This window comes from Schistocerca piceifrons, chromosome 11 (genome assembly GCF_021461385.2).
Source record: "Schistocerca piceifrons isolate TAMUIC-IGC-003096 chromosome 11, iqSchPice1.1, whole genome shotgun sequence".
In the NCBI taxonomy this organism is placed as follows: Eukaryota; Metazoa; Arthropoda; class Insecta; order Orthoptera; family Acrididae; genus Schistocerca; species Schistocerca piceifrons.
Genome location: NC_060148.1, coordinates 20,548,714 through 20,620,802, shown reverse-complemented (window position 1 = coordinate 20,620,802; position 72,089 = coordinate 20,548,714). Strand labels below are relative to the sequence as shown.

Genomic DNA, 72,089 nt, shown 5'->3' with positions numbered 1-72,089 from the left:
AGATACTTACTTCTAGATGTGGTAGCTACTGTTTCCAGCAATTCTTCACCTACAATGCGACTGTACAGTCGTGGGTTTCTTCTTCTACATACACGCAGTATGTTACATTTAGGTACCTCCAGGGTCAATTTTCAGAGCTTGCATCATGCGTCAGTTCTCTGTAGGTCTTTCTGCAAGTCGCAACTTTTTCTGACGTTGCTGCCTTCTTGTAGACAACCGCATCATCTGTGAACAGTCCTATAAAGCTACCGACGTTACCTACTAGGTCATTCATATACGCTGAAGCGCCTAAGAAACTGGTATAGGCGTGCGTATTCAAATACGGAGATATGTAAACAGGGAGAATACGGCGCTGCGGGTCGACAACGCCCATATAAGGCAACAAGTGTCTGGCGGAGTTGTTAGATCGTTTACTGCTGCTGCAATGGCAGGTTATCAAGATTTAAGTGAGTCCCAACTTGGTGTTATAGTCGGTGCACGAGCGATGGGATACGGCATCTCCGAGGTAGCGATGGAGCGGGGATTTTCCCGTACTACCATTTCACGAGTGTACCGTAAATATCAGAAACCCGGTAAAAATATCAAATCTCAGACATCGCTGCGTGCGGAAAAAGATACTGCAAGAACGGAACCAACGTGACAGAAGTGCGTCTCATCCGCCGCAGATTGCTGTAGATTTCAGTGCTGGGGCATCAACAAGAGTCAGCGTGCGAACCATTCAACGAGACATCATCGGTATGGGCTGTCGGAGCTGAAGGCCCACTCGTGGACCCTTGATGACTGCACGACACAAAGCCTGTCAACAACGACACTGGACTGTTGGTGACTGCAAACATGTTGCCTGGTGGGACGAGTCTCGTTTTAATCTGTATCGAGCACATGAACGGGTATGAATCCACGGACCCATCTTGTCAGCAGGGGGCTGTTCAAGCTGCTGGGACCGAGCGAGGTGGCGCAGTGGTTAGCACACTGGACTCGCATTCGGGAGGACGACGGTTCAATCCCGTCTCCAGCCATCCTGATTTAGGTTTTCCGTGATTTCCCTAAATCGTTTCAGGCAAATGCCGGGATGGTTCCTTTGACAGGGCACGGCCGATTTCCTTCCCAATCCTTCCCTAACCCAGGCTTGCGCTCCGTCTCTAATGACCTCGTTGTCGACGGGACGTTAAACACTAACGACCACCACCACATCAAGCTGCTGGAGTCTCTGTAATGGTGTGGGTCTTGTGCAGTTGGAATGACATGGGCCCCTGATACGACTAGATACGACTCTGACAGGTGACACGTACGTAAGCATCCTGTCTGATCACCTGCATCCATCCATTGCGCATTCTGACGGACTTGAGAAGTTCCAGCAGGACACTGTGACACCCCACACGTCCAGAATTGTTAGAGAATGGCTCCAGAAAGACTCTTCTGGGTTTAAACAACTCCGATGCTCACCAAACTCCTCAGACATGAACATGATTGAGCATATTTGGGATGCCTTGCAATGTGCTATTCAGAAGAGATCTCCACGTTCTCGTACTCTTACGGATTTCCGGACAGCCCTGCAGGATTCACGGTGTCAGTTCCCTCCAGCACTACTTCAGACATCAGTCGGGTCCATGCCACGTCCTGTTGCGGCACTTCTGCGTGGTCGCTACACGTCATTAGGCAGGTGTGTCGCTTTCTTTGGCTCTTCAGTGTGCATTGTAAACAGTAGCGATCCTATCACACTTTCTTGGAGTACTTCTGAAATTACCATTACGTTTGTCGATTTATTTCTGTCAGGGGGTGACACCACTGTAGAATTTTCAAAAAAATCATTTTTTGATTGGCTTAAAAGATGCTCTGAATGTTCTAAAACACGAGGAAAGAAGTCTAATTCCTGAAAAAGCATTGTTCTGTGGCTCCTTCTCTAGCGCCTCAGATGACCCAAAACTGCGCGCCTGCACCAACTCGATACCCCCCGTGGTGTCTGCGTATGGCTAGAAGCACTCCACAACCATAATACGTTAGCTTTGCGTCAGCAGGCGTCGGTACGTGTAGGAAAAAGATAATTCTTTCGCTTCGAATCTTGGTTCTTGTGTGCAGTATTGACAAATGCTTGCTTTTTTTTTTTTTTTTTTTTTTCTTTATTGTATTTCAATTCCCCATCAGGGCGGGCTGGCAGCAGCATATGCGCTGCTCTTCAGCCGAAAGACATAGAACAAAACAATAGAAGACATTTAAAAACAGCAAAGGAGAGAAGAAGGCGAACATAGATATAAAAAAGGGAGAACATCATGGAAGGCAATATACAAAAAACGGGGTGACTGTAAAATGGAGATAAAAAAAAACTGTTTAAAAGTAGCACACACAAAAAGCCACACACTGCGACGATTAAAAGAACACAAGGCACAGTATAACTGGAGCATAAAGGTGTTGACGGATGGCGTAGCACACAACGTAACACTGACGGCGAACCTCAAGGCAGTACACAATTAAAGTCACACCTCTGGACGCACACGAGAAACAGCACGAAACACAACACTGACGTGGCACACTGATGATGATCAATACAGAGGATCTGCCAGGTTCAAGGAGATGAGGGAGACCTGAAGAAGGGAGGGAGGGGAAGAGATGGGGGAGGGGAATGGGGGGCGCTCGGAAGAGGGCCAGGTAGGGAGGGATGTGGGAAGGAGAGAGGCAAGTATGGGGTGCAGGGTCTCAGGGGAGGGGGGGATGGAGGAAAATCCGCTCTGGGAGAAGGAGGAAAGAGAAGAAGGGGGCCCTGGGGAGGGGGGGGGGGGAACAAGGCCGGGTTATAGTTGGAAGGAAGGGTATATGTCACGGCGAAGTTCGTCATCCGGGAGGGGGTATGCTTGCTTATTTGTGATCCTATATTATACAGCTCTGTATTTCAAGTAAGAACGAGTGCAAGAAAGTGTACACCAGCAGATGAGGTACGAAGAGATCGTATCGAATGCGGCCTCGAAGCAGAACGGCATCAAAGCGTTCAAAGAGCAAGACATGACGCTATGAGAGCAGTTCGGAAGGAATGAGCGGTTCTGCTAGGAAAATTGAAAGACAGTCACGAGGATTTTGATGTGAATTACGGATTGAGCTACACGATTATAAATTTTCTTGCCTATTCCTCTGTTATTTCTCAACACGTGAAATGTAAAGCACATCACATTGCGGTAACGAAGTCTTCGAGGTTTTCGCCCCACAATAATTATTGCTTGTTTAAACTGCCGGCCGCGGTGGTCTAGCGGTTCGAGGCGCTCAGTCCGGAACCGCGCGACTGTTACGGTCGCAGGTTCGAATCCTGCCTCGGGCATGGATATGTGTGATGTCCTTAGGTTAGTTAGGTTTAAGTAGTTCTAAGTTCTAGGGGACTGATGACCACAGATGTTTAGTCCCATAGTGCTCAGAGCCATTTGAACCATTTCAAACTGCCAAGAAGTTGTTATACCAAGTAGTTTACGTGGAACGCGTTGTAAGTAGGCTGTTTAGGTTTTTTTATTGGCAACGCCACCTCTGTATAAAAATCGCTGGCTGTGCTGTGTACAGTCTGTGGCTAGTTTGCATTGTTGTCTGCCATGCTATGTAAGTAGGCTGTTTAGGTTTTTTTATTGGTAACGCCACCTCTGTATAAAAATCACTGGTTGTGCTGTGTGCAGTCTGTGGCTAGTTTGCATTGTTGTCTGCCATTGTAGTGTTGGGCAGCGGCAGCTGGATGTTAACAGCGCGTAGCGTTGCGCAGTTGGAGGTGAGCCGCCAGCAGTGGTGGATGTGGGGAGAGAGATGGCGGAGTTTTGTAATTTGTCATGAACTGCTATATATATTATGACTATTAAGGTAAATACATTGTTTGTTCTCTATTAAAATCTTTCATTTGCTAACTATCCCTGTCAGTAGTTAGTGCCTTCCATAGTTTGAATCTTTTATTTAGCTGGCAGTAGTGGCGCTCGCTTTCAAAACGGCACGCAGCATAACTGCGACAATTTTCAATCTTCTCATTTGAAAACTTAACGACAACTATGAAATAGCATTCCGAAGTGAACCACGTAGAGGATTTTCGTGTAGTTAATTTAAACAGCGCTTATTACTCTCCTTTTGTTGGTGAAAATTGAACGACTTGATTCAAACACTCTCCAATTGCACAAAAATCAATATTTTTACGACGGGAAGTGAAAAAGTAAAGGGACATTTCAGAAAAGAATTATTTATTCTGTTGATGGGGAACCGAAACGTACATTATTTTTGATGTGTTGGCAGAAGAGCCAACAGCGTGTTGCTAGAGGAGGCCGAAATGCACGCTCTCAAGCTCACGCAGACCGGCGTGAGGCCCGGAACAAGGCAAAGTAGTCGAGTCCAGCAAGAAAAGAACGTAGTTGCCTGAATACCCAACTCTAATCCATAATTGGAGAACATCGCTCTTGACGATACATAATTACAATCTCAATATAAACTGGCAATGGCGCCTTGCTAGGTCGTAGCAAATGACGTAGCTGAAGGCTATGCTAACTATCGTCTCGGCAAACGAGAGCGTATTTGTCAGTATATCATCGCTAGGGCGAGTGCTAGGACGTCTCTCTAGACCTGCCGTGTGGCGGCGCTCGGTCTGCAATCACTGACAGTGGCGACACGCGGGTCCGACGTATACTACCGGACCGCGGCCGATTTAAAGGCTACCACCTAGCAAGTGTGGTGTCTGGCGGTGGCACCACAATTTTTCTTTATAAATTCCCTGCACTACAACGCAATTTGTCCAGAATTTTTTTGATTCCGTAGGGAAAAAAGTTTTTTGGTTGCACCTGTAGCCAATTTAGCACCCCAATGATTTCTACATCGGTTGCAAATCTTCTCCCCCTGAGCGCCTCCTTCAGTGGTGCAAATGTATGGAACTCGCCTGGAGCCATGTCTGGACCGTGTGGCGGGTGGGTGTTCCAGCAGTTCGGATCCCAACTCATCTATTGTTTCGGCCGTCTGTTATCTTGCTGCAGGGTGACATCTTTTCGCAGTTTTCAGCGACGTTTCGATCTGATAGCAGGTTTCAGTTTAGTTCGCAACACATCACAGTAATTGTCACTGCTCACAGTTTTGTCACTTGGGGTGAAATGAATGGGTAATAAGGCCTGGCCAGACAGAATGCGGCCTGGCCGTCCGGCCTGTGGCCTTGAACCGCAGCCGGCAGGCCGCACTGTTGAATCGCCCGTTACTGTATGGCGGCGGTCACACGGAGTGCGGCTCTGACGCACCGGCACGCGGCCTGCCGCACCGGCCGCCGCCGCGTTGTCGCAGAGTCAAAGACCTTTAAAAAATAACTAGACTCACTGATGGCGCTGCAGTCGCGGGATAATTTGAACCTTCGGCTGGACGCCATTATAGTCGTTGTAATCTGATGTGTTGTGTAGTACTGTTGTTTATGAAGAGCCCTATTCAATGTTGTATATTTGTTGGGACGTACATACAGTATTTGTTACTCGTAATTCTACTGTCTGTACGTTCCAATCAAAAGAAGTACAATGGTGAAGAGTCGTGCAGCGATTAATTGCACAAATAAATTCGAGAAAGGAACGAATGTTACATTTCACAGGTAAGTGAATATTTTAAGTTGTTTTGTATGTCAATGCACTTGCTGAATAAATGTTTTTGTAACACGGTATTGGTATAATGTCTGTGCATCTATTTGCAGGTTTCGTTTCTCAAAACCATAGCTGTTACAAAAATGGTTTCACGCTGTCAGGAGGCAACATTTCCGACCGACAGAATACCATTTTATATGTTCTGATCATTTTGAAGAAAGTTGGCTGATCTGGAGTGTTTTCATGGTCTAGGTTAGGTTGAAACTTGATAATTTGGTCGTGAGTTTCCAAAGCACTATGTCATCTATAACGCACTTCTCGTCATAAAATCTAAAGCAAGGTAGAGTCACAAAATATCTATTAATATAGTGGGCAAATCTTCGAGTATTTTGATGCGTTTTGCGTACATCTATCGTAAATGAACTACGAAAAATGCTAGGGGTCCAGTACGTAACTTTTAGCTACGGCAGATTCCATGTAGTACGTAAGATAAATTCATAAACAGTGACTAGTTGCTGTTTGTTCATAAATTAAAAAGTATATTGTAGTAACGTATTTAAATGAGGCATTATGTTTGTGACCTAAGTCAAGGGAAGGCATTTTATAACCAAAAGCGATGTATAAACATTCGAACTCCGCGCGTCAGTTTACCACTCTAATGGCCGCCGGCCAGCTATTCAATTTGTCCGCTCTTCACAGTCAACCACTCGTGCGGTTGTGGGGGCCTGCGCAGATTACACATTCGCCGCAAGCCGGAGCGGCTGCCTGCCTCTGTTGGCGCACTCAACTGCTCTGCTGTCACACTGGAAGCGGCGGCGTGAGGCGGTTTTTGTCTTGCAGCTCGTAGTGAATGCATCATGGACACAGAAGGACTTATAGAGGAGCTGAGAGAATACAACTTTTTGTATGATACACGCGATCCTGATTTGGAGGCAGAATACTTTTGTCCTCGATATACTCTTGATAGAAAGCTGAATAGTGTTGTCACTGTGACGTCCATAACTTCCAATATTAACTACTGTAAACTCCGTAGTATGGATCAACGATCCCCGGGAGAACTAGCGAAAAGAACCGGGATCCACTATCCTTCGCGCATTTTAACCTGATAGCCTTTCCGTCTACGCTTCCAAGCCAGTTCGGAAACCCCCAGTTCTATAAACCCTTCTTCAGATTTCTTCCACATCTCTGTTGTAGGAGTAGGTAAATACTTGGGCTGTAGAACAGTCCATATTGCCTGGCACACTTGTTTCACAATATCTGAGACTGTTGAACGTCCTAACCGAAAAGAAAAGGCTATGGTCTGGTGACTGTCGCCTGTAGTCAAGTATCTGGAAAAGGGTAAAATCAATTATGCCGATAGAACGAATAGATAAGTTAACGACCAAAGATATGTTTGTTTAAATTCAATGACAATGTTATGAATACAATGAAACAAAACAATCCATTAAGTAGAAAGTTCTCTCTAGCGGGACATACGGAACTAGATGTTACTATCGTTTGCTGTATTCGTAAACACTGCAGATGAATTTATCACTCCACTCGTAACTACGTTGTGGGACAGTACTTTCTTCTGCCGAACCTTTCATATGATACAGCAAAACTGAAATGGAATACAGAATGAGATTTTCACTCTGCAGCGGAGTGTGCGCTGATATGAAACTTCCTGGCAGATTAAAACTGTGTGCCCGACCGAGACTCGAACTCGGGACCTTTTGCCTTTCGCGGGCAAGTGCTCTACCAACTGAGCTACCGAAGCATGACTCACGCCCGGTACTCACAGCTTCACTTCTGCCAGTACCTCGTCTCCTACCTTCCAAACTTTACAGAAGCTCTTCTGCGAACCTTGCAGAACTAGCACTCCTGAAAGAAAGGATACTGCGGAGACATGGCTTAGCCACAGCCTGGGGGATGTTTCCAGAATGAGATTTTCACTCTGCAGCGGAGTGTGCGCTGATATGAAACTTCCTGGCAGATTAAAACTGTGTGCCCGACCGAGACTCGAACTCGGGACTCGGGACTCGGTCGGGCACACAGTTTTAATCTCCCAGGAAGTTTGAAATGGAATAGTTTATATGACTTCTATTTCAAGCACAAACAGGCCACAAACGGTAAAACTTACCTCAAACAAACGGCTTGTCTGTGCCTTGTATCAAGTGGCTTTCTCCGGTTCGTTGTGCACTTCTCGGTGCTACCTTTTTATCAGGCGATGCATTTCCTCGAAACATTCTCGCGACATACGAAAATATTTGAAGAACCTATCTTCGTCAGACTCTAGATCAATACACAGACGATGGTATTCTCCTAAGCTTTCTTTCATGCTATCAATGTCGTGCACCCAACACCTCTTCTTGGTGCCATTTCGTATCGCTAGTGCAAGCTTCTCATTTCTGCAAGCAAGCTTAATAATGGATTTCGGCCCCTTCCACAGTGTAACACAGCTGACGCATCAAGAGTCGCTGCGGCCGGCCGGCCGTTGCCTGTGTGGCGTCCCTGGCCGCTGACGGGTCCGGCCCACCGCTGCGCCGTCCGGATTCTGTCTGGCCAGACCTTAAGAGACCTTCCACGCGCGCAATGGCGCTAGCATAACCTTACCAGCTGGTGGATGACTCTTAAATTGCTTAACTCGTGGTGATGACGGGTGTTGCCAGACCATGCTCGCAGCCTTACTTTACGGTTCGCGATGATGCACCCACGTTTCTTCTACAGTAACGATTTGCTGTAAAAATCCACCTCCCTGGCGGTGATAAGGGGCCAAATGTTTACGACAAGATTTTCATCCTTCGCACCTCATGGTGCGCTGACAACTCTGTCGGTACCCACCTTGCACACACTTTCCGAAAATTTATCCTGTCGTGTAAGACGGAATACGCTGAACCACGACAGACATGTAAAGTACTCGCGATTTCGCCCACTGTGATTCGTCTGTTTTCCGTCGTCACGCCCTCGACGACTTCCAAATTGTACTCAGTTGTTGGCTTCCGTGGCCTGCCCCATCATTCCTCGTCACATAGAGAAGTTCTTTCCTGTTTCAAGCGCTCTGTCCATTTGCAGTAAACAGCTGTCGCCAATCCGCACTTGTTGTTGTTGTTGTTGTTGTGGTCTTCAGTCCTGAGACTGGTTTGATGCAGCTCTCCATGCTACTCTATCCTGTGCAAGCTTCTTCATCTCCCAGTACCTACTGCAACCTACATCCTTCTGAATCTGCTTACTGTATTCATCTCTTGGTCTCCCTCTACGATTTTTACCCTCCACGCTGCCCTCCAATGCTAAATTTGTGATCACTTGGTGCCTCAAAACATGTCCTACCAACCGATCCCTTCTTCTAGTCAAGTTGTGCCACAAACTTCTCTTCTCCCCAATCCTATTCAATACCTCCTCATTAGTTACGTGATCTACCCACCCTATCTTCAGCATTCTTCTGTAGCACCACATTTCGAAAGCATCTATTCTCTTCTTGTCCAAACTATTTGTCGTCCATGTTTCACTTCCATACATGGCTACACTCCATACAAATACTTTCAGAAACGACTTGCTGACACTTAAATCTATACTCGATGTTAACAAATTTCTCTTCTTCAGAAACGCTTTCCTTGCCATTGCCAGTCTACATTTTATATCCTCTCTACTTCGATCATCATCAGTTATTTTACTCCCTAAATAGGAAAACTCCTTTACTACTTTAAGTGTCTCATTTCCTAATCTAATCCCCTCAGCATCACCCGATTTAATTTGACTACATTCCATTATCCTCGTTTTGCTTTTGTTGATTTTCATCTTATATCCTCCTTTCAAGACACTGTCCATTCCGTTCAACTGCTCTTCCAAGTCCTTTGCTGTCTCTGACAGAATTACAATGTCATCGGCGAACCTCAAAGCTTTTACTTCTTCTCCATGATTTGCATTCGACAAATAATTTCCGAAGGTTTTAACGCCTTCCGCGCCAACGGCCTTGCCGCAGTGGTAACACCGCTTGCCGTCAGATCACCGAAGTTAAGCGCTGTCGGGCTTGGCTAGCACTTGCATGGGTGACCGTCCTGGTCTGCCGGGCGCTGTTGGCAGGCGGGGTGCACTCACCGCTTCAGATGCCAATTGAGGAGCTACTTGACGGAGAAGTAGCGGCACCACTCACATACACTCACAATGGCGGCGAGAGCGGTGTGCTGGCGACATGCTCTTCCGTATCCGCATCGGGTGACACGAAAGTGCTGTGGACGACACGGCGGCCGATCGGTGCCGTTGGGTTTTCAAGGTATATTCCGACACCGTGTGATTTCGTATAAAGCTTCTGCACAACGATTGGAATTGGCGATATCCAGTTCTGTGGCGCTGTACGATAAGTTCGTTGATTTCAAAAAAGCGTACGGGGCCTGAAGATGTCAAAATCAACTGCCTAAACCGGTTGTTTTCAGAATAAAGTAAAATGTCTTAAAGTGTGCGGCTGCTGGTAACGTTAATTGACATGGAAAATTACATACCAGCCGATGACCCCTGGTCATAATGGACCAACTGAGATTGTGCGTTGTTTTAACACCTTCCGCAAACAAAAGGCGAATCACTTTCCTCATTTCTTTTTTGGGGCAGATCGGCAAAGGAGCTGTCACGTATCACGGCCTGCTACAATAGAACGTCTATCGCGGGCATAAGAGCGACACGTTGTTTAGAACTGCTGCAGACGACAATACTTCAGCCCTGGATGATAGCAGACAAACTTGCTGACTCCTGACAAAATCCTTTCGTGGTTCACTAGCTACACTCACGTAGATTAAATAGGCTTCTCCTGTTTTTTTTTTTTTTTTCAGGTTTAGACTGACAGGAGTTACAAGGCGTGCCGCAGGTCGCCTCAAATTCAATATATCTGGGGAGAATTGCTGCGGTGTCGCCATTTTGTAATATTCCCCATACAATTTTTTGTAATGTATTTTAGGCTCAATAACAATCCCGAGCATTATTTCTCCATCGCCTTTCCTTCCGTGAAAACGCTTTTTTCAGGACGTTACAGTGATAATATACCTTAAGAACGATGTGTTGAGATCTTGTAACGCCGGAAATGCATATCCTCCTATTTCCATCTATTGTACTATAATTTTTTTTCCTTGTTTTGTAACCTCAAGATATGACATTTCTGTCTCTTTATATAATTGTTTTACTGTTTGTATGTATGTATATATATTTATGCATTTATGTTGGTTTGTTTTGTGAATATTATTTGTATTTATACGCTGGGTCTGGCCTAGGGAAAACTATGCTATCGAACGAATACATCGATAGGTCGTGTGGAGAACCAAAGTGTTTAGGATCTTTGGTAGTGTTAACTCTGCCACTTGGAGCGCGGGCAGAGCAGAGGGAGTCTGGCTGGGGTGGTGCGGTGGAGCAGGTGTGTTGTGTGACGCTCCCGCGAGTTGCGCGCTTTCGAGGTTTGGCAGCATGTAATTGCGCTCGACTTGCTATGATAGTTTCTGGCACGGTGTCGCGGACGGGAAGCATTAGCTGGCGCACATCGAGAGCCCGTTTCGCCTGGTGACCGTGTCGAGAAGGATGCGCGCCAACATCCAGCTTCTGCAACAGCGACGGCCGACAATGAGTGACTGTCGCCACCTCCTCGATCGACGGCTTCAAACCTTCAATCAACCAACAAGGAAGACTGGAAGCACGTAAAGTTTTAGAACTGTATGGCAGACCTCAGGTTTTCAAACTTTTAAAATTGTTACATCACAAAATTACAGCAACTTAGCATGAACCTTTGTTGCTCATTGTCCCAATTGCATTACTAAGCAGGGTCCCTTCCTTTTCCGGAATGAACCCGAGTGTCGTTGAAATTCAAACGCCAGCATCATTCGATTTCACTGCTTTAATTTCAAAGTTCAGTAAAGGTATTCATAGCTGGCTACAATATTTAGATTACACAAGCACAAATTAAGAGTGCGAGTTTTGTTACCGTATTTCAGCTTACCTGTGACTGCAGCTCAGCTTGGTACATACTAAATTTTACTATTGTTAATTCTTCAGAATCATTTAATTCAAGTTCAAAGTTAAATCTCTTATTTCTAAATTGCGTAGATTCAAGTAGCTTTTGAAATGATTGTTGAGGTAGTCCAAGACTAACCGTATTTTACTGAATTTCGATGTGCTTCAGATAGAAAGCTCACTATTAACTTCAGTCAGTAAATTAACTTTCAGTTTTCCGGTTTTATTAATTCTTTTGCTAAATTAAGTCAGAGTGTAGCGAAATTTATTACTTCTGACAAACTTTCAGTTTTCACACTACACGTGTCAACCTTCAGTTGCCACACTTCTAGTGCTAATTATATGTGTAATAACCTTTCTTTTTCAGTTACTATAGTAATTGTCCTTAGGACTGGCGACCGTAATTTCCCCCAAATCTCAAATATCTAATTACCGCTAGTTAATTGTTAACGTAACGACCGCACCTTTACTTTCTTTATTAACTTTACCCCTTTTCAAAATTAATTTCCACCAATTTCATTTGCATTTTTCCTTTCATTTAGATGTAACCCTTTCCTCCATCTTTACTGACAAATTAACTTCGGTGACGATTGCTTTTCCCAAATTTCCATTAGGTACACGCGGTTTAATTTTTCACTGTCATTAAGGTCGATAAGTGAGGGGGGGTTGCAATCTGTCTGCAAGGAACTGTTAAATTCGGTCTGAAATATGGTCCAATACTCGGTAAGCTCGTATTTCTTTCCACTAGATGGCAGTGCATGATAACGTCTGCTTTCCTAAAGCCAGTGACCACGGAATCCTCCTGAGTACCGATGTCTAAGACATCGTGCATTCATGGAGGAACAGAAGGAGCCGAGTTTCGCAGTATCTCTGTTGCAGGAATCCATGCTGAGCTTCATAGAGAGTAAATTTTTCGTTCTCTAAAAACGTCATAATACCTGAGCACGAAACATGCTGCAGGATTTTACAACAGTCTGACGTCAACGATTTAGGTCCGTAATTTTGTCCATCAATCTTAGGAACCTCCTTGAAAACGGCAATGTCTGCCTCACTCAACCTGTGTAGAATCTTACAGGTATCTCATCCGGCTCAGTCGACATTCTACTACTAGGCGATGGTAGTAGCTATTCTGTTGCGCTATCGCCGTCTGCCATTTCGGCGTTCGTGCGATGGTTGAAAGGAGGTACCGTATTACGATCTCCCGCCGTGAAACAGCTTTCGAATGCCGAATTCAGTATTTCGGCCTTCTCTCTGTGTCATCTTCCGTTTGAATGCCAGTGAGTGACAGTATAGGCTATCCGACTCGCCAACAGATTTTTGCCTTTCGTTCGGATTACTTGGCAAAATTTTACCTTGCGGGTCACCCTGAACGCCGCGGCTGTCACGTGCGCGTCGAGTGCCGATAACCCCAGTGTTGAGTGCCACTGCCCCACACACACACACACACACGCCGGCTTGGCATCTGCTGTGTGAGATGTTAGGCAGAAATACGTAGGACGTCATACGTATGCAAGCACTGTGGTGGGGGAGAGAGGGTGGGAGACCCGAGGTGGAGGGGAGACTGAGTGGGAGGTAACAGCCAGCTGCGGCCAGGATAAGGATAAAAGGATATAAATGGCAGAATTCGCGACCCGCCGCAGCACAGACTGGTACGGTGTGCACCGGAGCGCGACGTCTTTGGTAAGTCTCTGTGTGCGGAATTTCTTTCATCAGCGTGCGGTGTTGCAGGCAAATCGCTTGCCTCAACTTGACAGCCAGTTGTTTACACATTTACTGACTCATAAAAGCGTTGCACATGAAACGCGGGGAAAAACTGAAGTGCGAACCGCCACTTTTTCTCAACTTCTTTCCAGGACCTGCAGCGCAACAGTTTTTCCGATGCATTCCTGTACCACTTCACGCTAGCTGTGCAGTTAGCGGATGACTGTTGCCGGCCGCTGTGGCCGAGCGGTTCTAGGCACTTCAGTCCGGAACCGCGTTGCTGCTATGGTCGCAAGTTCGAATCCTGCCTCGGGCATGGATGTGTGTGTGATGTCCTTAGGTCAGTTAGGTTCAAGTAGCTCTAAGTCTAGGGGACTGATGACCTCAGATGTCAAGTCCCATAGTGCTTATAGCCATTTGAACAAGATCACTTTTTCTCACATCATAAGTCAAATAATAGCGCAGTTTCTTTTTTCCCTTAGTCTTCTGACTGGTTTGCCACGATGCGCCATGTGGTGTCACCGCCAGACACCACACTTGCTAGGTGGTAGCCTTTAAATCGGCCGCGGTCCGTTAGTATACGTCGGACCCGCGTGTCGCCACTATCAGTGATTGCAGACCGAGCGCCGCCACACGGCAGGTCTAGAGAGATTTCCTAGCACTCGCCCCAGTTGTACAGCCGACTTTTCTAGCGATGGTTCACTGACAAATTACGCTCTCATTTGCCGAGACGATAGTTAGCATAGCCTTCAGCTACATCATTTGCTACGACCTAGCAAGGCGCCATTATTATTTGCTATTTATCTTGTGATGCATGTACCGTCAGACCGATGTTCACCAATTATGGATTAAAGTTAAGTATTCCAACAGATACGTACTATTTTTGCTAGTCTCATATCCCTGACCTGTTCCATCCTGCGTGAGCTTAAACGCGTGCCTTTCGGCTACCCGTCATTGTGGATTGGCTGTCTTGCCAGTCCACAACACGCCATGAGTTCCTCTCTTGAGCAAAACTCTTCATCTCAGAGTAGCACTTGTAACCTACATCCTCAATTATTTGCTAAATGTTTTCCAATTTCCGTCATTGAGGTTACTCCGTGATGTCTTAACAAATGTCCAACCGTCCTGCACCTTCTTCTTCTTCTTCTTGGTGTTTCCCAAAATGGTTCAAATGACTCTGAGCACTATGGCACTTAACTTCTAAGGTCATCAGTCCTCTAGACTTAGAACTACTTAAACCTAACTAACCTAAGGACATCACACACATCCATGCCCGAGGCAGGATTCGAACCTGCGACCATAGCGGTTGCTCGGTTCCAGACTGTAGCGCCTAGAACCGCTCGGCCACTCCGGCTGGCCGGCGTTTTCCATGTATCCCAAATATCCATATGTCTGAAATGCTTCGATTCTCTTCTTTCCCAGTTTTCTCCCACAGTCCATGTTTCACTACCATACAGTACTGTGCTCCAAACGTATATTCTCAGAAGTTTTGTTCGCAGATTTACGCCCATGTTTGATGCTAGTACACTTCTCTTGGTCAGGAGTGCTCTTGTTACCAGTGCTAATCTTCTTCTTATGTCCTCCTTGCTCAGTCTGTCATGGGTTATTGTTAAGTTTCTCATTGTTCTGATTTCTGCTACATTTCATTACCTTAGTGTCTACTCTGCCGCGCGGTGAATGGGCGTCTTGCCACAGTTCGTACGGCTGCTTCCGTCTGAGGTTCGAGTCCTCCCTCGGGCATAGGTGTGTGTGTTGTCCTTAGCGTAAGTTAGTCTGAGTTGGTTTAAGTAGTGTGTAAGACTAGGGACCGACGACCTTAGCAGTTTTGTCCCTTCGCAATCCACACACATTTGAACATTTTTTAGTGTTTACTCGACTTAAAAAATGGTTCAAATGGCTCTGAGCACTATGGGACTTAACTTCTGAGGTCATCAGTCCCCTAGAACGTAGAACTACTTAAACCTAACTAACCTAAGAACATCACACACATCCGTGCCCGAGGCAGGATTCGAACCTGCGACCGTAGCGGTAGCGCGGTTCCAGACTGCAGCGCCCAGAACCGCTCGGCCACTTCGGTCGGCTACTCGCCTTACTCTGACTCCTTATTCTGTACTCATGACATCGCTCATTCCGTTCAGCGCATCCTTCAATTCTCTTTCACTGAGGACAGAAACGTCATCAGAGATTCTTGTTATTGATACCCTTTCACACTGAATTTTCATTCCCTCGGTCGCTCCTTCTTCGATGTATACATTGAACATTAGGGGCGAATGGCCAAATCCCTGTCTCATATCGTTTTTTGTCCGAGCACTGCGTTCTTGGTCTTTCACTCTTATTGTTCCCTCTTGGCTCTTCTACGTATTGTATATTACCCGTCTCTCCCTATACCTTACCCCTATCTTCCCCAGAATTTCGAACATCTTGCACCATTTGACACTGTTGAACACTTTCTCAATGTCCACAGATCCTATGAACGTGTCTTGATTTTTCTTTAGTCCTCCTTGGGTTATCAACTGCAACGTCAGAACTGCCTCTCTGGTGCTTTACTTTTCCTAAAGCCTAACTAATTTTCGCCTAACACATCCTCAATCATTTTTTCCAACCTCCTGTACATTGTTCTTGTCAGCAACTTTGATGCATGACCTGTTAATTCTCGCACTTGTCGGAAGTGTGTGGGAGAAAATGGTTCAAATGGCTCTGAGCACTATGGGACTTAACTTCTGAGGTCATCAGTCCCCTAGAACATAGAACTACTTAAACCTAACTAACCTAAGAACATCACACACATCCGTGCCCGAGGCAGGATTCGAACCTGCGACCGTAGCGGTTGTTCGGTTCCAGACTGTAGCGCCTAGAACCGCTCGGCCACCCCGGCCGGCTGTGTGGGAGATGTTTTTCCGGAAGTCAGATAGTATACCGCCAGATTCAGATATTATAAACATCAACGTGAATTTTAGTTTTGTTGCCACTTTCCCCAGTGCCTTTGAAATCCTGGTGGTATGTATCGTTTCTCGCTTATTCGATCTTAAGTCTTCCAAATTTCTTTTGAATTCTCATTCTGATACTGGGTGCGCTATCCCTTCTATGTCTATTCTTGTTTCTTCTTCTGTCACGTTATCAGACAAGCCTTTGGCCTCATAGAGGCGTTCGACATAAGCTTTCCGGCTAACCGCTCTCTCGTCTGCATTTAACAGTGGAATTCCCATTAGTCTGTTAATGTTACCATCGTTGATTTTAATTTCACCGAAGTTTGTTTTGACTATATAATGTTCTGAGTTAGTCCTTCCGACAATCCTTTTTTTCCGATATCTTCACATTTTTCATGAAGCCATTTCGCCTTACCTTCCTTCACTTTCTGTTTATTTCATTCCTAAGTGACTTGTATTTACGTATTCCTGAATTTCCCTGAACGTTTTTGTATTTCCTTCTTTCATCGATCAACTAAACTCTTTCTTTTGTTACCCACGGTTTCTTCGCAGTTGGCTTCTATCTACCGTGTTCTATCCAGCTTCTGTGATTACCCTTTTTTTTATAAATGTCCATCCCTCTTCAACTGAACTGCCTACTGTGCTATTCGTTATCGCAATACGTATAGTCTCAGAGAAATTGAAGCTTGCCTCTTCATAGCTTTCTACTTCCATATCACACTTCTTTGCGAACTGATTCTTCCTACTCTTCGTGAGTCCTAAATTGTGATTTGGGTCTACTAGCAATATTTATTATTGTTACAGGTTGTTTTTGATACGGAGTGTAAACGAATGTCACGTTTGACGTAAGCTTGTTGGACGCAAACGACCATATAAACTTTAGAGGCACGTTGGAAGCCTTCCCCAAACTAGCGAAACACGTAAGTCGCATTCCCTGTTTAACAGAACTTCAAGTTCTCTCGTTTTATCAATGTTTTACTAACACTTTCAACACTGCCCTCTTTACACCCGGCACTTGGCAGTGAACTGGCACATTTAATGGATGTTTGAAATTAGACTGCAAAGAACAGAAAAATGATAGGAATATGGTTCTTGTATCATTTAAAAGGAAAAAGTAAGAGCTTTACATGAATGTGAGTTTATATTACAATATAAAATAAGAAGGCATGTTATAATTAAAAAGAAAAGACACAAAAATATCGTGGATAAAAAAACTTTTTACATGATCACTCTCTTGAGTAGTGCCATTATTACTGTATCTAAATTTAAAACAAAATATCACTGGACTGTCTAACTGCAAGTACCTGTAAACTAGAGTATTTTAATAGTTCAGATGTAGTTAGCCTTCGTGTGAAAATCCTGGAAACACTGTGGGACGCAAAGGCGAACGCCACAGTCTTTGCACCACCATCTACTTTCCTTCCTGGTGCGCTTGCCCGTCTCTTTCTTCTCCCTGCCTGAACACACTTTGCAGTACCTAGTAGTGTTCACCTTGTTTGCAGTGGGTGGGACCTTCTCTGGAAAGTGCCTTGCAAATGTCCTCTCAATTTGTGAGGATGAAGCGGCTTGTTGCTGAAAAATATTTCCGCCATTCTCAGACAATTTCTTCCCCACTCTGTGATTAAAGCCTACTAGGGATACATTCTTCCTAGTGTTCTCTTTATATAAAATAAAACTGTTGACAGTTGACACGATAAACAAGTGGAAAAACAGTTTTTCGGGCAAACGGATAACAGCTGGAGAACTGATCTGCTCTGTCAACCCCAGCTTTATTCTTATTGTAGTCAATAATTACGTCTGGCTTTACAATTTCTGTTATTCCACCTTTGGCCCTCACTTGAATGCTACTGCTGGTAAACTTATGCTGTGTGGAAAGAAAACAAAAAAAACATCTCGTTTTGACTTCCACTTCACTTCCAAGAGATGGTGTTTCCTTTGAAAAACTATCTTTTTTTTTTAGTTTTAGTGTTCTGAATATTCGTCGCAAACCTTTCCTGTTTTTCATTACAGTTCCCACTCCAAGAGCTTTATTTTCCCACAACATGTCCAAAGGAGATGGACTGGTGTAGTACCTATCCATATAAATGCTATGTCATTTGCCAAAGTACTGTGAACACAACGTTTTTACAAGACCCTGGATACTATTGTCAACATTGCCTGCAGAACCCGTATATACATCACAGTTTAGCAAGACAACCAGTTGATGAATCGCAGAGAGCATACATTTTTATTCCATATTTATTGGGTTTGTTTTTCATGTATACTCTGAAGCTTGTTCTACTACGAAAGGGACACATTGCCTCATCCATTGTCAGATTCATGCCTGGACGAAAAGTAATTTTGCTTTTATTCACAAAGAAATTTTTGTGGACTGGCAAGACAGCCAATCCAATAGGACGGGAGGCCAAAGGGCACGCGTTTAAGCTCACGCAGGATGGCGTGAGGTCTGGAACAGGACAAGGTCTTTATAGCAGCGAAAAGAGTACGTAGCTTCTGGAATACTTAACTTTAATCTATAATTAGTGAACATCAGTCTGACGGTACATGCATCACAAGATAAATAGCAAATGATAATGGCACCTTGCTAGGTCGTAGCAAATGACGTAGCTGAAGGCTATGCTAACCATCGTCTCGGCAAATGAGAGCGTATTTTGTCAGTGAACCATCGCTAGCAAAGTCGGCTGTACAACTGGGGCGAGTGCTAGGAAGTCTCTCTAGACCTGCCGTGTGGCGGCGCTCGGTCTGCAATCACTGATAGTGGCGACACGCGGGTCCGACGTATACTAACGGACCGCGGCCGATTTAAAGGCTACCACCTAGCAAGTGTGGTGTCTGGCAGTGACACCACAGAAATCAAACAAAGGCCTCACTTTGTGAAGTGGATCGTGCTTTTCTTCGCCTCTTCTAATGAACGTAGCACTGTCATTCAAGTGTAACATTGACAACGTAGCGCAAAATCGATCGCGACTCAACAATTTACTCGCAAATCCTGCCTACGGAAACAGGTCTGTTGACCAATAATCACTGATTTTCGGGCAATTTTACGACGCACATATGCAAAATAACACTGAGAGACCAGTAAATCTCTTGCAATTTTACTGCAGACCACTTATTCCAAACAGAGTTTATTTTCAGGCTGCCTTTGCGTTTCATTGTCGTATTAACGTTACCAGCGTACAGATTCGTTTCACTTTTGATGAGCGGAATAAGGTCGTCACCAAAGAAATAACTAAAATATCGAAGCTCCTCAGCGGCATCTGAAAAATGCGATGCTACGCCGACCACTTCCTGGAAATCCGGCAGTGCTGGCTGATCGTCTGGTTCCGGCCAATCCTGCTCTTTGTGCTCAGTGAGCCACACACGACCAGGTGCCGCAGATGGTGGCTGATGGTCTGTACCACTGTCTGCACAGAAAAAATATAATGCTAAGATTGGTACTAAAAGGTACTAAATGCGAGTGAAGTAATGAACATTACTCACAGTACAAAATGCGGTAATGAACTCTTCACTTTATGAACAATTGAGACATATACAGGGCTACTACAAATGATTGAAGCGATTTCATAAATTCACTGTAGCTCCATTCATTGACATATGGTTACGACACACTACACATACGTAGAAAAACTCATAAAGTTTTGTTCGGAGGAAGCCGCACTTCAGGTTTCTGCCGCCAGAGCGCTCGAGAGCGCAGTGAGACAAAATGGCGACAAGAGCCGAGAAAGCGTATGTCGTGCTTGAAATGCACTCACATCAGTCAGTCATAACAGTGCAACGACACTTGAGGACGAAGTTCAACAAAGATCCACCAACTGCTAACTCCATTCGACGATAGTATGCGCAGTTTAAGGCTTCTGGATGCCTCTGTAAGGGGAAATCAACGGATCGGCCTGCAGTGAGCGAAGAAACGGTTGAACGCGTACGGACAAGTTTCACGCGTAGCCCGCGGAAGTCGACGAATAAAGCGAGCAGGGAGCTAAACGTACCACAGCCGACGGTTTGGAAAATCTTACGGAAAAGGCTAAAGCAGAAGCCTTACCGTTTACAATTGCTACAAGCCCTGACACCCGATGACAAAGTCAAACGCTTTGAATTTTCGGCGCGGTTGCAACAGCTCATGGAAGAGGATGCGTTCAGTGCGAAACTTGTTTTCAGTGATGAAGCAACATTTTTTCTTAATGGTGAAGTGAACAGACACAATGTGCGAATCTGGGCGGTAGAGAATCCTCACGCATTCGTGCAGCAAATTCGCAATTCACCAAAAGTTAACGTGTTTTGTGCAATCTCACGGTTTAAAGTTTACGGCCCCTTTTTCTTCTGCGAAAAAAACGTTACAGGACACGTGTATCTGGACATGCTGGAAAATTGGCTCATGCCACAACTGGAGACCGACAGCGCCGACTTCATCTTTCAACAGGATGGTGCTCCACCGCACTTCCATCGTGATGTTCGGCATTTCTTAAACAGGAGATTGGAAAACCGATGGATCGGTCGTGGTGGAGATCACGATCAGCAATTCATGTCACGGCCTCCACGCTCTCCCGACTTAACCCCATGCGATTCCTTTCTGTGGGGTTATGTGAAAGATTCAGTGTTTAAACCTCCTCTACCAAGAAACGTGCCAGAACTGCGAGCTCGCATCAACGATGCTTCCGAACTCATTGATGGGGACATGCTGCGTCGAGTGTGGGAGGAACTTGATTATCGGCTTGATGTCTGCCGAATCACAAAAGGGGCACATATCGAACATTTGTGAATGCCTAAAAAAACTTTTTGAGTTTTTGTATGTGTGTGCAAAGCATTGTGAAAATATCTCAAATAATAAAGTTATTGTAGAGCTGTGAAATCGCTTCAATCATTTGTAATAACCCTGTACGTACGTGAATCATCACTTGTACTTTCGTCTGGAGAGTACGAATCCTCTTTGTCAGAATGGTCAATTTCAGATCTTGCATCTCCATAAAGAATATCAAAGATCTCTGCCTCCGTCAACCCGCTGCGCGATATTTTCACGATCGTAAACACCTGTGAATGAACTGCAGGTAACTTCGTCTTTGCAGTGCTCGCAGCCGCTCCCAGGATGAGATAGCCGGTAAGTGCTTGCCTCTTGCGGAAGAAGAATGAAATACCTCCACATTAGTTGACGAAACTGCTTCGGAGACGCGCCAAACGCGCTTACGGAGCCAAATAAGACAGGGTGCGCCCGTATGGCGTACGGGCACCGTGCTGTAAGCGTTAAAGCAAGCTAGATAAGGAGCAAAATCGGCCGTTGAATTTATTACGTTACACAGGCAGATTCAAAAAGTTGTGGGGAAGGAGCCGAGGTACAGGTATGGAATTGCAGTTACGGTGTTGGAAGTAATGCTGAGGCACCGAGAGCTTTCCGATGTCAGGATTTATGTAAGTTACCAACAACAGTTCTGCCAGTACTGATCTCTGTGTGGGACCTCGCATGTCATGTTCCACCCACTGTGAGGTGTGCTCCTTGCCCGTGACACACTATGAGTTCCGTTCTGAAAGTAGGAGTCCATCTATGGGAGAAGGGTGCCATTAACGCTACAAGTCAGTGTGTACCAAGTGGAATTTTGTCGTCCGCAAAGTAAAAAGGTCACAAAATATAATGACAAATTTATGTTCCGTAGCTCCGCGATAACGTAATTTGTGCGGTCTTGTATTGCGTTCTCTGATTGGATTGGATTGCTTTTGGGGGAAGAGACCAAACAGCGAGGTCATCGGTCTCATCGGATTAGGGAAGGAAGTCGGCCGTGCCCTTTCAGAGGAACCATCCCGGCATTTGCCTGGAGCGATTTAGGGAAATCACGGAAAACCTAAATCAGGATGGCCGGACGCGGGATTGAACCGTCGTCCTCCCGAATGCGAGTCCAGTGTGCTAGCCACTGCGCCACCTCTCTCGGTGCGTTCTCTGAGAAAAAGTCTTTAGGAAAATCAAACTTGTGGCAATTAACAGGTTTTTCTCTGCTAAATGTGGTAGTGTCCTGTTACAACCACTATATCATAGACTTTTCAAAACACAGCAAGCAGCGAAATTGGTGGTCGTGTGACTAGGGCCTCCCGTTGGGTAGACCGTTTGCACAGGTGCAAGTTTTTCGATTTGACGCCACTTCGGCGACTTGTGCGTCGATGGAGATGAAATGATGATGATTAGGACAACACAACACCCAGTCCCTGAGCTGAGAAAAATCTCCGACCCACCCGGGAATCGAACCCGGTCCCTTAGGACTGACATTCTGTTGCGCTGACCATTTTTTTTTTTTTTTTCGTTACTGATCGGTGTGTTTGGTCGTTGCGGACGTCGCAGGACATCCTGTTCAAGTTCGGCGTTTGACCCGTCGACTCAGTTTTCTATTACAGAGGCCAACTGGCTCTCTGACCGAACACGCTGAGTTACCGTGCCGGCATCCACTGAGCTACCGGGGGCGGGACGAAACAGGTGGTACTGAATGTACATTGCTTATCTCTTCCTTTACATATCGTTGTTCGTAAACATACGCTATTTACAGACAGAGGAAGGTAAAAATAAATCTGTCCATTATTTAGATGCATAGGAAATCAATAAATTGAAAATCAAGTAAAATATTCGGTGTTGAAAAACTCAGGCACGTAAGAATAAAGTCTGTCAGGGAATGTACAGTGAAGAACATCTACATCTACATCTACATCTATACTCCGCGAGCCACCTTAATGTGTGTGGCGGAGGGTACTTATTGTACCACTATCTGATCCCCCCTTCGCTGTTCAATTCACGAATTGTGCGTGGGAAGAACGACTGCTTGTAAGTCTCCGTATTTGCTCTAATTTCTCGGATCTTTTCGTTGTGATCATTACGCGAGATATATGTGGGCGGTAGTAATATGTTGCCCATCTCTTCCCGGAATGTGCTCTCTCGTAATTTCGATAATAAACCTCTCCGTATTGCGTAACGCCTTTCTTGAAGTGTCCACCACTGGAGCTTGTTCAGCATCTCCGTAACGCTCTCGCGCTGACTAAATGTCCCCATGACGAATCGCGCTGCTTTTCGCTGGATCATGTCTATCTCTTCTATTAATCCAACCTGGTAAGGGTCCCATACTGATGAGCAATACTCAAGAATCGGACGAACAAGCGTTTTGTAAGCTACTTCTTTCGTCGATGAGTCACATTTTCTTAGAATTCTTCCTATGAATCTCAACCTGGCGCCTGCTTTTCCCACTATTTGTTTTATGTGATCATTCCACTTCAGATCGCTCCGGATAGTAACTCCTAAGTATTTTACGGTCGTTACCGCTTCCAATGATTTACCACCTGTGGCATAATCGTACTGGAATGGATTTCTGCCCCTATGTATGCGCATTATATTACATTTATCTACGTTTAGGGAAAGCTGCCAGCTGTCGCACCATGCATTAATCCTCTGCAGGTCTTCCTGGAGTACGTACGAGTCTTCTGATGTTGCTACTTTCTTGTAGACAACCGTGTCATCTGCAAATAGCCTCACGGAGCTACCGATGTTGTCAACTAAGTCATTTATGTATATTGTAAACAATAAAGGTCCTATCACGCTTCCTTGCGGTACTCCCGAAATTACCTCTACATCTGCAGATTTTGAACCGTTAAGAATGACATGTTGTGTTCTTTCTTCTAGGAAATCCTGAATCCAATCACAAACCTGGTCCGATATTCCGTAAGCTCGTATTTTTTTCACTAAACGTAGGTGCGGAACCGTATCAAATGCCTTCCTGAAGTCCAGGAATACGGCATCAATCTGCTCGCCAGTGTCTACGGCACTGTGAATTTCTTGGGCAAATAGGGCGAGCTGAGTTTCACATGATCTCTGTTTGCGGAATCCATGTTGGTTATGATGAAGGAGATTTGTATTATCTAAGAACGTCATAATACGAGAACACAAAACATGTTCCATTATTCTACAACAGATTGACGTAAGCGAAATAGGCCTATAATTATTCGCATCTGATTTATGACCCTTCTTGAAAATGGGAACGACCTGCGCTTTCTTCCAGTCGCTAGGTACTTTACGTTCTTCCAGCGATCTACGATAAATTGCTGATAGAAAGGGGGCAAGTTCTTTAGCATAATCACTGTAGAATCTTAAGGGTATCTCGTCTGGTCCGGATGCTTTTCCGCTACTAAGTGATAGCAGCTGTTTTTCAATTCCGATATCGTTTATTTCAATATATACGGAGCGAGGTAACAAGTCAGTACTGATATTTAACTCTAAGGCCAGAACATGTAACCATACTGTGTTGTGCAACTATTGACGCATCCTGCACCAGCAGCGTGTTTTCTTCTTGTTGTTGTTGTTGTTGTTGCCTTTGGTCCAAATGTTGGTGTGATACAGCTCTCCATGGTGGTCTGTCCTATGCACCTCTCATCCTCTCTCTATGCCGACTGCCACCTACATCCATTTCATCCTGCTAACAGTATTCAAGTGTTCATCTGCATCTACAAATTTTACACGCGACATTTCCCTCCATTACCAAACTGACGACTGCTCGATGTCTCAGGATATGCCCTCTGAACCGTCCTCTTGATTTAGTCAAGACCTGCCATAAATTTCCAATTTTCTCCAATTAGATTGAATACCTCCTCATTAGTTATCAACCTGTCTGTCTAATCTTCAACGTTCTTGTGCAACACCACATATCCCGAGGTTTTATTATCTTCTTATCTGAACTGCTTGTCGCCCACGTTTCACTTTTGTGTTATGATACTCTCAATATATCATGAAAAAAAAAAATCGTAACACTTAAATTCATGTTCGATGTTAACAAATTTTTTTTTTTTTTCAGAAATCCATTTCTTGCTATGCCGAACCTGCCTTTTATATGTTTCTACCTACGCAGTAAACAGTAATTTTGCTGTCCAAACAATAAAATTTTAGTGTTTCATTTCCTAATCTCATTCTCTAAGAACAGTTCGGTTTAATTCGACTGCATTCCAATAGCACTGTTCTAATTTTGGTGTAGTTCATCTTACAATCTGTTTTCTGGGGAGTGTACATCCAGTTCAACTGGTCACCCAAGTCTTTTGTTGTCTCTGACATAATTACAATGTCATCGGCAAACCTCAGAGTTTTCATTTCTTCTCCCTGACGTTTTATTACCTCTACAAAATTTCTCCTCCTCTCAGTCAAGCAGCTCATCATCGGCCTCACGAGGCTCAGTCCACCATGTACCTGTTCCCTTACCGAGAAAAAATCCTGGCACTACCGGGAATCGGACACACATCGTTCGCATGAAATACCGCTATGTCGACTCTCAGCTATGGAGGCGCGCCCCTCAGAGCTACACATTACATTAAAACAATCTTACACAAGGTGCCCGGAAATTCCCGTTACAAAGCTCTAAGGATTGTCGGGTGAAATGCTCTCCCTCTACAAGCATCTGAAAACATGTTAGCAACACGACCACTTTTACAAGTGACTGATTAAGTGAGACCCTTTGTTTTACAATTCTACTCATTAACAGCCAAAGACGTTGCTCGTGTGCTTGCTGACGCGTTCGCCTCGAGGTGATGCAGTACCGCCTCTTCCAGTTAGTGCGTGCAGAGCCTCCTTCGAGCACAACAAATGGTTCAAAATGGTTCAAATGGCTCTGAGCACTATGAGACTTAACTTCTGTGGTCATCAGTCCACTAGAACTACTTAAACCTAACTAACCTAAGGACATCACAAACATCCATGCCCGAGGCAGGATTCGAACCCGCGACCGTAGCGGTCGTGCGGCTCCAGACTGTAGCGCCTAGAACCGCTCGGCCACTCCGGCCGTCGAGCACAACAGTCACGCTTGCTTAGATTAGATTAGATTTACTTTCATTCCAATTGATCCGTAGTGAGGAGGTCCTCCAGGATGTGGAACATGTCAGAAAAACAACAATACATGGCAAATATTTACAACTAAAACAAATAAGCTAATGTACCATTCCACAGGTCCCAAGTGGAATGATCGTCATTTTTTAATGAACACTAAGAGTCATTTTACAAATACTAATGCACTGGATTTAAAATAAAAAGGTTTTTTATTTATTTATAAGGTAATAAACATGTAATACAACTACTGGAATACTTATTTACAATAAACACATTACTGCACTGAAATGGTGCAGAAGTTAGATTACACTTACACACACACACACACACACACACACAAATTTTCAGTGAACACATTACTGCACTGAAATTGTGCAGAAGTTATGTTGTACTTATATACAAATCAGTTGGTTTTACTAAGAAATTCATCAATGGTGTAGAAGGAGTTGGCCACCAACAAATCCTTTAGGCTTCTCTTAAACTGAATTTCATTGGTTGTTAAGCTTTTTATGGCTGCTGGCAAGTTATTGAAAATGTGTGTTCCTGAATAATGCACACCTTTTTGTACAAGACTAAGTGACTTTAAATCCTTGTGAAGATTATTCTTATTTCTAGTATTGATTCCATGAATTGAGCTGTTGGTTTGAAAAAGTGATATATTTTTAATGACAAATTTCATTAAGGAATAAATATATTGGGAAGCTGTAGTTAGTATCCCTAGTTCCCTAAACAGGCTTCTGCAGGATGTTCTTGAGTTCACACCACATATAACTCTTACTGCACGTTTTTGTGCCCGGAAAAATTTAGCTTGGCTTGATGAATTACCCCAAAAAATAGTCCCATATGACATTATGGAATGAAAGTAAGCATAGTATGCCAGCTTTTTCGTTTTTATATCCCCTATGTCTGACGGTTAAGGTACTCTTTCTCAAAGCCGTTGCGTGATTGTGGCGAAAAGGGTATGCGATGGGTCCGGACGTTCTGGAGAACGATCTTGACAAAGGCGACGAGTATCTCCTTCGCCATCCAGGAGGATCACACCTGTATATTATGCAAACGTCACTCAACCATATTGCTGTAATAGACTCGTGAATGTGGCTCGAACTAGGTCAGAGAGATAGGACATACGTCAAATGACATCAGCCACTTTGCACATGGCTGACCTGTCGCACACCTACCTACGAAACATGTTTCGTGGCACAGTAACGGTGCGTTTCTGGACCTGAGTTCCTTCTCAACATGTTACTCACTCCCCTCTACAAGTTGTAGAACATTGGAACGGGAGTTTCCGAACACCCTATATTCATTATTGCCATTCTGTGGTATCCCAAGTTACAAAAGACATATTATTACACAAGATATAAAAAAAATGTAAATCATACTCACAGTAACTTTGATGCGCACTCAAATGTATGCTATGCACACTTATACAGGCATATGTGGCCAGGATAGAAGAGTATTAGTCCACCCTCTGTTTTCTTGTACTTCTATATTTTGCGTATGTACCCCATTAATTTTTTATTTTGCATTTTTACAATTGGTCATTTACATAACCAGTAAACTAATAATTATAATTGTCACTTGATGACCTGGAATAATTAGGGGTGGACGTGGGTAACTGATGCTATCTTCGTATTACGTGTGCTTGTGGCAAAATGAGAGTAATAAATAATGTTATAAGATTGGCTGAAAATTTTAGAACATCAAAAATAAATGATATGCAACTTCTGCCGCGTTTATTGACATATCTGACTCGCATTTTGTACCTCATATGTTTGTCATTCATTAATTTTCAATTGCCAGTCACAGTATTCACAATTACAAACATTTGTAACAGTTGCAAAATTATTATAAAATTACGAACTACTTAGCAATTAGCTCCTCTCATCGCCACAATTTGTGTAGTATCTTCGCTCTCACTGTATCTTTTTACGAAATAGCAACAGCTGTATTTGACTCACCGGAGCCGGCCGTTGTGGCCGAGCGTTTCTAGGCGCTTCAGTCTGGAACCGCGCGACCGCTACGGTCACAGGTTCGAGTCCTGCCTCGGACATGGATGTGTGTGACGTCCTTAGGTTAGTTAGGTTTAAGTGGTTCTACGTTCTAGGGGACTGACGACCTCAGATGTTAATTCCCATAGCGCTCAGAGCCATTTGAACCATTCGACTCAGCCGTCAGTAGCCGCCTTATACCGCTAAGGCCACAGCTTCCCACACCGCCAATCTGGGAAGTGCCTACAAGGCTGCCCTTATCTGCCTGAGGCTCGTTTAGCTGGCTAATGCTGTTGCTATGGCCGAGACACACACTCACCCCTGTCTCACTTTTCGTGAAACATCAGCTCCTGCCGCGGGAGGTTTGCCGTGCGGTCCAGGGCGTCTTGCCACAGTTCGAGCGGCTTGCCCCGTCGGAGGTTCGACTCCTCCCTTGGGTGCGTGTGTTGTCCTTAGCGTAAGTTAGTTTAAGTTAGATTAACCTTTTGTTTCCTGACATAAGAAAAAATTTACTTTTTAACATTTTCTTTGCAGAATTTATGCTATTGTGGCCTCGATTTTTTCTAAAATTTTATTTGATTTTCCACAACTTTTTTCTCTCCTGGTACTCAGAAGTACCGTCAGACTCCATGGACAGAATCACAATATGCGCAGAAAAGTGCTCCAATTTTTATAACTTGTACTTTATTCCACATAAATATTAAATATTTTTACATTAGAAAATTAATTAACAGAAATATGATATTTTTGAATGTTTTTTTTTTTTAAATTTCGCATAAGTTTATTCTAGAGCAACTTCACAATACATAGTAACTTAGCTATACATTTATGACACTATATACATATCACATATTTAGTGTTAGTGATACCTCATGAAATTGTAGGTAACAGTTCTTTTCTCATTGTAGCACAAATACACTTTACATGTGCTACATTGTGAATGTGCTGTCAACTGAATTTTATTTTTCGCACACATTTCGCATCGTCCTCTTTTACAACTGAACACTACAAAATGGTTTTCTCAGTTGCCAAGACGTACATTCTTCGGAACAGAAAAGTTATCCTTCCTTCTCTTTGGGGGAGTTATTTCATCTTTACCAGAGTTTCTCTTTTTGAGATTTGGCACTTGCTGTTCATTCATTAGCCCTAGTGCCACAGCACGCCTGAATTCCAGCAGTGGCAGTGCCCCATGTAGATCACTGAAAATTACGTAAGCATTGGCAAAAGCAATTTCTATTGCTCCCCAGGAGAGACGGTGCCACCATTTCTTCGGTCGCCTGTCAAGACCATAAGTTGAACGTAATCTGTCTGCATGATTCACACCACCCATGTGTTTATTGTAATCACATACAATAACTGGTCATGGTATAGTCACACTAGTTCCATCTTTCTGTTTTCTTGTCACTACGCTCTGTTCAGTGCCATGGAAGTTTGACGCAAAATACACTACTTTATTTTCCCTTCATTGAAATACTGTTAGGTCTAACGATGAATCTCTGTGATTTGATTCCCCACGGTTTAGACATTTTAGGTAAATTACCTGGCAAACCTTTCCTGTTTGTTCTAATTGTTCCACAGGCAAATGTATTTACGGATTTCTGTGTGAGAAAAAGTGGACAGAACAACTAGTGAGAGGTAACGCATTGTTGCTACAATAAAGTGTTCGCACAACCTGACGGTACAAATAAGTCCGCCTTATAATTTCCACTTTATCTCATTCACTTCTAACGTAATGCTTCAAACTCTTATAAAAAAACAAAGAAGGTAAGTACGTACAATGGAAAACTCAACGGAAGTTTCAATAAATTTCACACAAATTCAGGCAACACCATGGAAACAAGCACATACAATCTTCTGTTTTCACAGCAGCGCGCGAAAAGCAATTTCAAGCTCTGACCGCCAGAGAGGTCTATGTATTGCACAATAACATCTATGAAACAGTAGAGCAGAGTTACTGTTACGTACCGACAGGCTTTCAGATCACGAAACTGCACCACGAGAAAATAATGAGAGTCAAAACTTACTGGTACTTTTAAGTACCGTCAGGCAACAAAGGGTTAAGTAGTGTGTAAGCTTAGGGACCGATGACCTCCGCAGTTTGGTCCCATAGAGCTCACCACAAATTTCCATTTCATGAGCTCCTAATGTTATATAATACAGCTACATTCGAAAAAGCGAACTTGATACCGATATCAATACAAATGATTTGGGTGTGACAAAACACCATACACAGTTTGGAAAGCACTTTCACACAATTAATACGATGTAAATGAAATTAAAAATTTAGGAAACGATTTTGGAAATCAGCCAGTATAGATATTGCGTTAAATGAAGTGATCTCAGACTTGTAAATTACGTGAAACTTCTTGAAAGATTAAAACTGTGTGCCAGACCGAGACTCGATGATGATGATGATGATGATGTTTTGTTTGTGGGGCGCTCAACTGCGTGGTTATCAGCGCCCGTACAATTACCCAATCTTTGCTCAGTCCAATTTCGCCACTTTCCTGGATGATGATGAAATGATGAGGACAACACAAACACCCAGTCATCTCGAGGCAGGTGAAAATCCCTGACCCCGCCGGGAATCGAACCCGGGACCCCGTGCTCGGGAAGCGAGAACGCTACCGCGAGACCACGAGCGGCGGACCCGAGACTCGAACTCGGGAAAAGAGCTTCTGGGAAGTTTGGAAGGTGGGAGACGAGGTACTGGCAGAAATGAAGCTGTGAGGACCGGTCCTGAGTCGTACTTGGGTAGCTCAGTTGGTAGAGCACTTGCCTGAGAAAGGCAAAGGTCCCGAGTTCGAGTCTCGGTCTCGCACACAGTTTTAATCTGCCAGGAAGTTTCATATCAGCGCACACTCCGCTGCAGAGTGAAAATCCCATTCTTGTGAATTATGTAGTCGAAATTATACTTAAGCATAGATTTACACTAATTGATCTCCTGTAGACCTTGGTGAAAGAAAATGAGATTTGTATATACATTTATTGATAAAATTACAGGTTGTTGATCAGCGTGCAATTTTTCTGAAGATATTTTGAAGCAAAAGTTCTTTACTTGGCCCAACACATTTGACCTTGCATTATGTTCTACAGAAGCATTTGCTGGTTCACCTGCATTTTTGTGGCAGTGGTCATAGCTTCTGACTACAATGATACAGATGTCATTACAGGTAAAGATTTTTCTTATTTCAGCTGCCTGTTATAATTTTGGGTGTGATAGTGAATAGTAAATTTATAATAAGTACTGAAATACGTGCCAAATTTATGCAGTGAAATTTATATGAATTTCTTTTTCAGGATTTGATTCGGCAGTCACAGTCAATCATTTAAGAACCAGTAGTACAGGTATGTATTTTTTCGCGTAATTTCCAAACACATTTCTTGTTTCAAGTAATGCATTTGGTGGTAACTAATCATATTGTGGTAGATTTATTTCGTGATTTAATAACTGTTTTGAGTGACAGTCATGGCACTATCATGAACGAAATCTGTACGGTGGCGGATACAGAAAAACCTCAAGCAGGGAGCGCTAAAGATATCTTGAGCTACCTTTACTTATTTATTAGTAAACATATTGTTACCAGTCTCGTAGCAATACTTTTACTGAGAAACTACTGCGAATTACTGTTATTAATACTTCACAATCAACTGACCACTCTTACTCTTGACTAATCTTCACACTTGCACTTGCTACAATCAGGACTTTTTACTTATTGATTCTTCAGTCTTAATACTTCTGCTTCTGAATGTAAACTAGCTTCCTACTCGGCGAATAGTCCGTATCTATAACGCTACGCACTGAAAGTTCTCTGTACAAGAAAACATTAGAATGTTTACGATTTTTCCCCAACAAATGCCAGATAGAATAATGTATCGAGATCACTAGAATGGCCGCGACTTTTCTCGTAGGTATATGTTAGCTATCTATGTGACAGACAGAAACGTATAAAATACGATGATGCGGACGCGAGTGCTACACAGGAAAGTACAACTACTCGATTCAGTTGAGTCGACTAAGGGAAGAAACGAACGAATTGTTTGTGGGCTAACTTGCCCCACAAGGGTGGGGTGGAGGAGGGAAGGGGGGAGGGGCGCGCCCCACATATGTATCCGCCACTGAATCCGTAACATCATTGCTTTTGGTTCTGTACCCTATATTACTTAGAGTGACATTTACTTACCTGTTGCATACCTGTTCCACACATCATTACAGCGTTAATCGTAGCCTGACTGTAGAATGTATCACTGCCATTTTCTCAAAGATTTATTTATAGAGTATATATATGAACAGACAACAGTTAAATTTATGAACTCGGTGCTGGCGTACACACGTTTGAAATATCTCTCAGCATTACAGTAGAACACACACAATATATTCCAAGGCATTTGCAACAAGCGACTACAGGCGATAGATTAAAGCCTGGGGGAAATTTCTTTGGTCCCTTTTTCTTCGAAGGTGCTACTGTAACTGGACTACAGTATCTGGAGATGTTAGAGAATTGGCTGTTCCCACAGCTCGAACAAGAAGCACAACAATTCATATTTCAGCAGGATGGAGCGCCACCACATTGGCACTTATCTGTCCGTAACTACCTGAACGTCAACTACCCGAGGCGATGGATCGGCCGCCAGGCAGCCCGTGACAGAGCACTTCATCACTGGCCTCCAAGAAGCCCTGATCTTACCCCCTGCGATTTTTTCTTATGGGGGTATGTTAAGGACATGGTGTTTCGGCCACCTCTCCCAGCCACCATTGATGATTTGAAACGAGAAATAACAGCAGCTATCCAAACTGTTACGCCTGATATGCTACAGAGAGTGTGGAACGAGTTGGAGTATCGGGTTGATATTGCTCGAGTGTCTGGAGGGGGCCATATTGAACATCTCTGAACTTGTTTTTGAGTGAAAAAAAAACCTTTTTAAATACTCTTTGTAATGAAGTATAACAGAAGGTTATATTATGTTTCTTTCATTAAATACACATTTTTAAAGTTGTGGTATTCTTTTTGAATCACCCTGTATTCCAAGGCATTTGCAACAAGCGAATACAGGCGATAGATTAAAGCCTGGGGGAAATTTCTTTCTTCAGAGACAAAATGTTCGCTGACGTTTCCCAGTGTCGCTAGGAGTCCTTTCGTATTCTCTGGTACTGGGACGATGAGATTTCACGAAGACAGTGATATTCAAGTAGAGAAGCATAAGAATGAGTGTCTCTAAGCCGAGAATGATATTTTGGAAGTAATCAGGAACCTCAGTTACGCTAATTCCACAATGGATGGCTTACTGTAGCCATTGTGCGAGGTGGTACTGGTGTTCCCAATGTTCCTGGCCTGGAAAGTTTCGTCGACAGAGACATCCTCGCCTACCGGACTTATCATATTGTGGAATTAGCTAATAAAGATTTTGGTAAATCGTCATATATGTCTACCTCTGCCCTATCCTTGTACACACGTAGTAAAAGAAAAATAAATGTAAACGAGTCTGTGTTTGTTTGGATTAAAGGGAAAGGAGTATGTGAATACATTAAATTTGTTGGTGACTGTACTGCATATTTTCATAAATAAAGTTATTGATTCACAAGACACATTGATCTGTAGCGTAGCCCAACACGAGGTTAGGTTGGGAATTTTTTTTTGGCAGGGGGGGTCGGGGGGGGGGGGGGGCGCAGACCCCCCCCCCCTGCAGCGCATAGAGGTTAGCGCGCGTTTGTAGCGGCCGCCACAGCGGTTGCGCAATCGGCGCATACGCTTCGCGTAGTCAACAGAGGCGAAGAGGGTCGGAATGTGTAATAGTCAGACATCTATCCAGGCCGTCACACAGGAATTCCAAACTGCATCAGGATCCACTGCAAGTACTATGACAGTTAGGAGGGAGGTGAGAAAACTTGGATTTCACGGTCGAGCGGCTGCTCATAAGCCACACATCACGCCAGGAAATGCCACACGACACCTCGCTTGGTGTAATAAGCGTAAACATTAGACGACTGAACAGTGGGAGTGACGAATCACGGTACACAATGTGACGATCCGATGGTAGAGTGTGGGTATGGCGAATGCCCGGTGAACGTCATCTGCCAGCGTGTGCAGTGCCAACAGTAAAATTCAGAGGTGGTGGTGTTATGGTGTGGTCGTGTTTTTCATGAAGGAGGCGTGCACCCGTTGTTATTTTGTGTGGCACTATCACTGCACAGGCCTACATTGATGTTTTAAGCACCTTCTTGGTTCCCACTGTTGAAGAGCAATTTGCAGATGGCAGATGGCGAACATGATCGAGCACCTATTCATAATGCGCGGCCTGTGGCGGAATGGTTACACGACGATAACATCGCTGTAATGGACTGGCATGCACAGAATCCTGACCTGAATCCTACAGAACACCTTTGTGACGTTTTGGAACGCCGACTTCGTGCCAGGCCTCACCGACCGACATGGATGCTTTTCCTCAGTGCAGCTCTCGATGAAGAATGGGATGTCATTCCCCAAGGAACCTCCCAGTACCTGATTAGACGTATGAATGTGAGAGTGGAAGCTGTTATCAAGGCTAAAGGAGGGCCAACACCATACTGAATTCCAGCATTACCGATGGGGGGTGCCACCAACTTGTAAGTTATTTTCAGCCAGGTATACACAAAGTGTATGAACATCGCTAACCCACGAGTTTTATCATCTCCGTGTCTTACTGTAGTTGTTAATGTTGTGCTTGATTTCTACACTAATGGAAATTGAAATAAGAACACCGTGAATTCATTGTCCCAGGAAGGGGAAACTTTATTGACACATTCCTGGGGTCAGATACATCACATGATCACACTGACAGAACCACAGGCACATAGACACAGGCAACAGAGCATGCACAATGTCGGCACTAGTACAGTGTATATCCACCTTTCGCAGCAATGCAGGCTGCTATTCTCCCATGGAGACGATCGTAGAGATGCTGGATGTAGTCCTGTGGAACGGCTTGCCATGCCATTTCCACCTGGCGCCTCAGTTGGACCAGCGTTCGTGCTGGACGTGCAGACCGCGTGAGACGACGCTTCATCCAGTCCCAAACATGCTCAATGGGGGACAGATCCGGACATCTTGCTGGCCAGGGTAGTTGACTTACACCTTCTAGAGCACGTTGGGTGGCACGGGATACATGCGGACGTGCATTGTCCTGTTGGAACAGCAAGTTCCCTTGCCGGTCTAGGAATGGTAGAACGATGGGTTCGATGACGGTTTGGATGTACCGTGCACTATTCAGTGTCCCCTCGACGATCACCAGTGGTGTACGGCCAGTGTAGGAGATCGCTCCCCACACCATGATGCCGGGTGTTGGCCCTGTGTGCCTCGGTCGTATGCATTCCTGATTGTGGCGCTCACCTGCACGGCGCCAAACACGCATACGACCATCATTGGCACCAAGGCAGAAGCGACTCTCATCGCTGAAGACGACACGTCTCCATTCGTCCCTCCATTCACGCCTGTCGCGACACCACTGGAGGCGGGCTGCACGATGTTGGGGCGTGAGGGGAAGACGATCTAACGGTGTGCGGGACCATAGCCCAGCTTCATGGAGACGGTTGCGAATGGTCCTCGCCGATAGCCCAGAAGCAACAGTGTCCCTAATTTGCTGGGAAGTGGCGGTGCGGTCCCCTACGGCACTGCGTAGGATCCTACGGTCTTGGCGTGCATCCGTGCGTCGCTGCGGTCCGGTCCCAGGTCGACGGGCACGTGCACCTTCCGCCGACCACTGGCGACAACATCGATGTACTGTGGAGACCTCACGCCCCACGTGTTGAGCAATTCGGCGGTACGTCCACCCGGCCTCCCGCATGCCCACTATACGCCCTCGCTCAAAGTCCGTCAACTGCACATACGGTTCACGTCCACGCTGTCGCGGCATGCTACCAGTGTTAAAGACTGCGATGGAGCTCCGTATGCCACGGCAAACTGGCTGACACTGACGGCGGCGGTGCACAAATGCTGCGCAGCTAGCGCCATTCGACGGCCGACACCGCGGTTCCTGGTGTGTCCGCTGTGCCGTGCGTGTGATCATTGCTTGTACAGCCCTCTCGCAGTGTCCGGAGCAAGTATGGTGGGTCTGACACACCGGTGTCAATGTGTTCTTGCCCGCATCTCGTGGTCGTGCGGTAGCGTTCTCGTTTCCCACGCCCCGGTTCCCGGGTTCTATTCCCGGCGGGGTCAGGGATTTTCTCTGCCTCGTGATGGCTGGGTGTTGTGTGCTGTCCTTAGGTTAGTTAGGTTTAAGTAGTTCTAAGTTCTAGGGGACTGATGACCATAGATGTTAAGTCCCATAGTGCTCAGAGCCATTTGAACCATTTTGAGCCAATGTGTTCTTTTTTCCATTTCGGGGAGAGTATATAGAATGACTTCCTGGGCAGGTAACAGTAGAAAAAACTAAGAAAGTGAAGTCTGCATCAGTTCTGGAACTAGTTGTGCAAACGGAATGTGCTGAAACAAATGCCACGTCTTATAAACGGTACTGTTAAAGATTTGCAGCTGGTCACCTCTGGCATCTTCTGGTGTGCTAAGGATCTCATGACCGACAACATTTACCGACTGTTGCTCAATAAACGTCTACCTGGGGCTGGGAAAGGGTAAGACTAATCCTTGACTGACGCCTTGTTTCAGAGCTGCCTACGACAGAACGAGACCTGGCCCACCAGCAGCCCAGCGTCACACCCCAGACGCCAGTGGCCGCAGAGCACAGCCCGTCAGGCGTGAAGTATGTCTGCGGGCAGCAGGTGGTCGGACAGCTGTCGGTGGAGAACGCTGCGGCAGCGGCTGTGCTCGCGCTGAGGCACTCTTGCTCCGACCTCAAGCAGGCCGCCGTAGCGTTCATCAAGGCCCACACCCACCAGGTGGTGACGACGCAGGGCTGGGCAGATGCTACGGTCAGCCACCCGCACTCTGTTGTAGAACTGACTCGCCTGCTTGCAGAGCCACCCGCAGAAACCAGGTACGCATGCACCAGATATTCAACTACTCTCCCAGGTCTGTCCATGTACGAGCCTACGAGTTTACAACCTCCAGCACGTCAATATCCCCCAGCCGCTTAGTTGCCTTTCGATTTCAAACAAGCCTTTGACAGCATAAATCGGCAAGAACTATACAGAGTACTGAAAGAAGTTGGTATATGTGCTAAATTAATAAGACTAATCAGAATGACAATGACAGAGACAAGAGCAAAAGTAAAGGTCCTTAGCAGAACAAGTGAAAGCTTTGACTTTAATAAAGGTGTGAAGCAAGGGGATAGTCTCTCCACTGTCCTATTCAACATAGCCCTGCATAGTGCAGTAAATAAAATCAACAAAAGAGGCACCATATTTATGAAAACTAGCCAGATATGTGCATACGCTGATGACATTTCTATAGTAGGAAGAAATACCAATACACTCCTAGAAACATACCGGGCAATGGAAACAGAAGCCTTAAAAATTGGCCTCATAGTAAATGAAAACAAAACAAAATATATGGTAACGTCACAATCTGAGGCCAGAAGAACCCCTAAAAACCTAAACATCAATGGGAAATGCTTCAATGGAGTGTCCTCTTTTAACTACTTGGGAGCCCTAATAACAAATGATAACAGTATTGGAAAGGCTATAAGGGAAAGAATACAAGCAGGAAACAGAGCTTACTTTGCAAATATGTAGCTTTTCAAAAATAGCCTTGTTACAAGAAAAACTAAACTGCTAATATATAATTCCCTAGTCCGCCCAGTTATCACGTACGGCTCAGAGGTATGGACGTTGACAGAACACCTTTAAAAATGCTCTAAGAAACATTGAGCGGAAAATACTACGCAAAATCTATGGGCCAATAAGGGAGGAAGAGGGCTGGAGAATACGCTACAATGCCGAATTACAAGAGTTAATACAAGGCAGGGACATAGTAAAATTTGTGAAATCACAGCGAATACGATGGCTAGGACACTTGGAGAGAATGGCAGGGGATAGAATTCCAAAAAAAATGATGAAAGGTATGATCCATTCAGTTAGGCGAAAAGGGAGACCTAGAAGAAGATGGATCGATGAGGTAATAATGGATATCACCAATATGGGAGTCCGGGGGTGGAAAAGAGCAGCAAATAACCGAGAAGTGTGGAGGAAGATTCTTGAAGAAGCCAAGGCTCACCAAGGGCTGTGGAGCTACTGAAGAAGAAGAAGAAGAAGACTTAGTTTCCTTAGTGGTGTCTGTCCCGTGAAATGCATGTTGATGGGCAGCTACAAAAGCCATGCCAGATATCTCTCAGAATTTATATCTATACTTGCGCTTTGTATTGCACAGTGGCTCTCCCCTAGAAAAAACTGAAAACTCAAGGGCATTGAAAATGGCGATGAGGTCAGGTCGCCAAAAGATTTCGTCTGGAAAACTTAGGACATAGGCTGACTAGGCGTGACATAGTCACCATGTAGGTAATACCGATCAAATGTTATGAAATTTTGTATATACCACAGCGGTCTCTGATCACAAACATTTGTGTATTCAATTACCGGATCAAGAACAGAATGCCAGCGATAACCTGACATTATGGGTCATGACTGTTTAGCATTTATGACGATGCCATTGATGGTTATATATTTTACTTATTTACTCTGTTAATTTCATGAAGACAGGTATCTTTGCTAACGTTCCAGACTATGTTCGTAATAACTGAGAGCCTACTATCAGTTTAAAAAATGGTTCAAATGGCTCTAACCACTATGGGACTTAACATCTGAGGTCATCAGGCCCCTAGACTTAGAACTACTTAAATCTAACTAACCTAACTATCAGATACATTTTTTAAATAAGTATCCACATTTTCTATTTTTAGATCAATATGAAGATGATCATTTGCCCCGCATTTTTGAGACGTTTATATTCCTTCTTGCCTCCTTCATTTACTGCATTTTTATATTTTCTCGTTTCATAAATTAAATTCAATATCTCTTCTGTTACCCAAGGATTTCTACTAGCCTACGTCTTTTTCCCTACTTTCTCCTCTGCTGCTTTCACTATTTCATCTCTCAAAGCTACCCATTTTTCTTCTACTGTATTTCCTTCCCCCATTCTTGTCAATCGTTCCCTAATGCTCTCTCTCAAACTCTCTACAGCCTCTGGTTCTTTCAGTTTATCCAGGTACCATCTTCTTAAATTCCCACCTTTCTGCAGTTTCTTTAGTTTTAATCGACAGTTCATAAACTATAGGTTGCTGCCCCTTGAAATGTCTTACAATTTAAAACCATGTTCCTGAATCTCTGTATTACCATTATATAATCATCTGAAACCTTCCAGTGTGTCCAGGCCACTTCCACGCATACGACCTCCTTTCATATTTCTTAAACCAAGTGTCAGCTATGAGTAAGTTATGCTCTGTGCAAAATTCTACCAGGCAGCTTCCTCTTTCATTGCTTGCCCTCATTCCATATTCACCTACTACTTTTCCTTCTCTTCCTTTTCCTACTATCGAATTCCAGTCACCCATGACTATTAAATTTTTGTCTTCCTTCACTTTCGGTATAATTTTTTTATCTCATCATGTATTTCTTCAATCTCTTCATTATCTGCGGAGCTAGTTGGCATATAAATTTTTGCTACTGTGGTAGGTGTAGGCTTCATGTCTATCTTGGCTACAAAATGCATTTACTATGGTGTTCATAGTACATTACCCACATTCCTTCTTTTTTATTCATTATTAAACCTACTCCTGCATTACCTGTATTTCATTTTTTATTTATAACCTTGTATTCACCTGACAAAAGGTCTTGTTTCTCCTGCCACCAAACTTCACTAATTCCCACTATATCTGACTTTAACGTGTCCATTTCCCTTTTTAAATTTTCTAACCTACCTACCCGATTAAGGGATCTGACATTCCACACTCCGATCCATAGAATGCCAGTTTTCTTTCATCTGATAATGAACCCTTCTGAAGATCCGAATGGGGGACTATTTTATCTTTGGAATATTTTACCCAAGAGGACGGCATCATCATTTAACCATACAGTAAAGTTGCATGCCCTCGGGAAAAATTGCGGATGTAGTTTCCCCTTGGTTTCAGCTGTTCGCAGTACCAGCACAGCAAGGCCATTTTGGTTAGTGTTACAAGGCCAGATCAGTCAGTCATCCAGACTGTTGCCCCTGCAACTACTGAAAAGGCTGCTGCCCATCTTCAGGAAGTTGTAATAGGTCACAAAATCGAACTCAACTTTCTGAGCCGCAATTTTGTCTGAATTTCTTCTCGTGCTCAGCGGGAAAGCTGTTGTCCACGTGCCTACTGTCTATGCTTACTGTCTATACCTTCTACAGCCCTGTCCCTAACATACGAGCTACAGATACCTTAAATACTGAGTCATAATGATAGTACCACATTAAGTACATTAAAAGGATATTGCCATTCTAATTTATGTGATTTTTGATGTCATGTATTGAAACAGTCCTCTCCAGTACTACTTATGTCACTCCAGCATAATTATTGGCGATTGTAAAGGATGGATCAAATAAAAGTGGCCCAGATGAGTGGACACGATAGAACATACTATATGACAACAAGGTAATGGATACTACGTGGTCAGTTGTTTGCTGAGAAGTTTAACCGTGTCAAACTGCCAGCCAAGAGTGCCATTCCACGCTTAGTCCGAAAATGGCATGATACAGGATCTGCAGATATGTCCCTACTGAGTGTCTGTTGTTCATGCATGAAAAGCAGGAGATGCACCTCAACGCCTTCAGTTTGGTGTATGGGTGTTCGCTGATATAACAGTAAATGGCTTGGTCGTGTATCGGTTCTTTATTTCTGATGAAGCATTTTTTTCACCTGAGTGGCTATGACAACTGAGAGAAGCACAAGTTCTGGGCAGTAGTGTTTGCACACTGCATTACTGATCCCATCTTCTTTCATCAGACACTGATTTCCACTTGTTACATTGCCAACATTTTGAAACCATTTGAGACAGCATTAACAGAAGAGGAAAAGATCTACAGTTACTTCCAACAGGAACAACTGCCCATACAGCTGGCCAAACGCTGGAGTACGTTTACACAGTCTTCACACCTGACAGAGTTGTTAGCGAAGGTCAGGCTGCTTGTGTCCCTAGCTGGCCTAGCTGGTTGACTGATTTGTCAGCGTGCGTTTACTTTGTGAGGGGAGCCCTCAAGTCTAAGGTGTATCAAAACAACTGCCATAGTCTTCAAGAACTGCAGCAGAATATTTTTGATGACACTGCAGCAATTCCAGCAGTCCATCTTCTATCCGCCTTCAGCAATTTTCTGACCAGGGCCCAAAAGTACTAAGAGATTAATGGTGGTCACTTCCAACATCTGCTATAGTCAGGTTAGTACTGTATTTCCTTTCCTCTGCTGTGTTTCTCTGCACCCAGTAACTTTGTTCTCTGGGCCACTTTTATTTGTATATACACTCCTGGAAATGGAAAAAAGAACACATTGACACCGGTGTGTCAGACCTACCATACTTGCTCCGGACACTGCGAGAGGGCTGTACAAGCAATGATCACACGCACGGCACAGCGGACACACCAGGAACCGCGGTGTTGGCCGTCGAATGGCGCTAGCTGCGCAGCATTTGTGCACCGCCGCCGTCAGTGTCAGCCAGTTTGCCGTGGCATACGGAGCTCCATCGCAGTCTTTAACACTGGTAGCATGCCGCGACAGCGTGGACGTGAACCGTATGTGCAGTTGACGGACTTTGAGCGAGGGCGTATAGTGGGCATGCGGGAGGCCGGGTGGACGTACCGCCGAATTGCTCAACACGTGGGGCGTGAGGTCTCCACAGTACATCGATGTTGTCGCCAGTGGTCGGCGGAAGGTGCACGTGCCCGTCGACCTGGGACCGGACCGCAGCGACGCACGGATGCACGCCAAGACCGTAGGATCCTACGCAGTGCCGTAGGGGACCGCACCGCCACTTCCCAGCAAATTAGGGACACTGTTGCTCCTGGGGTATCGGCGAGGACCATTCGCAACCGTCTCCATGAAGCTGGGCTACGGTCCCGCACACCGGTAGGCCGTCTTCCACTCACGCTCCAACATCGTGCAGCCCGCCTCCAGTGGTGTCGCGACAGGCGTGAATGGAGGGACGAATGGAGACGTGTCGTCTTCAGCGATGAGAGTCGCTTCTGCCTTGGTGCCAATGATGGTCGTATGCGTGTTTGGCGCCGTGCAGGTGAGCGCCACAATCAGGACTGCATACGACCGAGGCACACAGGGCCAACACCCGGCATCATGGTGTGGCGAGCGATCTCCTACACTGGCCGTACACCACTGGTGATCGTCGAGGGGACACTGAATAGTGCACGGTACATCCAAACCGTCATCGAACCCATCGTTCTACCATTCCTAGACCGGCAAGGGAACTTGCTGTTCCAACAGGACAATGCACGTCCGCATGTATCCCGTGACACCCAACGTGCTCTAGAAGGTGTAAGTCAACTACCCTGGCCAGCAAGATCTCCGGATCTGTCCCCCATTGAGCATGTTTGGGACTGGATGAAGCGTCGTCTCACGCGGTCTGCACGTCCAGCACGAACGCTGGTCCAACTGAGGTGCCAGGTGGAAATGGCATGGCAAGCCGTTCCACAGGACTACATCCAGCATCTCTACGATCGTCTCCATGGGAGAATAGCAGCCTGCATTGCTGCGAAAGGTGGATATACACTGTACTAGTGCCGACATTGTGCATGCTCTGTTGCCTGTGTGTATGTGCCTGTGGTTCTGTCAGTGTGATCATGTGATGTATCTGACCCCAGGAATGTGTCAATAAAGTTTCCCCTTCCTGTGACAATGAATTCACGGTGTTCTTATTTCAATTTCCAGGAGTGTACCTATAATTTGTGTTTAATGTGGAACAGTGTATTATGTGATATGATAAGCGGCTGCTATGTGGAATTCAGAAGAAGCAATATTTAAAGTAACTAACAGATCTTAGAATAAGGTGTGTTCTATTGTCGCCATGGGCAATCCCTCAGCAGCACTGCCTGTAGTACGAGACCCTGGGCTCCCATGTGAGTACACTCGCCCACACAGTGTCTCTCTCTGTGCAGCACGGCGGCCACTCCAGGGGGCAGACCCACCACTGGCTCTCAGCCCCACGGTGACCGAGGCCGGACTCCTTATGTGGCTGCACTGCCTACGGCTAACCACCACACTCCTCCACCTGATGATGCCACCATCTCTCACATGCGGTGAGTTGTGTCACACATGTGCACGTTTTCCATACTCATAGTACCACTTACTGAGGTGATAACCGTGTGTCGAAGAAAAAATAAAGGTGTTTTCCTGTTTTTGAAATTTTGGGTAAAGGAGAGGTTACAACTGTGAGAAAAATCATTTTAAGTTATGATGGCGTGATAGTTGAAGTTTGAGATTCTGTCCATAAGACAGATGCAGCATCTTTCTTTGGATTCTTAGTGATATCAATTTGCAGTTCAGAACCACTCAACTGCAGTTTACTTTCTATGATTGTAATGTATCTTACACGTTAGTCCTGAAGGAAATGGGTGAGGAAGAAGAGTCTTGTTCACTTCCATTCAGCGGACCTTAGACGTTATGTGAATGAAAAGTTGTGGGTGTAAGTGCATCATGGTTCCCAGAAAGAAATAATGAAGGAAGAGTATGCAGAAATCGAAGTCATATTTAAAGGAAGTAAATATTCAGCACAGATGTGAGGATATGGCTTGTTTCGAGTGTGTGATTAAAAGAGTTTATTGCACACATACATAAGCAGTGATGACTGAAAACCACAACAGGTTATCTAAAGCCGAAAAACACCATAAGGAAACGGTCAGAGGAGGATGATGAGGAAATGAGAGTCATAGCAGAAAGTAAAATTAATTAGGAAAATGAATTGAAACAAAAGTTTGTTGGTAAAAGTAGTAAGAAAATCAGCTTACAGAGCAGAATATATGTAGAGAAAGAGTATGTAGACATGGTGATAATACACTGATATGCCAAAACATCGTCACTACTGCCCACCGCGACGTTGGATTCCACATGGTGGCGTTGTTGGCATGTGAAGTGGTAACAAAAGTATGTGAGTGGAGCAGACAAGGACAGAGGGTCATCCTAGCAAAGATACAGGCTACAAATGGGGAAATCCATTGAGATCAACGACTTTGACAAAGGGCAGATTGTTATTATGCAGAGCCTGTGAACGAGTATCCCAAAAATGGAGAAGCTCGTCGAATGCTCATGCGCTACTGTCATGAGCATAATGGAAAGATGCAGAAGGACAGTGAAACTATCACAGTTCACAGAACATGAACTGCTGGCTCTGTAAAGTGGGACAGACGGTACTGCCGGCATCTGCACCAAAAGAGCGCAGCGCTGGTGGATGCGTAAGTGTTTTGGAGGGCACCATTCATTGCACATTGTCAAACACGGAGTTCTGCTTCATAGTGCAGTATCTGTATCTCGTCTGGAGATGTACCACAATGCACGCCTTTCCACTGAATGGTCAAAACACGCTCCTGTTGCACTAACTAAGGTCGCTCTGCTTCTACATGGGTTGCACAAGGTGGTGGATATGGCTTTCTCCGACTTCTGCTCAGTTCTTACTTAAATTGGGATGATCATATGCGCGAAGCTGTAGAAATGGGAGCAGTTGCAAGATGTAAAGTAAGAGCATATGGACTATCAGACCAATTGTGTGATTGGATTGAGGAGTTCCTAGATAACAGGACGCAGCATCTTATTCTCAATGGAGAGAAGTCTTCTGAAGTAAGAGTGATTTCAGGTGTACCGCAGGGGAGTGTCATAGGACCGTTGCTATTCACAATATACATAAATGACCTGGTGGATGACATCGGAAGTTCACTGAGGCTTTTTGCAGATGATGCTGTGGTGTACCGAGAGGTTGTAACAATGGAAAATTGTACTGAAGTGCAGGAGGATCTGCAGCGAATTGACGCATGGTGCAGGGAATGGCAATTGAATCTCAATGTAGACAAGTGTAATGTGCTGCGAATATACAGAGAGATAGATCCTTTATCATTTAGCTACAAAATAGCAGGTCAGCAACTGGAAGCAGTTAATACCATAAATTATCTGGGAGTACGCATTAGGAGTGATTTAAAATGGAATGATCATATAATGCTGATCGTCGGTAAAGCAGACGCCAGACTGAGATTCATTGGAAGAATCCTAAGGAAATGCAATCCGAAAACAAAGGAAGTAGGTTACAGTACGCTTGTTCGCCATTGCTTGAATACTGCTCAGCAGTGTGGGATCCGTACCAGATAGGGTTGATAGAAGAGATAGAGAAGATCCAGCGGAGAGCAGCGCGCTTCGTTACAGGATCATTTAGTAATCGCGAAAGCGTTACGGAGATGATAGATAAACTCCAGTGGAAGACTCTGCAGGAGAGACGCTCAGTAGCTCGGTACGGGCTTTTATTGAAGTTTCGAGAACATACCTTCACCGAAGAGTCAAGCAGTATATTGCTCCCTCCTACGTATATCTCGCGAAGAGACCATGAGGATAAAATCAGAGAGATTAGAGCCCACACAGAGGCATACCGACAATCCTTCTTTCCACGAACAATACGAGACTGGAATAGAAGGGAGAACCGATAGAGGTACTGAAGGTACCCTCCGCCACACACCGTCAGGTGGCTTGCGGAGTATGGATGTAGATGTAGATATAGATGTAGATGTAGATGTGTAGAGACTGACTAAAACCAGGTTGCAATTTTACTGTAGCAGACAGGTTCGAGAAATGTGACTCGTTTCGAGAGACGGGAGTGCCAAAAATATGATTGAGTAGTGGTTGTAATCATTAAATGACTTCTCCATATGATCGAATGCGGGTATGTGGTTGAATGGAGAGACTTGATTCCAAATCCCAGACAGCATTTCTAGCAGACAGCGTAGCATTAGAGATCTGAAAGTTAGTGTACATTTTCTTACGACCTCAATCACCACACCATCTTCTACTGTTTGTGATCCTTCTCAGTCACTTATCACCTATAGCCCAGTGGATACATCACCGAACCTCTGACATGGGATCGAGACAGAATGCATGAGGGATTCGCAAATACCAGTTTCATAGCCGAATCACTTTCAGAATTGAGCGATTTTATGACGAGGTTGCATCGTGGGTTATGTGTAACCGGACTGCCGGTCTGATAATGATCACAGTCTTGATATTTGTCTGGAAAAACCATATGATTCATTGGTAATGTCGTACCTCAATTTGTAAAGCAAGTATAGCTTTTAACATGGATACTTGTGTGCACCTGTAGCACCAAGAATGCTTGTGACAGTAAAATACAGTAGTATGTTTCTTAACATCTGGCGGTTTGTAAGGCGATAACGCCTATCTTTCTAGGACACAGTGGTATCACTCACAAGAAAAACTTGGGGACGTGTCCATCCATGGTTGATTTTCTGTCAGTATTATTTCGTATCGGAGGCAATCAGTTATTGACGAAGTATTGTACTTAGTAATAGTAGGTGATGCGTGATAGGTTCATCTTGAGCATCAGGCTTATAAAGTATGTGTTTGTGTTCCGACATGTGCAAAGGAAAGGACTATGTCCAGTCATAAGGAAGGTGTGGATTTGATATGGAGTACTGTGATAGCAAAGGGAAGAGTATACCAAGTTATAAGAATGGGTACCGATATTTTTATTTCCAGAGTCACAGCTGTCAGCAGGGTGTATTTCTGATACTTCGCTCACTGTCAAATGTCATTCAATTGAAACGGCAATGGTAACATATAATTTTAAGTATAGCGATGAAACATAGATGTGAACGATTTCGTAGGATCATTCTGTCTATGCTTGCTTGGCGTTCAGCGCCGGTGACTTCTGGCAGGAAGGATTGGTGGGGGGGGTTAGTGTTTAACGTCCCGTCGACAACGAGGTCATTAGAGACGGAGCGCAAGCTTGGGTTAGGGAAGGATTGGGAAGGAAATCGGCCGTGCCCTTTCAAAGGAGCCATCCCGGCATTTGCCTGAAACGATTTAGGGAAATCACGGAAAACCTAAATCAGGATGGCCGGAGACGGGATTGAACCGTCGTCCTCCCAAATGCGAGTCCAGTGTGCTAACCACTGCGCCACCTCGCTCGGTAAAGGAAGGATTCACGTTTCCATTAACTGTAGGAGCTGTCTGAATGCATAGGCTTGTAGGAGTGTAGGAATATAGCAGAGTTAACTGTTGTCCTTTAGACGGCCGAATAGCGACCTAACACTTATTATGTGTTGGATAGCTTCCGTAAACATGTGAAAATTTGAGAAGAGTCAATATATTTTTAGTTAAGGTGCAATCGATTGTGGTGTGTGCATCTAGCATGTGGAAGACATGTTTGCTGGTTCCTCAGACATCAGAAACACTTTAGTTGACCTTGTAAACTAAAGGGATGATTTGGAATCTACATCACTGACATCGGTATTCAAGAGTGGAAATATCAGTTTTGTCTATTTTTTTCCGAGTTGCCGAGTAAACGTCTTCGCATATGTGACAAGTTTCTAGATAGTCACTGGTTTACAGCACTCACCACCTAGCTAAAGTTTCGGGTTTGTAGAGAAATCATTTCCAGTCTGTATCTCGGGAATTATGTTGCGCTAGCGATCAGTATGATGCTGTCAAGTGCTTGATATCGAGAAGTACCATGAAAATGATATAATATTATGGCAAACGATGCCAAAATACTTGTGTTCTTGTAAACCCCGAGTCTGGAGATGGGTGTAGAAAAGCGTGCAAGCAAGGAAGCAGGTTCGGACCAGAAACAGTGGTGTGTTTGTGATGAGGGAAAACGAGTCCGAACTTGTAGAACAGTTCTGAGAGCGACTTCAGTTCGCTGAGGGTGCACTGGTCACGTGCTAGGTGTGGATGACTTGTGATCGTCGGCTGGGGAAAAATATCTAGTGCTGTGAGGAGTATATACGGTACTGCCCGTCTTCGCGGTATATGTGCGAACGATGTAAAAGGGGCGATTTTGTATGTGTATTACATCGACATGGTTAGAGATTGGTTTCATGCTCTAATATTCAAGCTTCTGTCCTGAGTATGCGAGCAGTGTAATTGAGTAAAAGTCTTTCCGTACTTGACGATATGTCGGGGCACTTGGCAGGGCTTAATTGTCGGTGCGATATGGTGATCTCTACAAAACACAATCATAATGTTCTATTAATTAACAAGACATGCTTTGTGCCAGGATGTAGCAGTGTCTACAACCTGATTCGAATAAGAATGGAGGTAAGGTATGTATGGAAAGTTCTGAGAAAGCAAGTGTTCAAAGACAAGTTGAAGCAGACCATCCATCTCTGGCGAGGATGCCGTCACTCATACGCCACTGTGCCATTACGACACCTCCAGACCTGTAGCTGTAGGATACAGAAAATTTGGTACATTTTTCTCTTCTGTATGACAGTGCTTCGAATTCTGTTTGCGTAATTGTTCTGAATTCCCCCGTGTGTGCTTAGATAGTGACTTCTTTCCAAACAGAAAGAATGCACTTTTGATTAATGGTGTTTTCACATGATTGCACAGGCCTTTTAGCGGTGTGAACATTCAACGTTTCTGAGACGTATATTGACAGCAGCGCAAACATTTCTCCCAGGAGCATTAGCCGCACTGGGTATTAGTGCACACTAGACACAGCCCGGAATTTCTGTTAGGATCGCGAGGGACAAAGCACCCTGTGTTATTCTGGGAAGCATTGGAGCATCTCTCTCGGTGCTGAACCGTACCACAGCGATGCGTCATCGCATATGGGACTTGGGTGAGCACGCCTTGGAGCTCTGTGACGTCAGTATAACACTCGAAGAATTCTAACTGTGTACACGAAAATAGACTCAACTTTCACCTGCAGTGGTGTGGGAGCGTTGGCTCGTGCTGGCTTGCGTCCAGTGTTGGCTTACAGCGGCGGCGGAGGCTGTGGTGGGGGCGGCGGCGACGTCGGGCATCGAGTGCTGGGCTGTGTTCCTTATTAGCAATCTTTTATTTAAACTATTTTCCATCGATTTCACCAACAAATAGGATGCTGCGAGTTAAAAAAAAATCTAGCCCATACATGTGAAGAATACCGATTTAATTAATTTGCGTAAATTTTTTATATCAATGTGGTGTTAGTGGTACAGTAGTTAATGGGATGGAGTGCATGAGTGGGTGACATGGAGTGGAACTGCAGGTTAAGTGCATAACATTAGGTTAGTTTGCATGATTTTTATGTAAAATGCAGTACAAAAGTTTAAGGTGGTGTGTGGTAAAGAAGAATGCGGCAGAAGTGGCATTCAAAAGCATGTGAAATTCGAAAAGTGTACTAGAAAATGGTGGGAGGACATAACTAATTACTTAATTTGGCGTCAATGGCCATAGAATACTTTAAGGAAATGGGGGTGACATGGAAAACCACTTAACAGAACAATAGATTAAGTTCTGACAAAGACCCAACATTAGGTTAAGACACGCAGAGTACAGTGCCATACACAAGGTTATGCATCATGTTAGCTCCATGTCATTACTTCTTACAAGACCTACCTGTTTCCAGACAGCAGAAAATGATGAGCAAGAGAATTCCAACCCCACAAACTGATTTCTTTTTATAAATAAACAATATACCCTTGAATTTCCTGTTATGAGATCCTTCCTCTCCGCCAGTTTCCATATATTGCATACAATGCCTTGAATCCCCTAAATTGTTTAAATAAACAATATTCCACACAGTGTCTAAATTGTTTAAACAATATCTCATACACTACAATCGAATACCCTCCAAATGATCGATCAACTGAGTCTCTTTCCCGCCAATTCCTAGGGAGAGGTGGTGGTTGGATGACTTAGGTTAGTGGAGGTGCCATTTTTCCCACCATTTTCTTAGGTTAGTAGAAGCTGCATTGTCCTGATGGCATTTGAACTTCCCAGCAGGGGGCATGGCAGGGGGGCGTGGCACTGTCCCACCATAGACGTTAACTATTTGATCAGTTTAATTAAGTAGTCAATCAAACTGATAGTAGTGAGAGGGGAAGCCTATTCCAATAACTCACACCTGAATGTGTACCTGTAGCAGAGAGGGGGGAGGGGTGGGGGAACAATAGGTTAAGTGTGGTGATATAGAAAACCACTTAACAGAACAATAGGTTAAGTACATGTCAATCAAAGGAGAACAATAGGTTTGCCATAGAGTGCACACCTACTCCTGATGTAGGCAACCCACAAAATGGCTTCATACCCCTGTAGCCCCACTACTAACACATGTCTCTTTTTCCTTATCAGTGTTTTCCACATATTTCTTTCCTCTCTGATTCTGCACAGAATCTCCTCATTCCTTACCTTATCAGTCCACCTAATTTTCGACATTTGTCTGTAGCACCACATCTCAAATGCTTCTATTCTCTTCCGTTCCAGCTTTCCCACACTCCATGTTTCACTACCATACAATGCTGTACTCCAGACGTACCTTCTCAGAAATTTCTTCCTCAAATTAAGGCTGATATTTGATATTAGTAGACTTCTCTTGGCCAGGAATGCCCTTTTTGCCACTGATAGTCTGTTTTTGATGTCCTCCTTGCTCCGTCTGTCACTCGTTATTTTACTGCCTAGGTAGCAGAATTCCTTAACTTCACCTACTTCGTGACCATCGACCCTGATATTAAGTTTCTCGCTGTTCTTGTTTCTACTACTTCTCATTATCTTCGTCTTTCATCGATTTACTCTCAACCCATACTCTGTACTCATTTGACTGATTATTCCATTCATCAGATCATACAATTTTTCTTCACTTTCACTCAGGATAGCAATATCACTAGCGAATCGTATCATTGATATCATTTCACCTTGAATTTTAATTCGAATCCTGAACTTTTCTTTTATTTCGATAATTGCTTTCTCGGTGTACTGATTGAACAGTAGGGGAAAAAGTCTACATCCTTGTCTTACACACCTTTTAATTCGAGCACATCTTTCTTGGTCGTACACTCTTATTATTCCCTCTTGGCTATTGTACATACTGTACATGGCCCTTCTCTCCCTATAGCTTACCCCTATTTTTCTCAGGATTTCGAACATCTTGCACCATTTTACGTTGTCAAACAGTTTTTCCAGGTCCACAAATCCTACAAACGTATCTTGATTTTTCTTTAGCCTTGCTTCCATTATTAATCACAACGTCACAATTGCCTCTCTCCTGCCTTTACCTTTCCTAAAGCCAAACTGATAGTCATCTATCGCACTCTCAGTTTTCTTTTCCATTCTTCTGTATATTATTCTTGTCAGCAACTTGGATGCATGGGCTGTTAAGCTGATTGTGCGACAATTTTCGCACTTCTCAGCTCTTGCCGTCTTCGGAATACTGTGGATGATGTTTTCCGAAAATCAGATTGTATGTCGCCAGAATCATAATACATTCTACACACCAACGTGAACAGTCGTTTTGTTGCTACTTCCCTCAACGATTTTAGAAATTCTGATGAAATGTTACAGTGTATGTGTCTGGATGTTTTGTGCAGGAACTTTTCTAGGCAAGACAAGAACAGGCTGCTGATAAAGGCAGCTATGGTGGGGGCAACGGCGGACCTGAGGGCTCTGCTGGCAGCGGGAGCCGACGTGAGAACGAGGGATGAGGCCTGGCAGGGCTGGACTGCCCTGCACTGGACAGCTGACAGGGGGCATGTGGAGGCGGCGAGGCTGCTGTTGGAGGCTGGGGCCGAGGTGAGAGCGAGGACCAGGCAGGAGAGCACTGTTCTGCACCTGGCTGCCAGCAGTGGCCACGCAGCTGTGGTGCAGCTGTTTACGAACTCCACGATGTACTCCGTCAATCCTAACGCCAGAGATACCAACTCCCAGACACCGCTGCACTGTGCGGCGTCGTGGGGCCGGGCAGAGGCGGCGTTTGCACTTCTGGTGGCAGGTGCTGACAGGGACGCTACAGATGCCAGTGACCTTACGCCGCTGGACATCGCTGTGAAACGGAATCGGGAGGAGGTGGTGCAGATGCTGTCACCAAGGTAGCAGTCCTCCAGATGTGAAGTAAAGGAATTGTTTTTAAAATAAAGAATACCAAAAAGTAATTCTACAGTCGTTGTTTGTACCGATCATTGTGTAGTTCACTGAGGTTCTCGAGTAGCACCACATCAAGAGTGATAGTGGAAGATATCAGTAAACAAATGTAAATGGCTTTCCTTTTTGGGAAGAGAGTCTGAGAATAATTCTCAAACAATCTTTACAAAGCTCATGAACAAATGAAGAACGCTCCCTTCATTAACATCAGTTCTCCGTCGCAGACTTCAGTTTCTCCCAGTGTATAAAAAAAATGGTTCAAATGGCTCTGAGCACTATGGGACTTAACAGCTGAGGTCATCAGTCCCCTAGAACTTAGAACTACTTAAACCTAACTAACCTAAGGACATCACACACATCCATGCCCAAGGCAGGATTCGAACCCGCGATCATAGTGGGCGCGCGGTTCCAAACTGTAGCGCCTAGAACCGCTCGGCCACTCCGGCCGGCCACTGTATAAAATATTCAAACAACCCACAGGAATGCAGCCAGGTGATGTCCCCAGAAACCTTTGATATTCGGGCAGGCGAACAACCAATCATTTTCAAGACATAATTGGCAAAATATCACTGGTTGTCAATAATGCCATAGGCTGCATCTTCGTACGCTGTTCAGGCCAGTCGTGTACATTATGTTACTACTGAAAGCTAGTTGGTACATACATGTACGGTCCCATGTTAAACTACTGTAAATGGCACTGTACCCAGACTACTGTCATACAAGCTGTCCGATCTTGGACTGAATTCACTTTTGCGATTGTGGTACATATGGTGCAATTGGTGGCAACATTCACACCATATGGACCTCTCATCTGGAATCATATTATCAGTTCACCTTTAATCAAAGAGAATTGAAGAATCACCTCAAATAATTCCACTCGCATGTGGCTGTAATGCTGCCATGACCACATCTGCCATGAGCATGCACCTTCACTCTCAAATTACAGAGCGCAAAAGCAAATTTTCCCACTTTGCACATTTCCCACGATCTTTAGCGCATTTCCCTCAGTGTATTGGCACCGCAGCGCCTGCATGGACCGCCGTCCAGCTCACCACGCAGCATCTCTGTCAAGACAGGCACCACTGCCGACAATGCCCTAACTGCTCGAGCTGCTCAATTATTGCTCGGCCAATCGTGTACACGTCATTTTGCTGTTGTGTGTACCATTCCTGCTCTGTGTTTACAGACTGATTTACTTAACTACTTTGTCGTTGTGCCTGCTTTTCTGCTGCTCTATGGGGTACAGGTCTTCCCTCATAGATTAAGTCGATAGAGTCGAGCACTGACAAGAAAATATTCAGTGTGGTGCTCTGGCGTTGTGATTAATTTTTCTGTTATGTGCGATGGTAACCGACTTTTCAAAATTTTTGACACGTCTACCTGTGATATTGGGTTTGTCCAGTAGCGTGTCTTGTTCAGGTATTTTTCAAAGTATACACGTAGACTACCGTTTTTGCAATTGAATGGTGCAGGATTGAAAACCTCGCGTCTGAGTAATCTTGCACTGTCTGAGGCCAGTATTTGTCGAGGAAAAGTCGTTCAAATTGGGTATAAAGTGCTGCAACGTTCGGCCACTTCAGTTGCCCATAAGAGCACATCGTCTTGCGTATATCCCACGATAAATCTGATTTTGCCGGCCGCGGTGGCAGAGCGATTCTAGGCGCTTTAGTCCGGAACCGCGTCACTGCTACGGTCGCAGGTTCGAATCCTGCCTTGGGCATGGATGTGTGTGATAGGTTGGTTAGGTTTAAGTAGTTCTAAGTTCAAAAAGACAGATTACCCCAGATGTTAAGTCCCACAGTGCTGAGAGCCATTTGAACCAAATCTGATTTTCTGTGCTTCCGTCCAGTTGCGTGGAAATATGTGACGAAAAGCACTAATAAATACTATGGGATTCACTCTTTTGCCTTCGGTAGTAAATGTAGGATATTTTCGGTGTCTCAGAAAACCTTCGTCTGCAAAACTAGATGATAGGCTCGTGGCATTTTCGATCGTATTTATGTTGTTATTGTAGTTACTGGTAATTCTGGCTGGTGATTGTTCAGGTATTGGTGTTGTGGGTATGTTTACATTTTGCAATTCTACGCCATCTCGGCTGACTGCGTTTTCGCTAATGCTATCAACAATGGGCATATACTGTTCGGCCATGTTGTATGAATATCCAAAAAATAAAATTTTCATGAAAATGGTCAAATTCCATAAGCTCATTATTACACTTGATACATCTAGTTTATTTGTTATTCGTCAGTTACAATGTGCAAACTATTGTACTGCAATCCTTTATGTTTTTCTGACAATATGTATTACAGTGAAATATTCCTGTAAATTTCACGCAAATGAAATTCAAGGAAGAAAATAACGAGGAAAATGTCTCTATCTACATCAAAAGAGGTCTTACGAAGCGTAGCCATACAAGCAACTTGCGTAATTGTCCTACATTTGCTGCGCCGAACAAAACAGATTATTTTGAAAAATTTTACGTAACCTGCGTGCAGTCCTTATTCCTTTCCAAAATTTCTCCTCAGTTTTTACCTTTTTGCAATACTTGCTCCCCGTCGCCATTCATGCAAACAAAAAATTTAGACAATTAGTTTTTATGACCAATACAATGTCATAGAAATTTCTTAATATAAGAATAATTAACAGACTCCACTCACAACCAGTGCTCTGAAGTCCTGGCACAAAGGTGTTGTATCCAGATAAGGCAAAGGTCCCGAGTTCAAGTCTCGGTCCGGCACACAGTTTTAATCTGCCAGGAAGTTTTTTAATATTATTGTATATTGATATGAAGACACATTTTTGTAGGATATATAATACAAATGTGTTATTAAAAATGTTCCATGCTTATTTGTGTCCTTTGGCTATCAGACTTCACTTACATTTCAATTGTGGCTGCAGGCGGTGGACTCTTAGAACACCAGCTCTTATCATAATCAACAAAATCCTCCTTGTATGTATTTCACTTCACTTCAATAACTGAAAAGTACTTGTAGTGTTGTTCAATATATTATTATTCAATAAATAAGAAATACTTAATACTGTTGTTCAATATATGCACACATATGAAACACAGAACTCGTAATACTTCATATTTAAATCGCACTTCATCGTCCTTCCACATACAAGAGAGTGTTTAAAAACAAAAAACTGTACAAATAATGAATGAATGCTTTTTCCTTTGTCTACGCCTTACCACGCATACATAATTAACGTCTTTGCTAATGTATATGATCGATCGGTGTTTCAATTTTTAAAATAAATATTCACTTTACGGTATCCTGGGGGTCTTCCATCATCTACATGTACATCTACATCTACATTTATACTCCGCAAGCCACCCAACGGTGTGTGGCGGAGGGCACTTTACGTGCCACTGTCATTATCTCCCTTTCCTGTTCCAGTCGCGTATGGTTCGCGGGAAGAACGACTGTCTGAAAGCCTCTGTGCGCGCTCTAATCTCTCTAATTTTACATTCGTGATCTCCTCGGGAGGTATAAGTAGGGGGAAGCAATATATTCGATACCTCATCCAGAAACGCACCCTCTCGAAACCTGGCGAGCAAGCTACACCGCGATGCAGAGCGCCTCTCTTGCAGAGTCTGCCACTTGAGTTTGTTAAACATCTCCGTAACGCTATCACGGTTACCAAATAACCCTGTGACGAAACGCGCCGCTCTTCTTTGGATCTTCTCTATCTCCTCCGTCAACCCGATCTGGTACGGATCCCACACTGATGAGCAATACTCAAGTATAGGTCGAACGAGTGTTTTGTAAGCCACCTCCTTTGTTGATGGACTACATTTTCTAAGGACTCTCCTAATGAATCTCAACCTGGTACCCGCCTTACCAACAATTAATTTTATATGATCATTCCACTTCAAATCGTTCCGCACGCATACTCCCAGATATTTTACAGAAGTAACTGCTACCAGTGTTTGTTCCGCTATCATATAATCATACAATAAAGGATCCTTCTTTCTATGTATTCGCAATACATTACATTTGTCTATGTTAAGGGTCAGTTGCCACTCCCTGCACCGAGTGCCTATCCGCTGCAGATCTTCCTGCATTTCGCTACAATTTTCTAATGCTGCAACTTCTCTGTATACTACAGTATCATCCGCGAAAAGCCGCATGGAACTTCCGACACTATCTACTAGGTCATTTATATATATTGTGAAAAGCAATGGTCCCATAACACTCCCCTGTGGCACGCCAGAGGTTACTTTAACGTCTGTAGACGTCTCTCCATTGATAACAACATGCTGTGTTCTGTTTGCTAAAAACTCTTCAATCCAGCCACACAGCTGGTCTGATATTCCGTAGGCTCTTACTTTGTTTAGCAGGCGACAGTGCGGAACTGTATCGAACGCCTTCCGGAAGTCAAGGAAAATGGCATCTACCTGGGAGCCTGTATCTAATATTTTCTGGGTTTCATGAACAAATAAAGCGAGTTGGGTTTCACACGATCGCTGTTTCCGGAATCCATGTTGATTCCTACATAGTAGATTCTGAGTTTCCAAAAACGACATGATACTCGAGCAAAAGACATGTTCTAAAATTCTACAACAGATCGACGTCAGAGAGATAGGTCTATAGTTTTGCGCATCTGCTCGACGACCCTTCTTGAAAACTGGGACTACCTGTGCTCTCTTCCAATCATTTGGAACCTTCTGTTCCTCTAGAGACTTGCGGTACACGGCTGTTAGAAGGGGGGCAAGTTCTTTCGCGTACTCTGTGTAGAATCGAATTGGTATCCCATCAGGTACAGTGGACTTTCCCACGCAAGTGGGAATGTTACGTATTTGTGCAGACGATCCGGTCACAAAGCTACATATGTTACATGAGACACGAAACTTACTCCGCTCCAAAGAAATAAAAACTAATGGAGTTAGTAATATTTTACCAAATTACAATGCAGATAGAAAGGAATTCGCAGTTTGCTAAAATACATTATGTGATCAAAAGCGTCCGCACACCTCGCTGAAAATGACTTACAAATTCATGGCGCCCTCCACCGGTAATGCTGGAATTCAATATGGTGTTGGCCCACCCTTAGCCTTGGTGACAGCTTCCACTCTCGTAGTCGTATGTTCAATTGATCAGGTGCTGGAGGGTTTCTAGGGGAGTGGCAGCCCATTCTTCACGGAGTGCTGCACTGAGGAGAGGTATCGATGTCGGTCGGTGAGGCCTTGCAAGAAGTCGGCGTTCCAAAACATCCCAAAGGTGTTCTGTAGGATTCAGGTCAGGATTGTGTGCATGCTAGTCCATTACAGAGATGTTATTGTCGTATATGCACTCCGCCACAGGGCGTACATTATGAACAGGTACTCGATCGTGTTGAAAGATGCAATCGCCATCCCCGAATTACTCTTCAACAGTGGGAAGCAAGAAGGAGCTTAAAACATCAATGTAGGCATGTGCTGTGATAGTGCCACCCAAAACAAAAAGGGGTGCAAGCCCCCTCCATGAAAAACACGACCATACCATAACACCACCGCCTACGAATTTCACTGTTGGCACTGCACACGCTGGCAGATGTTCACTGGGTATTGGCCATACCCACATCCTGCCGTCGGATCGTCACGTTGTGTACCATTATTCGTCACACCACACAACGTTTTTCCACTGTTCAACCGTCCAATGTTTACCGTCCTCACACGAAGCGAGGCGTCGTTTCACATCTACTGGCTTGATGTGTGGCTTATAGACAGCCGCTTGATCATGAAATTGCACCTCTTCCTAACTCTCATAGTACTTGCAGTGGATCCTGTTTGGAATTCCTGTATGATGGTCTCGATAGATTTCTGCCTACTACACATTACGACCCTGCCGGCCGGAGTGGCCGTGCGGTTCTAGGCGCTACAGTCTGGAGCCGAGCGACCACTATGGTCGCAGGTTCGAATCCTGCCTCGGGCATGGATGTGTGTGATGTCCTTAGGTTGGTTAGGTTTAATTAGTTCTAAGTTCTAGGCGACTGATGACCTCAGAAGTTAAGTCGCATAGTGCTCCGAACCATTTCAACCATTACGACCCTCTTCAACTGTCAACGGTCTCTCTCAGTCAACAGACGAGGTCGGCCTGTTCGCTTTTGTGCTGCACGTGTCCCTTCACGTTTCCACTTCACTCATAAACACTGGACTTAGTGATGTTTAAGAGTGTGTAAACTTCACGTACAGACGTATGACAGGAGTGATTCCCAAGCACCTGACCACGTTCGAAGTCCGTGAGTTCTGCGGAGCGCCCCATTCTGCTCTTTCACGATGTCTGATGACTGCTGAGGTCGGTGATATGGAGTACCTCGCGGTAGGTGGCAGCACAATTCACGTAAAATAAAAACTTTTGTTTAGGGAGGGGGGGGGGGGGTCTGAATACTTTTGATCACATAGTGCATGTATGAAAAAAAGGGATTCCCACTGACTAACAAGTTATAACTAAACCTTATCTTACAAGCTGTGATAACATCAGCATTGTGATGTTGCCCTCTTCAAAATTTAGAAAAGGTGCCTACAGAATACTGAGATACTAAAGCAATCTACAATGAAGTATGTGCCGAAGATCCATTTTCTTTACTGTCAAATAGCTGAAGTGACCGGAAGTACTAATATAGTCATAATTTAAAGATAAATTTCTGCCATCCGAGAAACAAGACAGCAGGATAAAATTGGTACCTCACTATCAAACCACAAGTAAGCAAAGGGCCGCTGAGCCCACTCTAGAATCGTAGCCATAGACGACATCATCATCTTACTACAGAGCTAGCAGTATGGGAGTTCCCAGAATGAGATTTTCACTCTGCAGCGGAGTGTGCGCTGATATGAAATTTCCTGGCAGATTAAAACTGTGTGCCCGACCGAGACTCGAACTCGGGACCTTTGCCTTTCGCGGGCAAGTGCTCTACCAACTGAGCTACCGAAGCACGACTCACGCCCGGTACTCACAGCTTTACTTCTGCCAGTACCTCGTCTCCTACCTTCCAAACTTTACAGAAGCTCTCCTGCGAAACTTGCAGAACTAGCACTCCTGAAAGAAAGGATATTGCGGAGACATGGCGTAGCGACAGCCTGGGGGATGTTTCCAGAATGAGATTTTCACTCGGCAGCGGAGTGTGCGCTGATATGAAACTTCCTGGCAGATTAAAACTGTGTGCCCGACCGAGACATGTCTCCGCAATATCCTTTCTTTCAGGAGTGCTAGTTCTGCAAGTTTCGCAGGAGAGGTTCTGTAAAGTTTGGAAGGTAGGAGACGAGGTACTGGCAGAAGTAAAGCTGTGAGTACCGGCCGTGAGTCGTGCTTCGGTAGCTCAGTTGGTAGAGCACTTGCCCGCGAAAGGCAAAGGTCCCGAGTTCGAGTCTCGGTCGGGCACACAATTTTAATCTGCCAGGGAGTTTTAGTATGGGAGTTGTATTAGACAGAACTATGTAGCGAAATTTATAGTCATTTGTACCTTGAGAGAACGAAACTAAAACTAAACTCCACCTGAACACGTCTCGGAAGACCTAATGGTACTGGACGAGCACCGTGACATGCTTAATCTATGTGTGGCATCGAATGTGGATTCAGAGGACAGTGAGTTCAGCACACCACCCTTCTGGCCGTTGCCACTTCTCATTCAAGTAGCTCCTTGACTGGCCTCACAAGAGCTAAGTGCATCCCACTTGCCAACAGCGCTAGGCAGATTGGACGGTCACCGCTCCACGTGGTAGCCAAGCCCGACAGCACTCAATTTCGGTTGGCAAGGCAGTCAGCACGATGAGAGAAGAGACTACTGTTCTGTACTGTATCAAGAGAGGTGTTAGTGTTCAGTGTCAGTAACAAATAGACATAGGTAGTTCCGTGGACATGGATTTCTTCACAAGTTAAGTGTTTTGTCTTTTTGGAGCTACAGTATGTGATCAAAAGTATCCGGACACCCCAAAAACAGACGTTTTTCATATTAGGGGCATTGCGCTGCCACCTACTGCCATGAACTACATACAGGGTGTGGTAGATAAGTAATGAGACTCAGTCTAGAAAAACAAATTTATTGATCCAATTTGTACAAAACGTTAATATTCATCAAAGTACTCGCCTTGGGCGTCGACACAACGTTGCCAGCGCGTTTTCCAAGCTTCATAGACCCCACTGTAGTCCGTTTGAGTTATCCCAGTTAGTGCCTTCGTGACAGCACGTTGGCTGTTCGGAATATCGTCGAAACGATGACCCCTCAGGCATCTTTTGACCTTCAGAAACAGGAAGAAATCAGGAGGACTCAAGTCAGGGCTGTATGGTGGCTGTGGCAAAACTTCAACTCCAATGCGGGTCAAGTAGGAGGTCACGAGGAACGCTGTGTGCGCCGGAGCGTTGTCGTGGTGGAGACGCCAGCATTGAGCAAGGTCCTGTCGCTTCCGTTTGACGGCTCTGTGCAATCGCTGAAGGACTTCTTTGTAGAATTCGGCATTGACAGTCTTCCCCTGAGGGACAAACTCTTTGTGAATTAACCCCCACTTGTCGAAAAACACAACCACACGACTCGTTGAAGGGCGTCCAGATCGTTCCATGTCTTCAACGGATTCCCTCCCGTTTTTAAATTCATTAAACCACCGGAACACTTGAGCTCTTGATAGGGAGTCTTCTTTGTAGGCCTCCGTAATCATAGCAAAAGTTTCCGAAGCAGTTTTGCCCAAGCGAAAGCAAAATTTGATTGCATACCGCTGTTCTATCGAGCGATCCATCTTCAGCGTTTTCACAAGTGTCACGGGCACACAAACAACGTAATACGCGAAGCTCGACCCTCACTGCACCAGAGCTCCGACGAGACTGCGAACCGGTTCTATTGTTAGCTCAGATCCCCCACCACGTGACGTACAGGTGGAGACCACCCTGCGAGCGACTGGGACGCCGCGCGGTAGCAAGTCTCATTACTTATCTACCACACCCTGTATCAGCGACCCCAGTAGTCATTAGATATCGTGAAAAAGCAGAATGGGGCGCTCCACGGAACTCACACACTTCGAATGTGGTCAGGTGATTGGGTGTCACTTTTGTCATACGTCTGTAAGCGAGATTTCCACACTCCTAAACACCCCTAGGTCCACTGTTTCTGATGTGATAGTGAAGTGGAAACGTGAATGGACACGTACAGCACAGAAGCGCGCAGATCGACATCGTCTGTTGACTGACAGAGACTGCCGACAGTTGAAGAGGGTCGTGATCTGCAATAGGCAGACGTCTATCCAGACCATCACACAGGAATTCCAAACTGCATCAGGATCCACCGCGAGTACTGTGACAGTTAGGCGGGAGCCCAGAACACTTGGCAATGGCAAGGAAAGCGTTTCTGAAGAAAAGAAGTTTGTTAACATCGAGTATAGATTTAAGTGTCAGGAAGTCCAGAATGAGATTTTCACTCTGCAGCGGAGTGTGCGCTGATATGAAACTTCCTGGCAGATTAAAACTGTGTGCCCGACCGAGACTCGAACTCGGGACCTTTGCCTTTCGCGGGCAAGTGCTCTACCAACTGAGCTACCGAAGCACGACTCACGCCCGGTACTCACAGCTTTACTTCTGCCAGTACCTCGTCTCCTACCTTCCAAACTTTACAGAAGCTCTCCTGCGAAGGAGTTTGGAAGGTAGGAGACGAGGTACTGGCAGAAGTAAAGCTGTGAGTACCGGGCGTGAGTCGTGCTTCGGTAGCTCAGTTGGTAGAGCACTTGCCCGCGAAAGGCAGAGGTCCCGAGTTCGAGTCTCGGTCGGGCACACAGTTTTAATCTGCCAGGAAGTTTCATATCAGCGCACACTCCGCTGCAGAGTGAAAATCTCATTCTGGAAACATCCCCCAGGCTGTGGCTAAGCCATGTCTCCGCAATATCCTTTCTTTCAGGAGTGCTAGTTCTGCAAGGTTCGCAGGAGAGCTTCTGTAAAGTTTGGAAGGTAGGAGACGAGGTACTGGCAGAAGTAAAGCTGTGAGTACCGGGCGTGAGTCGTGCTTCGGTAGCTCAGATGGTAGAGCACTTGCCCGCGAAAGGCAAAGGTCCCGAGTTCGAGTCTCGGTCGGGCACACAGTTTTAATCTGCCAGGAAGTTTCATGTCAGGAAATCGTTTCTGAAAGTATTTGTATGGAGTGTAGCCATGTATGGAAGTGAAACATGGATGATAAATAGTTTGGACAAGAAGATAATAGAAGCTTTCGAAATGTGGTGCTACAGAAGAATGTTGAAGATTAGATGGGTAGATCACATAACTGACTTTTCGTGTGGTGTGTTTACCTGACATCAATCGAAATCCGTCCTCAGCTTGGGTGCTATCTGCTTCTCAGCAGATGCTTCTATTTTCCTCCCATGTGCTTACTATTTGATTCTGAGTTTGTTGTTTTCTACATAAACTGATCAGGACGCAGTTGTGAGCTCCTGCACTGCCCCCTCATCTACGTGTTCACTGCTTTCAACGAAAATTTTCTTGGTAGCATACCTTGACGAGAATATTAAGGCCTTAGTCAACAATAACAAACATAGAAATAAGAGACTCAGCAGGTAGCTTGAAATACTGATGAGGCGAGTAGATTGGATGTCGGAGATAACGCATATCCCTGGCACGCATTGACCCTGTGATGTGCTGAATGGCAATTTACTCTCTGTCTGATCCTCTCATCTGGGAGTGACTGAGAGAGTCGGTGCTGAGGCCGCAGTACAGTACACATCTGCTGGCCTTGACAGTAGTCTGAGTCTGGTGTTGGAGTCCACAAGTCTCTCCTGAGAGGCCACGTCCAGCCGAAGCCACTCGCCAGGTCCTGAAGAGCTACCAGATTGTGGCGATGTCGACTCGCACGTTTCACATTCCAGCCCGGACGTTATCTGTTGTTGGTTCAAATGGTTCAAATGGCTCTGAGCACTATAGGACTTAACTTCTAAGGTCATCAGTCCCCTAGAACTTAGAACTACTTAAACCTAACTAACCTAAGGACATCACACACATCCATGCCCGAGGCAGGATTCGAACCTGCGACCGTAGCGGTCGCACGGTCCCAGGCTGTAGCGCCTAGAACCGCTCGGCCACTCCTGCCGGCCTATCTGTTGTTGTTGTGGCCTTCACTCCACAGACTGGTTGGATGCAGCTCTCCATGCTACTCTATCCTGTGCAAGCTTCTTCATCTCCCACTACTTACTGCAATCTACATCCTTCTTAATCTGCTTAGTGTATTCATCTCTTGGTTTCCCTTTAAGATTTTTACCCTCCACACTGCCCTCCAATACTAAATTTGTGATCCCTTGATGCCTCAGAACATGTCCTACCAACCGGGCCCTTCTTCTTGTTAGATTGAGGGGAACCAGCCTGCAGTCGCTGAGGCAGATGGAAAACTGCCTTAGAAACCATCCACAGGCTGGCTGGCACACCAGACCACGACACTAATCCGATAGGCGGATTTGTATGGGGGACCGGCACGCCTTCCTGCTCGGCAAGCAGCGTGTTAGACTGCATGGCTAGCCAGGTGTGCAAACACCCAGAGGCCAGGCCCTCACTGTTGAACTACTTGTCTATAGAGTGACGTCCAGTCAGTGCCATTGAACCTGGTGACGATGAAGCAGCTGCCACCACCACCTTCAAGCTTCAAAACTTCGATCACCACCCGAACATTTGGGCACTCGATGCTTGGTTGCCCAGCTGTGTGGTGGTAACACACAGCAGCAGCAGTGGCAGCACATGGTTTGTGCCACCACCAACTGGACTGGGCGTTGAGGTCAACACTGGAAGACACTGTGGCACCATTCGGACAGCATCGAACACTGACTGATGTAAATAAACTGAAATAAGGGTTTCTTATATCCAATAACTGCCTTCTTTCTCTGAATGCTCATCCATCACCAATGCAGCATCACCTTGTTGCAGTTTCAGATGGAGATATTAACTTACCAGCAACAGACTGGGAGATTCGAGTGATTAGGATGGCTTATAAGGACATCTGAAGAGAATGTCTTGGACCTGCTAGTGACAAACAGACCCTGAGTTTTCAAGTCAGTTAGTGTAGAGCAGGGAATCAGTGATTACTAAGCGGTTACAGCATTACTGAATGCAGCTGAAATAGGAATACAAAGAAAGATTTCCATTCTGATCAGCAAGAGCGACAGGAAACACATTTCGGATTACCTGAGTGATCAGCACGAAATTTCATCTCTAATATTTTCAACATTTCGCGGCCCTGCCAGCAACTGTATAAATATTAATTTTAATTTTAATAACCAACAGCCTCTGTTTCAATGTTTACCTAGATTTACCTAGGTTTCAGCCGGGATAACGAAACCTTCTTCAGAATAAAAGTAACTACCGTTTGCCCATAGTGGACATCGTATAGTTAAAACTACAAATCCATAAATTATTGTCAGACTGTAAAAACTTATCTGAAACTGTCTCGGCCCCACTTCGAGACCGCGATGTAGCAACCACGAGTGCTGCACTGGAACTGACCATAGCGTCATGAGGCCCGCCTAGGCAGACACAATACCTGGCGCCCGTGCGTAAACTGTGTGATAGTTACTTGTTGGGACAAGACGCGAGCCTAACTCCTGACCTTGAATTTACTTGTAAAGCGAAATAAAACTTACAGCTGACAACCGGTAGTTACTTTTATTCTGAAGAAGGTTGGGTTATCCCGACTGAAACTTATGTGAATCTAGGTAAACACTGCAACTGAGGCTGTTGGTAATTAAAATTAAATTCATTTCCGGCTCTTACAATGTTGAGTACCAATGGACAAAGCTGAAGAGCAGTGTACAATATGCCTCAGGTAGGTACAGGGTGACAATTATTCAACTACATGAAATAAAATCATAATAACTGCCGAATGGTTTGCGTTAGGACGTTCAAACTGCACAGTTGGCCGCGGGGCGTGTTGGGAATCAGCATGCGCTTTATGGTTTCGTTTAGTGATGAAGCCCACTTTCATTTGAATGCGTTTGTCAATACCCAAAATTGGCGGATTTCGGGTTCTGAGAATCCGCATTTCGCGATCGAAAAGTGTGTTCACCGTCAAGAGGTGATTGTGTGGTGTGCAATCTCGAGTCACAGAATAATTGGTGCGGTATTCCTTAACAGCACAGTGACTACCGAATGGTACGTAAAGGCTTTTGAAGATGATTTCATCCCAATTCTCCAAAGTTACCTTGATTTCGACAAGATGTGGTTCATTCAAGGTGGAGCTCGACTCCATCAAAGCAAAAGAGTGTCTGATGTCCTGGAGGAGCACTTTGCGGCCGCATTCTGGCTCTGGGGTACCCAGAGGCCACTGGTATGGGCCTCGATTGGCCACCATACTCTCCAAAGGTGAACACATCCGACTCCTTTTTGTGGGGCCGTATTGAAGACAAGGTGTACAGCAATAACCCCAAAACCATTGCTGGGCTGAAAACCGCCATTCAGGGGGTCGTCCACAACATCGATGCTCCGACACTTCAGGGTGTCATGCAGAATATCGCTATTCGTCTGCGCCACATCATCGCCAATGATCGCAGGCTTATCGAACATGTCATAAACTAAATCCGTATATCTGTATTGCCGTTTACATATCTAATAAAGTGTCTGCACACCTTAGTTTGTAACTAATTTACGTTTTTTTCATATAGTTCAATAATTGTCACCCTGTTTGTGCCAAGCAAAGTAATGAGCGATGGAAAAGACCTGTCATAATTTGACAGACATGTTACAAAAGTGCTAGGAAAGCAAAGGGAACTTCACTGCAAATTTGAACGTAGTCAAAGCCTCACGGACAAACAAAGGTCAAGCGAAGTCCGTAACGCGTTCAACGAATTCGAAAGTAAAATTCTGTCTACCGACTTGACAGAAAGCCCTAATTAATAATGGTCTTATTTTAAACTAATAAACGCATCGAAGCTATCTGGTAAGACATTGTCTGATCGTAATAGGAGTGAAACAGAGGGCCACATAGAAAAGGCCGAACTATGAGCGCTAAACATCTTTTTCCAAAACTGTTTTGCAGAAAAAGGTTGCACTGTAGCGCCTCCTGTAGTTCGTCGCACTAAGGACAGGAGGCTGATATCGAAATAAGCGTTCAATGTGGTTGAAAAGCAACTGAAATCACTAAACAGAGGGAAGGTCTCTGGACTTCATGAGACATCAGTACGATTCTAAACGGAGTACGCTAAAGAACTTGCCCCTTTTCTAGCAGCAGCGTGCCGTAGATCTTTTGAAGAGCGAAGTGCTTCTGGTGATTGTAAAAAAGCACAGACCATTCCTATTTTCAAGAACAGACGCACAATATTATAGGTCTGCATCAATGACGTCGGTTACTTGTACAATTTTGGAACATGTTTTATGCTTACGTATTATGAGAATGTCGCAGGACGAAAATCTCGTCTGTAGGAATCAACATGGCTTCCGGAAGCTACGATCGTCTGAAACAAAGCTCGCCCTGTAGATACAGACCCAGAAAGCAGAAGATACAGGCGTCCAGGTAGATTCCTCGTTTCTTGACTGCCGAAAGGCATTCGATACAGATCCGCAATGCCGCCTAATTAATAAAATATCAGACCAACTGTATGACTGCAAACAGAAAGCAACGAATGGAAGTCTTAAGAACACGTAAAAGTAATCATGGGCTTGCCTCATGGCGGGGTTATAGGACCATTAATTTTCAAGAATGGTTCAAATGACTCTAAGCACTGTGGGATTTAACATCTGAGGTCATCAGTCCCCTAGACTTAGAACTACTTAAACCTAACTAACATAAGGACATCACACACATCTACGCTCAAGGCTGGATTCGAACCTGCGACCGTAGCAGCGGTGTGGTTTCAGACTGAAGCGCCTAGAACTACTCGGTCACAGCGGCCGGAATTGACTTTTCACACTATGTATCGATGATGTAGTACATAACGTCTGAAGTTATATGAGGCTTTTCGCCGGTGACGCTGTTGTATACAAAGAAGTCGCGACAAAGGCAAATTGTAACAAAATTTAGTAATTCTGCAGAGGACTGACGCTTGGAGAGTTGGGTGGCAGTTTTACTCTGAGCATAAACAAATGTAACATGCTGCGAATACATAGACAGAAAGACCCTTCGCTTTGTGATCACACAATTGCAGAACAATCAATGAAAGCAGCTACCTCCATAAAATACCCTGGAACATGCATATGGAGCGAGTTGGATTTGAACGACCACATCAGATTAATCGCGAGTAAGGCAGATGCCAGTCTGACATTCATTGGAAGAATGCTCGGAAAATGTAGTCCGTCAGCAAAGGAAGTAGCTCACAAAACACGCGTTCGGCAAATACTTAAGTATTGCTCGTTAGTCTGGGATCCGCACCAGACAGGACTGATAAAAGAAATAGAGGACATACAAAGAAGAGCGGCGCGTTTCGCTACAGGTTTATTTAATAAGCACGCAAGCCTCACAGATATGATCAGTCAACCCCAGTGGCACACAACGCATTCTGCATCATGGTGTGGTTTACTGTATAGTCGTGGTGCAGGAAGCTGCCAAAGCTGTGGCCGCTGCTTAGCCTGCCCTCGTGTAGCCCCAGGGCCACCTCTGCTCTGGCGTTCCTGGATAGGACATCAGCAAGAGCAATGGCCTCCCACGCATCAGGCTAGTGTGTCAGGCCTGCAACAACAGCACCAGCAGCAGTGGTGAGAGCCATCACCACAGCCAGGCTGCTCTCACTGGCCTGACCCACTAGCATAGCCTCCTACTCCAACATCTTATCCCCTCCAGAATCGGCGTCAACGAAAGATGTGTGTGGCTTGGTGCATAACCCTCAACACCTTTTTGTAACCACTTTTGGCAATGGGGTGGACACAGTCATCATCTAGTTATAGTATTAGTAGTAGCAATGTTCTTTTAGTTAAGAACATAGAATAGTAACACCATACCACAATTAGAATACTCGGTGATTGCGGACGTCTTTGAGGAGCGAATATCCAGCACTAGTATGGAGCATTCGGCAGGGAGTCACTACAACCTTGTTGGGTTTCTAATAGCGTGCCTTCCTATCGTGGAAACGATGTTCCTTGAGGGTGTTAATGATCTGCAGTATCCCACCATTAAATGGATCAAACTGTCGCATCCCCCCACTCCCCATCCCAATGTTTCCCCCATCCCCCATCCCAATGTTTCCTCTGGCTTTGAAAGCACAAGTCTTCCTTATACTTGGGAGGATAATGGCGTCATAACGTCTTGCATATCAATCACCGAGTGGTTGCGTGAGACCACCTTGTGAGCTATATGGGCCCAGTTTTTCTAGATCGAAGTTATGGGGTCAGCTAAAACACTCAGCCAAATACTACACCTGGACATCCATATAAACGTCTATGCTGAGTTATCTAAAGATATAGCGAATAGGAAGGCATGCATTCATGACAAAAGTGAAAAAGCCTTGTTTTGCATGGTCTGTCCTGGCTTGCAAAAGACATTATACAAAACATCTTCAGTGTACAGGCAGATATCATGCGTTTAAAAATACTATCCCTGGAGGGCATAACTTTGATGGTATCGAGTTCCCCATTAAAATCCAGAACATACCTAAATTTGAGGCTCAGAATACTGGCTTCATGTTTATGGCTTGCAGAAATGCAAGTCAGATGAGCAGAACAAGTGTATAGCCATCGGCTTCCTCCATTTCTCATAATTTGCCAGTGACTGTAGGATGCATGTAAACATGCTCTTCTTCTCTGATGAGAAAAATAAGGCGAAAGGTAATTATCATTATGTTTGGGTCAAATACATGTCCCATTTTCTTCTCTCCCAGATGAGTAAACATAGTGGTAAACAAAATAGGGGCACAGAAGGGCTTAAGGTTCCTCATTGCCTTTTCGAGAAGCGGGTATTTAGCAAGCATCTAGCAGGTTGTGCTTCCAAGGACCCTGTAGGTGTTATTGTGCTTACTGAAGAAAAAAGGTTCATAAAGTTTAGGAATGACCACCATCAGGAGCGATGTCCGTTTCAATGTCTCCTCGCTCCTGTGACCCGCTGTGAAAGTGACCCCACAGCCTCAGATACTGCCTCTACAGAAAAACGCGTATCCTATGTAATGACTTCCAAATGGTATCGTCCTGTCTGAGTCTCTAATACTGTCTTCTCAGTGAGAGGAACGAAAGTAAGAGTGTTAATTTTGTCCCCAGCAGAAATGTTACTTTCACCACCAACAACACTTTTCTGTTAAATTCGTACTTTTGGCAGGATCTATTTCAAATAATAAAACATTAATACTAACAGTGGCATAAAAATGAGCGTTTTACATAGTTAAATTATTATTGTAGACTTACGTTTACAGCATTCCGTTGCCCTTATCACAAAACTGATAGGATTGAGGAAACTTACTCGAAGCACTGAAAACACGTTTTATTGCATCTCACACACAACAATTCCTCTCCAATAATGGCCAGCGATTGGTAGACTGCAGAATCTTCAAGGACATGCATTGTTTCAATCATGTGATTTTCGGGGCTACATGCAAAGATGGAGGAGGGAATGATACTTTCATTTCCTATTTTTTTGTCACCAGTCTCTGCTATTATGAATTCAAATACAGCCATTTTGAATAATCATTATATGGATTACTTGTGAAGTCTGACTCTGAAAGAGCTGTTTCAAAAGTAATAATCATTTGTGGTTGTGGAGAGCTTAAACTCTATGATAAAGATTTTGTTAATAATCTACGAAAATTGACTACTTTGAACAGTATTGTCATGTCATTTGGTGAAGTTGTGCTCAGTAGTGATTTTCAAGGAATAATATTTTTGTTACATTTTGAGATAAGGTACTTCTGTCTGAATAATTGGATAAGTTACTTGAGATAATGCAGAGCTTTGGCAATAATTCCCACTCTTCAGTTTACAGCTATGTTACGAAATATACCTTGTTATATAATTGGTGCGTTATTCAAGTGTTTTCACATGTGTCTAGTAGTTCATTTAGATCTTTTTTGCTTACCACACAGAATGTGTCTGATTATTAGTGAAGTTTATCATTTTCTGCTAATTATGATCAATGGAGAATTTTAAGTCACTCATTCCTTATAGAATTATTTAGTAGACTTTGTACCATTTATATTCGTATTTCCTTGATGTCACGAGACAAGTTACTCACTGTACCAAAGAAATATGTTTTCTTCTTTTAAAATTTTCCAATGAATGGTGCTTGCATCATTTTGCTAATATATATTAGCACTTGATTATTGGTACCCTGCCCTTGACTTACAACATTCAACCAAAATCATAAATGTATGAGTCTTATTTTTCAATATCTTTCCTTTACTGGCGTGTCACTCTAGTGGTACTGATTGCAATTTCATGAGTTTTGTGAAAGCATTTTTGTAATTTCATTATTTGGGGTTTTTATTTCCAACTAATAGAAGTGTGCAAACTGGTTTAAAACCTACCTCTGCCAAAGAAAAGCAATAATTATTCTTTGCCATAAATTTGTAATTGCACCTTTCATTTCAAGTCTAACACCAACAATACATTTTCAGTCATCTGCATTAATCTTATTTGTAGAAGACAATATAAGATTCTATAGTTGTTAAATATCAGTAACACATTCTGCTCAATGTCACAGTTTTATGAACTTTGTCAAAAATTTGTTGTAAATTTAGTCCATATGATTCATTAACCCAAAGCTGGATTAACTTTGAAACCATTTCTTGATCTTGGTTTTATTTAAAAGTAAACTTTGATAAGTCTTAACTATTGTCACTTCTGGATAAAACACACACACATACAAACTACATCTTTTCCACATTTAACACCAATTTCAAAAATAATGTAGTCTTTCTATATACACTTTACATCTTTATGCTATCAGATCTGTAACTTCTGTATTTTGCTTTTGTTTTTACGACCTAATTAACCAGTCACATGTCTATTTACAACACACTGATAAAATCCAGAAATTTTGTTTTGTTAAGAACACTATTTTTCACTTTGTAACATGATGTATGATTAAATGCTATTTTGTCACACTCCAATAACAATAGCTACTTACCTCAAGACTTGTCATGACAAAGACACACTGACTTTTTGAAAACTTTGCTTTCATAATTGTAAAGGATGACCCTGCTTCTGCACAATTCATATCTCCATGGGGACAAGAATGTCATATGAGCTATGCATGACATTCTGTGAAGATGATAAGGCTGATAGCCTCTGATCAAAACTGAATCTATCAATGGCAGTTTCCATATATATGCATATGTTACCACTTGTGGTCATATCTGTGCAGTTATTGGTTTCTGCTGGTTTCTGATGGTTTATTGGCATACTTTTTAGTTGTTACATTTTCTGTATCCTTTTTAAACATAATATTAATAATGGGTACGCTGTAAATGACTATGTACACTCCAGAGAATATGTCATTCTGATATTTTTTACATGCAGTAGAGATAAAAATAAATAAAATCATATTTTGCGATGTAGAAAAGATTTAAAAGAGAGAAGGAATACATGAGAACTATTTTTGTTGACAATATTAAAAAAGTCACTTCTATCATTGTAAATATTTAAATATATATCTTTGCATAAATAATGTTTAAGTCTTAATATGGATCTGAGTACTGGAAAATATCAGACATTTGATCCCCTGGGTATTGTTGAAAAAAAGACAACAGTAATACTATTTTACTTCCTATCACCACTACTATAAAATTACTTTCATTTTTTACATTTAGACTGCTATATAAAGGCCTTTCTTCGTGAGTTCACTATTATCAATATAATAGACAGTGGTTAGAACATACATAAACAAATGTTAGTAAACACTGTTGAATTGTCTGCAAATGCATGTTCACTTCTTCTGCTTGCGTTTGCGCCACTGTAAATAAGGCTTTAGGTTACGAGCTTGTTACTGGTCAGTTGCCACTGCACATGATGGCACTGCAGTCAGCTCCACATTGCTTTCTGACGCCACCGTGATTTAAGTGCCAAAGCTAACAATTGCCACACAGTTTTCCATGTGCTGTCGCCACCACCTAAGCTCTTGCATCAGAGACTGCTACACTGTGTCATAGCTATATCTATGGGCACTGGAAGCCTAAAAGAATAAGTGTTACGTTGCTTGTGTTTAGCCTGTTGGGAACTGGGCACACAGGAGAAATCCCCATCTAGCAGATGCCATTGTTTGTTGCACCTGAT

The 72,089-nt window shown here is 44.3% G+C and overlaps 1 protein-coding gene across 2 annotated transcripts; it reads left to right on the top strand.

Moving 5' to 3' along the window:
- The first annotated feature begins 13,136 nt into the window (after positions 1-13,136).
- Positions 13,137-51,983, top strand: LOC124720355 (ankyrin repeat and death domain-containing protein 1A-like). 2 transcript variants are annotated; one of them, XM_047245682.1, is made up of 6 exons: positions 13,137-13,199; positions 30,968-31,137; positions 31,265-31,312; positions 36,604-36,931; positions 43,017-43,157; positions 51,423-51,983. In XM_047245682.1, exons 2-6 carry the CDS (start codon positions 31,050-31,052, stop codon positions 51,922-51,924), a joined length of 1,107 nt encoding a protein of 368 aa, XP_047101638.1. In that variant the 5' UTR covers positions 13,137-13,199; positions 30,968-31,049; the 3' UTR covers positions 51,925-51,983. The 2 variants fall into 2 exon arrangements, with proteins under 2 accessions (XP_047101638.1, XP_047101639.1); XM_047245683.1 differs by lacking the exon at positions 13,137-13,199 and adding an exon at positions 16,952-17,067.
- Positions 51,984-72,089: the final 20,106 nt, after the last annotated feature.

Coding starts and splice junctions, on each gene's coding strand:
- LOC124720355 (XM_047245682.1), top strand. CDS start 31,050: ATGTTCTACAGAAGCATTTGCTGGTTCACCTGCATTTTTGTGGCAGTG. Junction 31,313..36,603: donor TTTAAGAACCAGTAGTACAG/GTATGTATTTTT, acceptor GCCTTGTTTCAG/AGCTGCCTACGACAGAACGA. Junction 36,932..43,016: donor GAGCCACCCGCAGAAACCAG/GTACGCATGCAC, acceptor CTCTCTGTGCAG/CACGGCGGCCACTCCAGGGG.